The sequence below is a fragment of the Saccopteryx leptura genome, chromosome 9 (genome assembly GCF_036850995.1).
Source record: "Saccopteryx leptura isolate mSacLep1 chromosome 9, mSacLep1_pri_phased_curated, whole genome shotgun sequence".
NCBI lineage: Eukaryota > Metazoa > Chordata > Mammalia > Chiroptera > Emballonuridae > Saccopteryx > Saccopteryx leptura.
The window spans coordinates 68,593,034-68,661,588 of NC_089511.1; the positions used below are offsets into that span (position 1 = coordinate 68,593,034).

At 37.9% G+C, this 68,555-nt stretch overlaps 1 protein-coding gene across 2 annotated transcripts; it reads right to left on the reverse strand.

The window, feature by feature from the left end:
• Positions 1–7,881: 7,881 nt before the first annotated feature.
• Positions 7,882–59,830, reverse strand: DNAJC12 (DnaJ heat shock protein family (Hsp40) member C12). 2 transcript variants are annotated; one of them, XM_066349275.1, is made up of 6 exons: positions 59,625–59,830; positions 50,082–50,160; positions 38,901–39,040; positions 15,442–15,646; positions 11,876–11,939; positions 7,882–8,436 (listed from the first exon to the last, which is right to left on the reverse strand). In XM_066349275.1, exons 1-6 carry the CDS (start codon positions 59,700–59,702, stop codon positions 8,358–8,360), a joined length of 645 nt encoding a protein of 214 aa, XP_066205372.1. In that variant the 5' UTR covers positions 59,703–59,830; the 3' UTR covers positions 7,882–8,357. The 2 variants fall into 2 exon arrangements, with proteins under 2 accessions (XP_066205372.1, XP_066205373.1); XM_066349276.1 differs by lacking the exon at positions 11,876–11,939 and having other exon boundaries at positions 59,625–59,827.
• Between the last annotated feature and the right edge of the window lie 8,725 nt (positions 59,831–68,555).

The window sequence follows — 68,555 nt, forward strand, 5'->3', positions numbered from 1 at the left end:
CACATCCTCACTGACACATTTTTTATCTTTTTTTATGACAACCATTCTAACAGTTGTGAGATGATATCTTTTTGTTTTTGATTAGTGATATGAACTACCTTTTTGTATACCTGTTGGTCATTTGTATATCTTATTTGGAAAAATGTCTAATCATCTGCTCATTTTTAATTGGTTTATTGGTTTTTTGCTTTTGCATTGCAAGAGTTCTTTATATAATTTGGATATTAAATCTTATCAGGATTTTATTTGCAAACATTTTCTCCTATTCCATGGGTTGTGCTTTCATTTTGTTGGTTGTTTTTTTCATTGAGCAGAAGCTTTTTAGTTTGATGCAGTTTCACATATTAATTTTTGCTTTTGTCACTTATGCTTTTGGTATCAAAAAAATCACTGCCAAGCCCAATGTCAAAGAGCTTTTTTGCTATATTTGCTTCTAGAATTTTTACAGTTCCAGGGCTTATTTTAAGTCTTTAATCCATTTTGAGCTAATTTTTATAAAAAGTATAAGATAGAGTTCCAATTTCCTTCTTCTACATGTAGTTACCCAGTTTTCCCAACATCATTTATTCAAGAAAGTATTTATTCTTTCTCCATTCAGTATTCTTTGCTCCCTTGTCAATTAGTTGGTCAAATAAGTTTCCCCCATGCCAACCCTAATGACTTCATCTTCACTTGATTTCATCTGAAAAGACCCTATTTTCAAGTAAGATTACATTCAGAGGTAACAGGAGTTAAGACTTTAACATATCTTTTTGAAAGACACAATTGAACTAATAACATGGAGTATTCCCAACGTAATACATATGCAAACATCTACAGAAACATAGTCTTGTATAATGAACCCTTACATACCTATCACCCAGGTTCAACAATCATCAGTACATAGCCAAGCTTGTGTCACCTGTATCTCATCCACTTCCCCTCCCCTCCTATATGATTCTGAGGCAAATCCCAGACTTTATATCACTTAATTTATCAAAATCTGATGCATCTTTTAAAACAAAGACTTGTTTTAACTTTACCACAATTCCATTATCATACCTAAAATTGTTAATCATCAATATCCAGTTAATGTTCAAATTATCAATCAACTTATAATTTTTTTTAACTCTTTTGTTTGAGTCAGGATCCAAATAAGGTCCTTAGAGTAAACCACCTTCCTAGGAGATGAGTTAACAATGTCAGCATCTTTAATCTCTCATTGGGTGGCTCTGAATATGTAAAAAGGACTCTGAATTTTAAGAGGATGGAGGGAAATCTAGACAGGAGGGAGGAAAGAGTCAAAAGGCATCAAGGGGTGGAGGGAGGATTCAACAAGTTTTAGATCTAGGAGCCACACGGCTGTGGTAAGAGGAGTCTGGGAGTAGGAAGAGTGGCTCAAAACAGTGGTGGGGAGTGGGGAGCAAACAGATTTTTAAGAACAAGAAGTTCTGTTAAATAACTATATATCTTACACATCAGTCACCCAGAATTTTTTTTTCCAAACACACCAAGTATTGTCAAATCTCCAAGCTGCTCCTTCCACGAAATATACTCTCTCGTACTCCTATCCCAGCCCTTCAGCCTAGAGAACCCTACACATCTTCAAAACCCAGCTCATATATCCACATATGTGTAAAGACTTCTGACCCCTCCCCCTCAGAGCTGACCTCTGGACATACCTCTACTACAGCACAACATGAGCTGTGCTGTCATTATCTACTCAGATCTGCATCTCCCAGTGAACCGTGGGCTCTTTGAGGGGAGGAGCAAGGGTGGTTCGTTTTCCACAAACCTAACCTAGAGTCCTCCATGGCAACACTCATTCTTGACAGTTAATTAACATAAGAAATCATCCAAGCAAAAACCCTGGAAGAAATGAAACAGCCTTGATGGGAGGAGGATGAGAATGCACAGCCTGGTGCAACCCATTCTCCCACAGGGAGGGCGAGATGACACAGAAAGCCGGAAAGTAATAATACCGGGAGACACAGCCGCGCTGATGCATATCACAAAACCCGAAATTGAAGAGAATTGAAGCCTTTCATTGTGAGACATCTCATCATTTTCTCAGTAATTTCATCAGTTTTATAATTTCTTCCATCACTGACTCCCCAGTAGTCCTGGCATCCCTTCGTCTATGATGTGGAGATGGCGGGTAATGGTGTTTGCCTCCAGGAAATTAAAGACCCTTTCAATAACTGCATTACTCATTGACACTTGCTGCTGTGATTGAGCTTGTAACCACCATCAGATCTGGGCACAGAAAGGATATGAAAATTCATAAGCAGGAAAACAATCTTATCTTCCCCTTATTCAGCTCTCTCCTTACAAGAAATATCTGCAAAGTCATCTTTTTTGCACTTCTAATTTGTTCATCAAGGGGCATATTTTTGACCGGCCGGCTGGAATATATCTCGTGGGAACTGACAGCTATGTGGGATCCTAGGAAATTGTGACTGCTGCCTAGGTTTTCCAGAGTTGCTCTGTTGAGTTGTTGTTTAACTTAAAAGAGCACAATTGTTTCAGAATTGTATTTCAACATTGCAGGACACTCAAAAGGCAAGAAGCCATAAGACTGAAGAAAACATTGGACAGTTGTAAGAAACTTTAAAAAAAAATCAAGAGGACTTTGTGGAATCAGTGATAAAGAGGAAGAATCAAAATTAATATTTAAGTTTTAAAATCTGATACTACATTTTTCTTATCTAGTCAAATAATTACTGTGTACATGCTAAAAATTATTTGTTGTTTATATAAATTATTAACTGAAAAAAAAAAAAGACTGAAAAAACACCCTGTTCTCTTCCTATGGAAGGTACTGGAAGAAAAATATGCTCGGTTTTATTATTGCTTTATATCTTGGGAACTCCCTGGTATCATAGGTTTGGGAAGGTGCTGGGGAATTTGTTTCAGAAGCACATACCAAATTGAGCCACTCAACAAAGCCTAGCTTAGAGTGAAAGAAAACCTAAAGGCAAGAACCCCAATGAACAACCACTATTTGCTGGAGTTTCCAATCCAATGGCCCTAAAATCTTTGAAACTTACCAAACTGCATCTGTTATTTGTTTAAAAATATTGTAATCAAATTCTAAATGCAGTGTAAATAGTATATATAAACTGTTTGATCCATTACAGCAGGGGTCAGGAACCTATGGCTTGCGAGCCAGATGTGGCTCTTTTGATGGCTGCATCTGGTTCGCAGACAAATCTTTAATAAAAATAATAATAACGTTAAAAATATAAAACATTCTCATGTATTACAACCCATTCATTTCCTACTGCTCATGTTCATGGTTGCGGGTGGCTGGAGCCAATCACAGCTTTCCTCCGGACACACCAAATTTTTATTGGATAATGTATAACATACACAGATCGTTGTATGGCTCTCATGGAATTACATTTTAAAATATGTGGTGTTCATGGCTCTCTCAGCCAAAAATTTTCCCGACCCCTGTATTACAGTATTAAGTATTTATTCTATAGGTATAGTTCACATAAAGAAATATTATTATAGAGCAATTCATTACAGTGTTACTTGTGATCACACATACAAAAAAAACCTGTAACCTTGAAAAGTATTAATAGAAGAGAAGTTAAATTATAGTTCAGCCACAAAATCGAATGCCATGAAAGGGTAAAAAGAATAAAGTAGGCCTTGCCGGGGTGACTCAGGAGGTAGAACGTTGCCCTGGCAGGCCAAAGTCACGGGTTCAATTTCTGGTCAAGACACATATGAGAAGCAACCAACGAGTGCACAACTGAACGGAACAACTAACTGGAACAAGTGGATGCTTCTCTTTCTCTCTTTCCTTTCCTTTCTCTTCCTCTCTCTTTCTCCCTTCCTCTCTCTCTCTCCAAAATCAATGGGAAAAAAATTTTTTAAAGTAGCACTCTTGTACTAATAATGGAAAAATCTCGAGGATTAAATAAATAAATGGAAAGTATGCAGCAGTGTAAACAGTATGCTACTGTTTGTATAAAGAAAAGAACAGAAACACATCTATGTTTGTAATGCACAGGATATTCATGGAAAGATATGCAAGAAATAGGGTCTCTGAGATGGAGAAATAGAGGAAAGGAATTGAGGAGGGGAGAAAGCCATAATTCTGTTCATTGATTATCACAAGATTTGACACAAACTTATATAGTAAGAACAGTAACAAGTACACATACTGCTTACTAGGTGCCAGGCAGGTTTTAAGCACATTACATACTTACATACTTACACTAATTCAACATGCTCCTTTTAAACTATACAAAATTCAGATATCTCTCTTATTTCACTAAATTATCAACTATTTGAGAGCATCAACATGACTTAATAATTTTTATATCCTACACAAACAACAGGACAATATTTTTCACATAATGCTCTCAAGAAGTATGTACCATGTCCTGGTTGGGTGGCTCGTTTGGTTAGAGCAAGGGGTAGTCAACCTTTTTATACCTACCATCCACTTTTGTATCTCTGTTAGTAGTAAAATTTTCTAACTGCCCACTGATTCCACAGTAATGGTGATTTATAAAGTATGGAAGTAACTTTACTTATAAAATTTATAAAGCAGAATTACAGCAAGTTAAAGCATATAATAATAATTACTTACCAAGTACTTTATGTCAGATTTTCAATGTTTGGCAAAATAAATCTTTATAAAACAACTTACTATAGTTAAATCTGTCTTTTTATTTATACTTTGGTTGCTCTGCTGCTGCCCACCATGAAAGCTGGAACACCCACTAGTGGGCGATAGGGTGTTGACTACTACTGAGTTAAAGCATCATCCTGAAGCACAGAGGTTGTTGGTTCGATCCACACTCAGCGCACATACAGGAACAGATTGACGTTCCTGTCTCATCCTCCTTCTCTCTTTAAAATAAATAAATATTTTGAAATACATATGAACTTTGCCCTGGCCGGGTTGCTCACTTGGTTAGAGCATTGTCCCAATACACCAAGATTGTGGGTTTGATCCCTAGTCAAGGCATATACAAGAATCAACCAATGAATGTATAAATAAATAAAACAACAAATTAATGTGCCTCTCTTTCTCTCCTTTGCTAAAAATATAAATAATAAATAAAAAAACAAATAAAAGATCTCCTACTAAGTTATATGGAATTGAGTATATACAATGCTTAGCACAAGCCTGACCCATCATAAATCCCCATTTAAATGGAGCTCTTTCTCACTTCTTATTGGTGGCTTCTGGCCTCATGGGAGAAAAAAGTCAATGAGAGTTGGCATTCAGTCTTGTCAACAATTGGGAAATCCGTCTACAACAAAAGCAGAGTGGACTATGGGAATGGGAAAGTTTTTCCCATCAATAGGTCATTAAGCTGATGAGCAGGAGACACCAAATCTTTTTCGCCTGCAAACTACTACCCTCTTTATTAGATCTAGCTAATAACACTGTTCTGTCTTTTTTCCAAACAGCTCCAGATATATGGAAAAGATTTATATAGGCGGATGGGGATCCTCAAACCCCTCAGCGAGATCTTTTGAGAATGGCTTTTAAGATACCTAGAGGCAGAAAAAGCCCAATAGAGATCAGGGGAACTACCAGCTTTTAGGATACACCCTTAAAGGCTCCAACGCCCCAAAGGGGTCTCATAGGATGCCATCTGGGTCCTGCTTCAATAGTGGAAAGGAAGGTCATTGAGCTAAAGCCTGCCAGGCTTACACACCTCTGCTGCGAGGAAACAGGGACACTGGAAGGTGGGCTTCCCCCTTGCTCCTCTAAGGGAGGGTTCAGTCTCTTCCAGTCCTGCTCCAGCCACCTATGACCTAACCTTGCCCAGAAAGCTGGGGTTTGCCACTGAAGGCTGAAGCTGCCCAGGGCCATCGGCCCCATCTACAACACTGTGGACGAGCCTAGGGTATTTCTTCCAAGAAGCAGGTAAACTGATCTCATTCGCACAAGGGCCACTTAACTATGTTTTGCCTGAATAGTCAGGTTTTTTATTCTTCCCTCAAAGATCTCTGTTGTGGGTGTTGATAGTCCTATTTTCTGCTGCTTTGCTTAATATATAGTGTTTCCTTTATCCCTCCTACCTCAATGCCCCACTCATATTTCAGGCTGGGACCTACTCCTAATTTAGAGCTCTCTTTCCTCCTTTAGCCAACTTGTATTATGAATTTACCTTTGCCACCCAGCTTAGTGTATCCCAAGGTTCTCTTTACCAGGCCACAGTCACAGAGCTCCAGGAAAAAGCTACCTGGTCTCAACTCTCCAGGCAGAGGAGAACAGAAGCTTCATATCCACGCATGCTGCAAATGGCTTTTTCCAGTCTACCTGAATCATTACCAGCTAGAAGCAGCGGTCATTGGGACTTGGACATGAGCTGCAAAATATAGAATGGTGACAACAATTCCAGTGCCATGCGGACTTTTCCTGTGGGGAATTTTCCTGGACTCCTGCTCCCTGTGACAGCTCCTAAGAGACTGAACTGTGGTTGGGTTGCATTTTTCAGGGATTTGGCATGGTGATGGGGCCAACTTGGACTTGAGGAACATGTTAAGGACACTACTCTTTTAGGGATTCTTGCTGTATTGGCCAAGAGTTTGCTTAAAGGCTTTTAATCACTGTAAAAAAAAATAGAGGACTGGATGAAGAAGATGGGGCACATATACACCATGGTATACTATTCAGCTAGGAGAAATGGTGACATTGTATCACTTATAGAGGAATGGTGGAGTCTTGGTAGCATTGTGCGGGGGGGGGGGGGGGGGGGGGGGGTGAAATAAGCGAATCAGAAAAAAACAGGAACTGCAGGATTCTATACATTGGTGGGACATAAAAGCGAGACTAAGAGGCATGGACAGGAGTGTGGTGGCTATGGGTGTGGGGGGAGGGAAGGAGGGAGAGGGGGAGGGGGAGGGGTACAGAGAGAACTGGATGGAGGGTGGCGGAGGATGATCTCGCTTCGGGTGATGGGTATGCAACAGAACTAAATGACAAGATAACCTGGAAATGTTTTCTTTGAATGTATGTACCCTGATTTATTGATGTCACCCCATTAAAATTAAAAAAAAAAAAATAGGTCATTAAATGTCATCAGTGCTATAAGTCAGACAGTCTGGGGGGAAAGAGAGAGAAAAAAATTAAAACTCCAATTCTTAGATTTAAAAATTTACTTATTCAATCTAGTATTTTTTTAGTACCTACCTGGGCCAGGCAGGGATTATGACAAGCAATTGTAGTCTAAAATCTCATTTAATTAGTTCAACACACTATATTTTTTGCATTTATTTTTTTATTTTTTTAAGTAAATTTTGCAAATATGGTAACAATGCCAAGTCATATTTTTCTGAAGTGGTAAGAGATTGCTAGAAATAATTCTCTAAACAGATTTGACAAAACGATAAAACTTTACATGAAATTAAGGAAACCAATACAGGATTGTATTTGTTGTTGTTTTTTAAGTTTTCACCTATATTATGAACTTAATTATGTTCCTCAAAAATTCATATATTAAAGTCCTCCAAATCCCAGTACCTCAGAATGTAAGCTTATTTGAAGATAAGCTCTTTAAAGAGATGATTAAGTTAAAAGGAGGCTGGGTGGAGTCCTTATTCAATGCGACCGATGTCCTTACAAGAAGTAGAAACAGCAGGGGAGTTCATGTGCAGAGAAAGGCTATGTGAGGACACAGTGAGAAAGCACCCATCTGCAAACCAAGGAGAGAGGCCTTGGAAGAAACCAATCTGCAGACACCTTGATCTTGGCCTTCTAACCTCCAAACTGTAAGAAAATAAATATCTGATGACTTGCTATATAATCAAATAAACCTGGGAGGAATATAGTTCCTCAAATAAATAATCTTTTAAATTTATGATTAAATTTATTTATATTAAAGTATAAATATCTATTCAAATTATTTTTAAAATACAGTTGAATTATACATTCATTACGAACCTTGGAAAAATTATTTATTTCATTCTGTGAGGTTTAAACAAGTAATTTCACATTTCATTTCAAGTCCAGAGTCAGAAAACATTTCTTATACATCCAGCACAAATAGAGATCATCACATATCAATGAAATATTTAAATACAGAGATTGATTTTTAAGTGGATTTCTCTAAATAACATGAACAGGAAAACACACATAATACAATCTGCTTTGGATCTAAGAGCCTTAATTTATTCAAATATTAAAAGAACTTTGCCTTCTAAAAGTTTTTCATTTAGAAAACACATTGTGAGAATGGGTTAAAAGATGAAGGAATCAACTAGTACTCAGCAATTCACAAATGTGACAGATAAGCAAGACAGTTTAAAGATTTGAACAAAGACTTCATGCTAGCAGCACGAGATGGTCTTGCTCACTCACTCTCTCCTACAAAGCAGGGACATTTTATATTTCATAGTTTCTAAATTTCCTCAGGAGTTCTGAAGGAGCGTCCCCCGACCAGCGGAAACGAAGATGCCAACTGTTCACATCTGAAAAGCCTTTAAAGGAGAGAAGAGAAGATTTTTAAATCCAAGGTAGGAACAAGTAAGTCAAGCTTATAATAATAGTAAAACAGCTTGCTGATAAGATGTCACTGCATAAGTAAAATGTAAGGTATGAATTATTAATATCTCACAGAAGCTGATTAACTTAAGCAGACTATTGAATTCTTATGAACAGGGCTTAGTTTATATGGATGAGAGGATCTCACATGCTTAAAGTTAATAATACAAGGATATTTATAGATGCCTCCAGTGGTGGGAATTTTGACCATTCACAAAAGGAATTGGAAACAACTTTCAAACAGCCGTCAAAATAAAAGGTTAATGGTAAAGGATCTCTGGAAAGACAAGTAATTTATTCCATAATACTAAGATTTATTTTTTTAGTCTAATAAACAATTTTGTTGAAAATTAAATAAAAGGTCATTCTCCTTCTCTACTAGAAAAAGTGTAAATTGGCAAAACTCTTCTGGTAGGAAACTTGCAATATTTATCAAACTCATTAAAATGTAACCCAATAATTCTACTTTTAGAAATTTATCTTAAGGAAACAATCATGAATGTGCTCAAGGGTTATAACTGTACAATGTTTATCATTATACCTTTTATAAAATTTTTTTAAGGGAGAGAGACAGAGAGAGAAAATGAGACAGGAAGGGAGAGATGTGGAACATCAACTCATAGTTGAGTCACTTTTAGTTGTTCACTAATTGCTTCTCATAAGTGTCTTGACTGTGGGGCTCCAGCCAAGCTTGTGACCCCTTGCTCAAGTCAGCAACCTTGGGCTTCCAGCCACCGACCTTTGGGCTCAAGCCACCGACCATGGGATAATGCCTATGATCCCATGCTCAAGCCAGTGACCCCACGCTCAAGCTGGTGAGTCCATGCTCAAGCTAGCGACCTTGGGGTTTTGAACCTTGGACTTCAGTGTCCCAGGTGGACACTTTATCCACTGTACTACCACAGGTCAGGCTATAAATGCTTTTAAAAATCAAAAACCCTTCTAAGTCTTCAGCTATACAAAGCTGGTTAAAAGGCTTTGATGTCATCATTAACATTTTTTTAATATATATTTACAGTCACAGAAAAATACTCATAACATTGTTAAGTGACTGGTAGTTAGGGAACAGTTTAGACAGTACGGTTTTATTTTTAAATTTCTTATTTACATGTATATTTATGTAAATTTAAAAAAATTACCCCTAAATGTTAACAGTAGTTATCCTTGGCTAGTTGGAATAGATGTGATTTTCATTTTTAATACCCTTTTTGTTGTTTACCTGTATTTTGCTATTTTTCTGAAATGAACAAGAAAGCCTTTTGTCATTTTTTTTTGTTTGTTTATAAAATTGGTAATGAAAAACCAGGTTATAGAATAATAAACAAAATATGCTTCCACTGATATTTAAAATATTACCTAAAATGTTATCTGAATGTCTAGTCAGGAAAAATATACTCAGAATAGTTGACAGTGATTATCTCAGAAAAAAAAAACAGAATCTGTTTGCATTTTCTTTAGAATTACCACAGAAAACAAATATAAAGAATTTGCATTTGAAGAAAAAGCACAAAGAAATTTCTTTCTGACAATCTGTAATTGAAAAACACACACAAAATACGTACAATATGATCCTTTCAGTTTTAGGTATCATAACATATAATAATATAACAAAAGATCAGTAATAGATATGTTCTCTAGGGGGTAAGATTACAAGTTGCATTTTCTTTCTTTTGCTTGACCATATTCTCTCATCTCATCTACTGCTAGGCAGACCCACCTGCCAGAGGAAGCTCTCTGCTAGAAGCCTAGGCCTAGCAAAGCCTGGGCAGGTAGATGCCCAGAGGACATGGCTGCACACCAACAGCATCTGCTACATTTAATTTTTTTGTTTGTTTTTATTCCAAGATATTATACAAAATGATTTGAATCTAAAATTGTATTTATCAGAAGCCATAGTTACTGCATATTTAAATGAAAAGAGAGTAAAGGTGAGATTTTTCTCACACACTAGTTCTTGGTTGCCATGATCTATATTTTACGGGTTGCAATGCCAGTCAGAAGATGATGGGGACTGTTTGATGGCCGCTCATCACAGAAGAGGCAAACTGCTCATCACACAAAAGGCAAACACCACAGTAAATATTAATTATTGCTTGAAGAAGTTTACAAATATGCTGAAAAGTTATGTGAGAGGGCTCTCAGGATTTAGTAAAGCTGACATGAATAATATTTCTTAAATGCTGAGTTTATTCACACTACAGTCAATGAAATTATAAGTAAGCATGCAAGTATACTTTGGTATATCACACTCCAGCACTACTCAGAACAGCCAATACTATCTTTGTTTTGGGGGTTTTGTTTTTGTTTTTAGTGATACAGAGACAGATCCAGGTAGGGAAAGAGATAAGAAGCATCAACTCATAGTTGCAGCACTTTGGTTGTTCATTGATTGCTTCTCATATGTGCCTTGAACGGGGCTTCAGCTGAGCCAGTGACCCCTTGTTCAAGCCAGTGACCTTGGGCCCAAGCTAGCGACCACAGAATCATGTCTATAATTCTACGCTCAAGCTGGTGACACCTCACTCAAGCTGGTGAGCCCACACTCAAGCCCAGTGAATCCATGTTCAAGCTGGCAACCTTGAAACTTGGGACCACAGCATCCCAGGTTGATGCTCTATCCACTGAGCCACCACTGGTAAGGAAAGACTAGCCAATAGTCTCTTAAACAATAGGAAGGAAATACTGGTAAATGCAGTCTATTGCAAAATTTCAAACTTTATTCTCCAACAAACAGCTTCTCAGAACAATGATCCTCCTTCCTCTCACCCCCTCCACTTCATTCCTTGACTGCAGTAAGAGAATACACTTCACAATGTGAGGGCATCAAACTGACATCACAATTTATCCTGAGTGAATTATGATATATCAGCTGTCAAAAACAATGCATTTATTCTAAATGTAAGAGTCTAAGGAGAAGTCCTATAATAATAAATTCTGACATTTAAAAATACTATGGGCCTGACCGGGCGGTGGCGCAGTGGATAGAGCGTTGGACTGGGATGCGGAAGACCCAGGTTCAAGACCCCGAGGTCACCAGCTTGAGTGCAGGCTCATCTGGTTTGAGCAAAAAGCTCACCAGCTTGAACCCAAGGTCGCTGGCTCGAGCAAGGGGTTACTCGGTCTGCTATAGCCCCACAGTCAAGGCACATATGAGAAAGCAATCAATGGACAACTAAGGTGTCGCAACAAAAAACTAATGATTGATGCTTCTCATCTCTCTCCATTCCTGTCTGTCTATCCCTCTCTCTGACTCTCTGACTCTGTAAAACAATACTATGTGCTACATCTATTTTCCACATGTTATTTACTCCTCAAAAAATCTACTTAAGTTAATCAGTTACTGTAAGATATTAATAATTCATACCTAAGACTTACCATTTGGCCCACCATGAAAGCTGGAACGCCCACCAGTGGGCAGTAGGGACCAGGTTGACCAGCACTGCAAAAGTGGGCAGTTTTTGTAAAAAGTTTGACGACCCTTGGAACTAATATTTTATCCATTGTACAGTGTGTCCGTAAAGTCATGGTGCACTTTTGACCGGTCACAGGAAAGCAACAAAAGACAATAGAAATGTGAAATCTGCACCAAATAAAAGGAAAACCCTCCCAGTTTCTGTAGGATGATGTGGCAGCATGTGTGCATGCGCAGATGATGACGTAACACCGTGTATACTGCAGAGCAGCCCATGGCCATGCCAGTCGAGATGTGGATGGTACAGAGGATAGTTCAGTGTGTTCTGTGGCTCGCTAAATTCGAATCCGTGACCAAAGTTCAACGTGAATATCAGTGCGTTAATAACGAAATGTCACCACATAGGAATAACATTACTCGGTGGGATAAGCAGTTGAAGGAAACCGGCAGTTTGGTGGAGAAACCCCGTTCTGGTAGGCCATCAGTCAGTGACGAGTCTGTAGAGGCTATACGGGATAGCTACCTAAGGAGCCCTAAAAAATCTGTGCGTGAGCCCACATCAAACTGCACTGAATAGGTATGAAACTGGGAGAGTTTTCCTTTTATTTGGTGCAGATTTCACATTTCTATTGTCTTTTGTTGCTTTCCTGTGACCGGTCAAGAGTGCACCATGACTTTACGGACACACTGTATATGGGTAAGAAAATTCAGAGAGGTTAACTCTTGTCTACATAAGAATGTCCAAACCTGTAGAGAATTTTTATAAAAATGTATTATTTGAGTTAAACAGAGGTATGCTGGAAGCAAGATCTCAAAACACAGAAAAATCTTTCCCAGAATAAAAATTTGCAGTTTCTTTTATTCATTTGAGATTAAGGAAGGGATGTAAGAAAGATATCACAAAGGTGGGGATTGGATTACAGGTTAAGAATATGTGCTCTCTTGAGGGTGGTCAGGGATTAGGAGGGATCTGAAAAGAGGCATTTTAAAGGTGTGTTAACCTAGAGTCATAGAAGCAATGGACAGGGCTTGATTAAGGCAAAGATAAGCCTTTCACTAAAGAAGATACATACCCCACCATGGTTTGCTCAGTTAGGAGTTTATGAGCAGATCACCCTGTGAGGTTCTGTTCCATAGAACTTGCCCAAGTTCACAGACCAGCGACTGTGCTCTTAGCCACTGAGAACACAGAGGCATGTGCTCAGTGGATTGCCATTCTGTACTTCTGAAGCCTTCGTAAATGAATATATACTGTATTTGTACATGCCGGTATTAGCACACAGAACAGTGTGGAAGGGGACACACCTGGGCATCTGCATTGGTTACTTTGGGGAGTAGAAGCAGAGAAAGATGAGAGACTGGGGTAGGCACTAAGTTATTGTTTATATATGATTCTTCAAACTTTTTAAAGACTAGCTCGCTATTTGGGAGATTTTAACATATGTAAATAATTCTGAGGTCACTGTGTCAAAACCTCAGGCTTGCCCAGTCAAAGCACAAGTGGAAGTTGATGCTTCCTGCTTCTCTCCCCTTCTCTCTCTCTCTCTCTCCTCTCTCTTTAAAAATGAATAAATAAAATCTAAAAAAAACCATATGTAAATAACTTTTAAAAGAAAGAAATTTTCAGGCTTTTATGAGAGATTCAAGTGGGGCCTGAGTCTCTGAAGTGTCCAATTTCCCTAGTTCTGGTGAAGTCAGATTTAAGTCTGAATCTAAAATAGAAAGTCATGTGTTAGGGACAAAGAGATCTGAACATTTCAAGGCTAAATGGACAAACATTGCATGTTTGCATGTGTGTGCATGTGAGTGGGTGTTTGTATGTCTGTGTTTGCTTAAAACACTGTTTTTTTGACATTTGGCTTCTGCTTTGATCAGTTTGCTATAACCACTTCCAGTTATGAGGCTGATACAGTCAAAAGACGACTACAAAAGGGTCTTTTGGGTAACCAGCAGAGATACCTAAATCAAACTCTAAGAATCTTTATTCCCAGCAAGTAATGAGCATTAAAAGTTTTCCCAAAAGAGTGATTTGAAGTGACTATTTCTAAAAAGACTATAATTCACCACAAAACATCTAATTATCTTCTTTTATTAAATAAGTGTTCAAGAATGGTTAGGAACCTTCTGCTTAAAGGCTAAAATTTAATGTAATATTGTATCACAACCCTGAAAATCAATTAAGATTTTGAAGGATCGTTACAGTGTGTGTACATAACACACCTATCTATACAAGACACACAGTGGGATGGCTAGATAGACAAACAAAGAAATTATAATAATAGCTCACATGTACCTAGGGCTACTGCAGGCAAATCACTGTGCTAAGCATTTTGCATGGATCTCCTCATTTAATCTTCATAATAAGTCTTTAAGAAGGTGCCATTATGATTTCCTATTTTGTAGATGAGGAAACTGAGATCTAGAGAAATAACTTTCACCAAGTAATACCATAATTAGTAGAGTCAGGTTGTGTAGCTTGGGATCCAGGAGTGCAATCTCCTAACACCTGCTTCAGTGGATCTATAATGATTCAGAATGTCTACAGAGCTACTTACAGATAAGGTATCTTCTCAAGATAGTACAGCGCCTTAGAAACAGACTGAAACCAAATTGCCTTAGTTCAGACCCCTGCCCCGCCACATGCAAAACTGCACAGCCTTGAGAAGATTACGCAGCTGCCCTGGGCTTCAGTTTTCTCATCTGTAAAGTGATGTTGTAATGTTGATACCAACCAACCTCACAAACCTATAGTAAGAATTAAATTAATTAATATATGTAAAATTAACATCAAATGAGATAATAGATGTAAAATAATTTATGCAAGCCATTCCTGCACATAGTAAACTCTCCAATAAATGTTAGCTAGCTTTATTTCAGTGACAAGGAAGACACTCCCAGAAATATCTTAAATTTCCTTTGCCAGGAATGTATTGAAGAATATATCTTTTAGGCCTGACCTGTGGTGGCACAGTGGATAAAGCGTCAACCTGGAAACACTGAGGTTGCCAGTTCAAAACCCTGGCTTGCCTAGTCAAGGCACATATGGGAGTTGATGCTTCCTGCTCCTCCCCCTTCTCTCTCTCTCTCTCTCTCTTTCTCTCTCTCTCTCTCTCTCCCCCCTCCTCTCTAAAAATAATAAATAGCCTGACCTATGGTGGTGCAGTGGATAAAGCGTCGACCTGGAATGCTGAGGTCACCGGTTCAAAACCCTGGGCTTGCCTGGTCAAGGCACATATGGGAGTTGATGCTTCCTGCTCCTCCCTCCCCCTTCTCTCTCTCTCTTTCTCTCTCTCTCTCACTCTCTCTCCTCTCTAAAAAAAAAAAAAATTAAAAAAGAAAAAAAAATAAAGATAAAAAAAATAATAATAATAATAATAAATAAATAAATAAATTTTTAAATAAAAAAAAAGAATATATCTTTTAGTTTCTGTTTCAGTGCTAAGCCAGTATCATTTAAGGTGCCAGACCAATCCTCAAACTTGACAAGACTCATATTTCCTCCATGTACAAAGCTGATGACGTGACTTACTTGAAGAATCTGGATTCTGTGGGGAGAGTGGCATCTTTAGGGACTCAGATTCCTTTTGCTCCATTTTCTCTGTGGTTGAAGCCTGTTCTTCTTTCTTTATTTCTGTTTGTTCGTTCTGTTCCTTGTTTTCGACCTCGTTGGTATGAGTCTGGTCAGTTTCCTCCAGCATCAGATCTTTTTTACCTCTGACAGCCCAGTGCATTGACTGCATTAATTAAAAGCAGAAACATAATATAACATCAATATTATATCGTTTTCTATGTTTAAGTTTAATATGTGGTAACACCTACCTGTTATTACATTGCTAATTGTCAGAATGTTAAACTTGACAGTTAATCAGATATTAATCAATTAATCCAGACATTAGCTAATTAATCTTTCCTGATTTAGAAGACTAATGATATATGGAGAAATCAATATTATGGTATAGAGCAAAGGGACTGGCATCAGAGAGGTTCAAAGAATTAGACATTTCCTCAAAATATTAAACCTAGAATTACTATATGGACCCAGCAATTCCATTCCTAGGTATATACCCAAAAGAACTGAAAACAGATATTCAAAGAAACATTTATCCATAAATGTTCATTCACAAAAGCCAAATGGCAGAAATAACCCAAATGTTCATCAACTAGTGAATAAACAAAATGTAGTATATCCATACAATGGAATATTATTTGACCATAAAAAAGGAATGAAGTACTACAATGTGTATAATCTCTGAAAACATTATGCTATATAAAAGAAGTCAGGCCTGACTGTGTGGTGGCGCAGTGGATAGAGCGTCAGACTGGGATGTGGAGGACCTAGGCTCGAGACCCTGAGGTCACCAGCTTGAGCGTGGGCTCATCTGGTTTGAGCAAAAGCTCACCAGCTTGGACCCAAGGTCGCTGGCTCAAGCAAGGGGTTACTCTGTCTGCTGAAGGCCCACGGTCAAGGCACATATGAGAAAGCAAGCAATGAACAACTAAGGTGTCGCAACGAAAAACTTATGATGATACTTCTCATCTCTCTCCATTCCTGTCTGTCTGTCCCTATCTATCCCTCTCTCTGACTCTCTCTCTGTCTCTGTAAAAAAAAAAAAAAAAAAGTCAGACACAAAAGCCACATATATATGATTCCACTTATATGAAATATTCAGAATAGACAAATCCATTTAGATAGACAGCAGAGAAGTGGTTACCAGGAACTGGGGGAGAGGGCAATAGGAAGTGATTACTAGTGAGTATGGGGTTTCCTTTTGGGGTGATGAAATAGTTCAGGAATTAGATAGTGATGATGGGAGAACAACATTGTGAATGTACTTAATGTCACTAAATATTATACTTTAAAATGGTTAAAATAGTGAGTTTTATGTTATGTGTATTTTACCACAAAAACAATGCAGCTGGCCCTGGCCGGTTTGCTCCGCAGTAGAGTGTCAGCCCCGCATGTGGAAGTCCCATGTTCAATTCCTGGCCAGGGCACTCAGGAGAAGCGCCCATCTGCTTCTCCACCCTTCCCCCTCTCTTTCCTCTTTCTGTCTTCCCCTCCTGCAGCCAAGGTTCCATGGGAGCAAAGTTGGCCTGGGTGCTGAGGATGGCTCCATGGCTGCTGCCTCAGGCACTAGAATGGCTCCAGTTGCAGCGGAGCAACACCCCAGATGGGCAGCGCATTGCCCCCTGGTGGGCATGCCCAGTGGATCCCTGTCGGGCACACGTAGAGGTCTGTCTGCCTCCCCCTGTTTCTCACTTTGTAAAAATACAAAAGTAATAATAATCATAAATAAAAATGAACAAAACAATGCAGCTGTGTGTCTTGAGTCATGCCCAATAATTATTGTAACTACTGTTGTGACTTTCCATTCAGCCATGATCAATCAGGGTTGACATCAGAATTCTGGCAATAAAAATAATAAAATTCTGGATTATACATCTCTTTAAGAAAAATGCATGTCCCAAAGCAGGAATTCAATCAAAATTTACGATGAAATATTTGTCCTAACTTTAAGTGAGTTCACTTCCTATATACCTTCCTAAGTCCCGTTATCTTCAGGTTAACAAGAACTTATAAATTTCTATTGTTTTAAAGGACAATGTGAATGTCTATGTGTACACTATATGAAAGGTTTCTGGAAGGAAAGACAAGAAACTGCAACGGTGACTTTCTGGGAGAGGAGAATAGAACTGGTATCTGAAATAAGATGAACTCTCTTCTTATTACATATCCTACTATATTGTATTGTTCTTTTATTATAGTTTAATTTACAATTTTTAAAATATCAGAGGTTATAATCAACAGTGTTGGTTATTGCCCATTGATTTCTGGTATAACTTTTATATTTTTAGACATATTCAAGATCCAAGAAGCCTGAATACTCTCCCTGGAAACCTGATATCATAGAATTGTGTCAAATATGCTGGCGGAGGTCATTTGCCCAGTGATTTAACTGTGTGATTTTACCAGTGTAATTCTGGCTGTGTATAGATGTACCCATATTTTTTAATTGATCTTTATTTATTGATTACACAAAGGGGAAGGAGAGAGAGAGACAGAAAGAGACAGAGAGAGAGAGACAGAGAAAGGAGCAGGAAGCATCAACCTGCTGCTTCTTGCATGTGCCTTGACCAGGCAAGCCCGGGGTTTTCACCTGTCAACCTCAACATTCCAGGTCAATGCTTTATGGACTGCACCACCACAGGTCAGACTACCATGATTTAATATTACCAATCAAGTGATCAAAGTAATGTGTTCTGTAACAACTCAAGAATATATAATCGACACTGTGCTTTCACCTCTGACCACGCTCTTGTTACACTAGAATAGCCTGTTCCAGAAATAAGAAAGACTGATACATTGAGTCAACAACAAAACCTTCATATGTCCTGCTAATTGTAACAGGTTTAAAGTTTATGTGACTCTGACTAATCACAATAGCTTTATGTTACTGTTAACTAACCAAATGTTTCAAGTATAATTATAGAAACAGGAGGCCGGTATCCTGCCTAATTTAGCCAGTTCAGCTGCCAGAATGTCACTGAAGCCAAGACCCTTATCAGAACTGACAAGAATGTTCCTGCGTTCGCTGTTGCTCACTTCCCAATATAGAATGGCCCCTCCTCCTTTGATCTCTTTGTTCTGCCTTCCTGGGGGTTGTCAGGGCCTTCCCCTTTTCCTTCTTATAAAAACCCTCAGTGCTGCCTGCACTGAGATGTTAAGATGGCTTTTTGAGGACAGGAGTCCCCCATCTTCTCAAGTCACCAGCACTTAAATAAACTTCTTTGCTTCTCATTAGCACCTGTTTCAAAGTATGGTTTCCATGGCAGCAGGCAGCCGGACCTGTGAGCTGTTTCCTCATTTCCTCAGTTTCGTAGTGGAATTTAGAATAAGGAAGATATCAAAAATAGGTCTTCAAAATGGCAGTGTTCGTTCAGTCAGAAGGACTGAGGAACAAAGGTAGGAAGGAGATAGAGTTACTTTTCCATAGACCCTTTTATACCCTTTCTATCTTGTGTCCTGTGTATGTATTTCTTATTAAAATGTTTAGTATGGGATAGATGGGTGGATGAAAGGAAAAAATAAATGAATACAGAATGAGAAAGAGAGATTGAGAGTTCGCTGTATCAAGAATATTTTGCCTGGCCTGTGGTAGCGCAGTGGATAGAGCGTCAACCTGGAACACTGAGGTCACTGGTTCGAAATCCTGGGCTTGCCCAGTCAAGGCACATACAACAAGCAAGCGATGAATAACTAAAGTGAAGCAACTATGAGTTGACATTTTTCACTCCCCCTCCCCTGTAAAATCAATAAATAAAATCTTAAAAAAACAAAAAGATATTTCAATTAGAATAGTTAGCCCTGGCATCAACCAACATAGTAAATAGAACTGTTTATTTTCCTGATATCCAGAGTATTGGTTTCCTGTACTACAAAGAAAGAGAGAGAAAGCAAAGCAAAGAAAAAAACATTGATTTTCTGAAGTCCAAGGCTTATTGAATTAGCTCAGAAGTTGTGGCATTTAAAACGGTGCTAGAACCGCAGAAGGGGCCACTGCTTCTGCTACACACCTGCCCCATGACGCAAGGGGCATCTCGCTCTTAATACATAGTGTACTGCTTTCTTGGACAGTCTGACCTTATTTTAAAATACTGGGGTTGCCAACTTCTGCCTAGAGCACTACTTTATTTTTTTTTTTTAAATAAATTTTTATTAATGGTAATGGGATGACATTAATAAATCAGGGTACATATATTCAAAGAAAACATGTCTAGGTTACCTTGTCATTAAATTATGTTGCATACCCCTCGCCCAAAGTCAGATTATCCTTCGCCACCCTCTATCTAGTTCTCTGTGCCCCTCCCCCTCCCCCTAACTCTCCCCCTGTCCTCCCTCCCCCCACCCCTGGTAACCACCACACACTTGTCCATGTCTCTTAGTCTCATTTTTATATTCCACCAATGTATGGAATCATGTAGTTCTTGTTTTTTTCTGATTTACTTCTTTCACTCCTTATAATGTTATCAAAATCCCACCATTTTGCTGTAAATGATCTGATGTCATCATTTCTTATGGCTGAGTAGTATTCCATAGTGTTTATGTGCCACATCTTCTTTATCCAGTCTTCTATTGAAGGGCTTTTTGGTTGTTTCCATGTCTTGGCCACTGTGAACAGTGCTGCAATGAACATGGGGCTACATGTGTCTTCACGTATCAATGTTTCTGAGGTTTTGGGGTATATACCCAGTAGAGGGATTGCTGGGTCATAAGGTAGTTCTATTTGCAGTTTTTTGAGGAACCACCATACTTTCCTCCATAATGGTTGTACTACTTTACAGTCCCACCAACAGTGAATGAGGGTTCCTTTTTCTCCACAGCCTCTCCAACATTTGCTATTACCCGTCTTGTTGATAATAGCTAATCTAACAGGGGTGAGGTGGTATCTCATTGTAGTTTTGATTTGCATTTCCCTAATAACTAATGAAGCTGAGCATCTTTTTATATATCTGTTGGCCATTTGTATCTCTTCCTGGGAGAAGTGTCTATTCATGTCCTCTTCCCATTTTTTTATTGGATTGTTTGTTTGTTTGTTGTTGAGTTTTATGAGTTCTTTGTAAATTTTGGATATTAGGCCCTTATCTGAGCTGTTGTTTGAAAATATCATTTCCCATTTAGTTGGCTGTCTGTTTATTTTTATATCAGTTTCTCTTGCTGAGCAAAAACTTTTTATTCTGATGTAGTCCCATTCATTTATCTTTGCCTTCACTTCTCTTGCCATTGGAGTCAAGTTCATAAAATGTTCTTTAAAACCCAGGTCCATGATTTTAGTACCTATGTCTTCTTCTATGTACTTTATTGTTTCAGGTCTTATATTTAGGTCTTTGATCCATTTTGAATTAATTTTAGTACACGGGGACAGGCTGTAGTCGAGTTTCATTCTTTTGCATGTGGCTTTCCAGTTTTCCCAACACCATTTGTTGAAGAGGCTTTCTTTTCTCCATTGTGTGTTGTTGGCCCCTTTATCAAAGATTATTTGACCATATATATGTGGTTTTATTTCTGGGCTTTCTATTCTGTTCCAATGGTCTGAGTGTCTATTTTTCTGCCAATACCATGCTGTTTTGATTATTGTGGCCCTATAATATAGTTTAAAGTCAGGTATTGTAATGCCCCCAGCTTCATTCTTTTTCCTTAGGATTGTTTTGGCTATTCGGGGTTTTTTATAGTTCCATATAAATCTGATGATTTTTTGTTCCATTTCTTTAAAAAATCTCATAGGGATTTTGATGGGAATTGCATTAAATTTGTATATTGCTTTGGGTATGGCCATTTTGATTATATTTATTCTTCCTATCTAAGAACAAGGAATATTTTTCCATCTCATTGTATCTTTTTCGATTTTCCTTAACAATGCTTTGTAATTTTCATTATATAGGTCCTTTACATTCTTTATTATGTTTATTCCTAGGTATTTTATTTTTTTTGTTGCAATCGTGAAGGGGATTATTTTTTTGAGTTCGTTTTCTAATATTTCATTGTTGGCATAGAGAAAGGCTATGGACTTCTGTATGTTAATTTTGTATCCTGCGACCTTACTGTATTGGTTTATTGTTTCTAATAATCTTTTTGTGGAGTCCTTCGGGTTTTCGATGTATAGGATCATATCATCAGCAAAAAGTGATACCTTTACTTCTTCTTTTCCAATATGGATGCCTTTTATTTCTTTGTCTTGTCTGATTGCTCTGGCCAGAACTTCTAGCACCACGTTAAATAAGAGTGGAGAGAGTGGACAACCCTGTCTTGTTCCTGATTTAAGGTAGAAAGTCCTCAGTTTTATGCCGTTTAAAATGATGTTGGCTGATGGTTTATCATATATGGCCTTTATCATGTTGAGATATTTTCCTTCTATACCCATTTTGTTGAGAGTCTTAAACATAAAATTGTGTTGTATTTTATCAAAAGCCTTTTCTGCATCTATTGATAAGATCATGTGGTTTTTGTTCTTTGTTTTGTTGATATGGTGTATTACGTTAACCGTTTTGCGTATGTTGAACCATCCTTGAGATTCTGGGATGAATCCCACTTGATCATGATGTATTATTTTTTTAATATGTTGTTGTATTCGGTTTGCCAGTATTTTGTTTAGAATTTTAGCATCTGTATTCATTAGAGATATTGGTCTGTAGTTTTCTTTCTTTGTGCCATCCTTGCCAGGTTTTGGTATGAGGGTTATGTTGGCCTCATAAAATGTGTTTGGAAGTATTGCTTCTTCTTCAATTTTTTGGAAGACTTTCAGTAGAATAGGAACCAAGTCTTCTTTGAATGTTTGATAGAATTCACTAGTATAACCGTCTGGGCCTGGACTTTTATTTTTGGGGAGGTTTTTAATAGTTTTTTCTATTTCCTCCCTGCTGATTGGTCTGTTTAGGCTTTCTGCTTCTTCATGACTCAGTCTAGGAAGGTTGTATTGTTCTAGGAATTTATCCATTTCTTCTAGATTGTTGTATTTGGTGGCATATAATTTTTCATAGTATTCTACAATAATTCTTTGTATATCTATGATGTCTGTGGTGATCTCTCCTCTTTCATTTTGGATTTTATTTATTTGAGTCCTGTGCCTTTTTTCCTTGGTGAGTCTTGCCAAGGGTTTGTCAATTTTGTTGATCTTTTCAAAGAACCAGCTCCTTGTTTTATTGATTTTTTCTATAGTTTTTCTGTTCTCTATTTCATTTATTTCTGCTCTGATTTTTATTATCTCCTTTCTTCGGCTGGTTTTGGGTTGTCTTTGTTCTTCTTTTTCTAGTTCCTTAAGGTGTGAAGTTAAGTGGTTTACTTCGGCTCTCTCTTGTTTGTTCATATAGGCCTGAAGTGATATGAACTTTCCTCTTATTACTGCTTTTGCTGCATCCCAGAGATTCTGATATGTCGTATTTTCATTTTCATTTGTCTGTATGTATCTTTTGATCTCTGCGCTTATTTCTTCTTTGACCCATTCATTTTTTAGAAGTATGTTGTTTAGTTTCCACATTTTTGTGGGTTTTTCCCCCTCTTTTTTGCAGTTGAATTCTAGTTTCAAGGCTTTATGATCAGAAAATATGCTTGGTACAATTTCAATTTTTCTAAATTTGCTGATATTGTCTTTGTGGCCCAACATATGGTCAATTCTTGAGAATGTTCCATGTACACTAGAGAAAAATGTATACTCTGTCGCTTTGGGATGAAGTGTCCTGTAGATGTCTATCATATCCAGGTGTTCTAGTATTTCGTTTAAGGCCACTATATCTTTATTGATTCTCTGTTTGGATGACCGATCTAGAGCCGTCAGCGGAGTATTGAGGTCTCCAAGTATGATTGTATTTTTGTTAGTTTTTGTTTTAAGGTCAATAAGTAGCTGTCTTATATATTTTGGTGCTCCTTGGTTTGGTGCATATATATTAAGGATTGTTATGTCTTCTTGATTCAGTGTCCCCTTAATCATAATGAAGTGACCATTTTTGTCTCTGAGTACTTTTTCTGTCTTTTAGTCAGCATTATCAGATATGAGTATTGCTACACCTGCTTTTTTTTGGGTGTTGTTTGCTTGGAGTATTGTTTTCCAGCCTTTCACTTTGAATTTGTTTTTATCCTTGTTGCTTAGATGTGTTTCTTGTAGGCAGCATATAGTTGGATTTTCTTTTTTAATCCATTCTGCTACTCTGTGTCTTTTTATTGGTAAGTTTAATCCATTTACATTTAGTGTAATTATTGACACTTGTGGGTTCCCTACTGCCATTTTATAAATTGCTTTCTGTTAGTTTTGTATCTAGTTTGATTCTTCTCTTTTGTTTTTCTATCATTTGTTTCTGTTTGTTTGTGTTCCATACTTCTTTCCTCTGTTGCTACCTTTTTTAAGTCATGTGTTTTTGTGGTGGTTTTTTCTAGGGTGGTTACCATTAAGTAATGAAAAGGGTACCTACCATATTCATTGTAGTACCCTATCTTATAAGTATTTCTGCACTTCATCGTCCTTTGCTACTGTTAATCTCCATTCTCTCCCCCCTTTTTTTTTCCTTTGTTGTCACAGTTTAAGTTTGGTTTTATTGTGTTCTTGGTGGAGCTGTTACTTGTGGTGTTGTTTTCTTTTGTTCTTTGAATCTGGTTGGAAAACCCCCTTTAGTATTTCCTGGAGTGGGGGCTTTCTCGTGATAAATTCTCTCATCTTTTCTGTATTTGTGAATGTTTTTATATCTCCTTCATACTTGAAGGATAGCTTTGATGGGTATAGTATTCTTGGCTGAAAGTTCCTCTCTTTCAGGGCTTTAAATATTGGGGTCCACTCTCTTCTAGCTTGTAGAGTTTCTGCTGAGAAATCTGATGATAATCTAATAGGCCTTCCTTTATATGTTGTACTCTTCTTTTCCCTGGCTGCCTTGTGAATTTTTTCTTTGTCATTGGTTTGTGTCATCTTTATTATGATGTGCCTTGGAGTGGGTTTGTTGGGGTTAAGAAAACTCGGTGTTCTGTTTGCTTCTTGAATTTGAGGCTTTAGTTCTTTCCACAGGCTTGGGAAGTTCTCGTCTATTATTTGTTTGAGTATATTCTCCATTCCATTTTCTTTCTCTTCTCCCTCTGATATACCTATTATTCTTATGTTATTCTTTCTGATGGAGTCAGATAATTCCTGTAGGGCTTTCTCATTTTTTATTATTTTTGAGTCTCTTTCTTCTTCTCTCTGTTGTGCCTCAAGTTGTTTGTCTTCTATTTCACTAATCCTATCTTCAATCTGGGCTGTTCTGCTAGCTAAGCTTGTTACCTCGTTTTTCAGCTCGTGAATTGAGTTTTTCATTTCTGTTTGATTTGTTTTTATAGTTTCAATTTCCTTGGTAATATATTCTTTGTGTTCATTGAGTTGTTTTCTGATCTCCCTATATTGCCTTTCTGTGTTTTCTTGTATATCTCTGAGTATTTTTAAGATTTCTATTTTAAATTCTCTGTCATTTAGCTCCAAGGCTTCCAATATGTTAAGTCTTTTCTCCATAGATTTTTCCACATCTATTTGTGTTACCTCTCTTTCTTTTGTATCCATAATATTCGATTTCCTCTTTCTTATTGGCATCTGAGGGTGGTCTTGTTGATAGCACTAATTAGAATTAATAAAGAGTAAAAAGTAAAAAAAAAAAAAAAAAAAAAAAAAACAAAAACAAAAACAAAAAAAAAAAAAAAAAACAAAGGGTAAAACACCCCACAAAAAAAAGCAGTAATAATTTATTATTTCCCTCTTTTTTTTCTTTCTTCTCCTTCCCTCCTCTCCCCTCCTCAGGGAAATATCGTGCCTATAATGGAGGGCCTGGTTTGCGGTGAAGAGTTCAAGGGGCAAAAAAAAAAAGGGGAGTAGGGACCTACTAAATGCAAAAAAAAAAAAGTAAGAAAATCTTAGACAAGCATAAGTTGATCTGCCTGCGGGTGATGGTCAACTAAGAGATATAATGAGAGGGATAAGAGGGAACCAGAAAAAAGGACAAAAAAAGGAATAATAAAGAAGAAAAAAATAAAAATAATAAGTAAAAATATGTTGTATTAAGTGGAGCAAAGACCAAATACAATGGAGACCTTGGGTTGGGAGGACCCAAAATGCCACAAAAATAAACTAACAAGAAAAAAACAAAAACAAAAGCGAAAAAGAAAAATAAAGCCAAAAAAAACCTTGAGTCCCAAATTAACTAATTTGTTCGTGATTGAGGATTAAATGGGAGGAAAGTAAAACGAGAAAAGAAAAAATGAATAGAAAGGAAAAAATAAGAAAAAGAGAAAAACGAAGGAAGAAATGAAAAACGAAGAGAAAAAAAAACAAAATAAAGCAAAAAAAAAAAAACAAAACAAAAAAAAAAAAAAAAACAAAAGAAGAGAGAGTGAGAGTTAAGTGTCCTGGAGTATAACCCCAAAGGAGGGTGAGGATGAAGAAGAGAAATAAAATGTAACACTTATGGGTAGTGTAGTTCAAGAAAAGGGAAGCATAAGATGGGCAGAGAATAGAAGGACCGAGGTGGAGGAAATAAAGGCAATAAGATAGAAGAAACAAACAACAACAACAACAACAAATTAGTGGAACAAGTTGTAAAGTCTGTGGATTTTTCTTGATTTTGAGATGTTAACTTCTTCCTTTTTCTTTTCTCTCCCTCTTCCTGGTCGGTGACTCTGTACCCCAGGCTCTGCCCCTGTGTCACATTTAGGTAGGGATTTGCAGTTGATGGGATTCTATGGCAATGTCATATAATTGGCTTTAGTCTTGCTGGTAGTCAAGGTTTGTTGGCGTTTGCAGGGTCCAACGATGAGAGAGTTTGCTTTCGTGGATTCTCTCTCCTAGTCCCCCCTTCCTGAATTAGCAGCCTGGTGATCCAGCTATAAGGCTGCCACTGCTTCTGCCTGGGGAGTAAGAGGCTCAAAGAGCTGGGAAATCCCCACTCTATCCCCACTCAGTGCAAGGCTTTGGGAAGGGCTCTGACAGTCAGGGCCTCCAGTGTAATCAGGCGGGGGTGGGAGTCAATTGTTGTCAAGGTGACTGTTCAGCACCTAGCATTCAGTTGGACCTCTCAACCCAGGCTTTCCACACTTTGTAGCCTGTTTTGGCTGGTAAGAAGAGGCACTAGTCTCTGCTTGCGACTAGTGTGGTATAGATCTTATTATCTGCCAAGTCCTTCTTGTTAGCGTTTATCCCTGAATATGGAGGCTCTATCAATCAGAAGTTGCCCCCGCCCCTTTAGCGAGAGGCACTAAAAAATATCACGCCTCTTGTCTTGGGTCGGTGAACTGAGAGAGATCTTATCAATTAGAACCGAGGGTGCGCAGATTTCACGGGTTAAGTTAATTTTAGTAATTGGGTCGCAGCTGTGCTCCCGAAGGTATTTCAGGCTGCCTGCGCGCGCCCCTCCCCCAACGCTTGATTGTTAGCTTGAATGGCTGGGTGAGGTGCCCCGCCCGCGGAGAGAATCTCCCAAGTAGGGAATACCGCCCTGGGGCCTCTCCCGGCCGCTGGGAACGTTAGCGGTGCTCCGTCTGCAATGCTCGGTCTGCAACCAGACCGGGCGCGCGCCAGCGGCTGCTCGCCGCTCCAGAGTGTGGGCGGTGCTCGCTCTGCAACCGACCCGGGCGCTGCTCGCGGCGGCTCGCGGCGGCGGCTGGCGGCGGCGGCTGGCGGCGGCGGCTGGCGGTGGCTGCTCGCGGCTCCCGAGTGCGGGATGACTTACCACAGGCGCACTTCCTCGCGGCTTGAATGAACGTCCCTGCGGTAGCTTCCTCCACACCCTCGTCTCTCAGATTCAAGTGATAACAGTCCTTTTGCTTTCAGTTTGTGTGGAACTCCGTAATGCTCCGAAGATAAATTTTCCTGTTTCTAGTTGATAAATTTGTTGTGATTTTGGGGAGATCTGTCGGACGCGCTGCTCACGGCGCCATTTCCGTGACGTCACTCCGGCACTACTTTATTTACCAGTTTAAACAAAACAATATAGGGAGGCAGAGGCTGAATATTACATAGATGGCCAAATTGTCTCACCCACCTTTTTTTTTTCTTTTTTAAGAAACCAAATCCTGCTTCATAAGGCTGAGTGGCCATTATTGGTTTCTCTGCTAAATTATGAGGTACCAGGAGTGATGTGGGGCGGGGGTGTTTATCAGCACATCGACATCTTAAAGAGTTTAGAGACACCACAATTTCTTACCATCTGTCTCAGTACACTAATACTGGCCTCACAGCAGGAGCCAGGAAAAGAACCTTGCCAAGAAGAAAGGGAATATGCAAAGGGGTAAAATGCTTTCTTGGAATCTTTTCAATAAATCTGTTCATCACAATTTTTTAAGAAAATTAGGAAGTGGTAATAACATGAAGTTAATGAATAATAACCAAAATGGTCATAAATAATAGCATGAAAAGGTAGATATACAGGGGGCCCTTGGGTTATGACAGTCTTGACATATGACATTTCGAGTTTATGACATTCACTCCCATAAAAACTTAGTACAGGCAGAATCATCTCCAGCATCTCCTGCATGTTCCTGAGACAATCCAGGTTCACCTGACCCGGTATCTCCAGCACCTTCTGCAGGTTCTCCTGCCTCTCCAGCTCCCTCCTCCCAACAGGTCACTCTCTCCCACCTTGCAGTGACCCTTCCAGTGTGCAGGCCAGCCACAGGAATAAAGGTATGACATTTTTGGATATGCACTTTTTGTCATTTTTTTTCTGTTACTACAGTACAGTGTACAGTACTGTATATTTATGTCCTTTTCCTTTTTCTGTGGCTTAGTTGTGTTTTTATGTTCTAGATTATGATTTTACAACTGTGTTAGGATAGGTAAGTGACTTAGGCTAGGGTGTATTTCGACTTACACCAAAATTCTGGTTACGTCACTGTCATAGGAACAGAGCTGTGTCATAACCCAAGGACTCCCTGTAGTCAAATACAGATATATAAATGTATAGGTAGATACATATGCATAAAATAAAGACATATGGACAGACTGGAGGGTCATGTGGCCTTGATACACCCTAAAACCATAAGTATGTTGAAGCCCTCTGCCTTAATCCACCAGAGAAGCCTTTTCTTTCCAACTGCAAAGGAGCATTATGCTGAATCCTCTTCTCCAAAAGTAACCCACTCACCCCAAGATCCAGAATTACCCCCATAAAGCTATTACAACTACCATTCAATGTAATTGGCTTTCACACTAACAGATAAAGAGGATGGAACAGTGAAAGGAAATGCACCAAAATATCAATGTGGTTAAATCTGCATGACAGGATTATAAAGCTTTTTTTCTTTTATTTATTTATAGGCTTTGGGGGTGTTTTTCTAAATTTTCTATAACAAGATTACATATATGTATTTCAGTTAGGCAAAATGGTTTCTAGCACTTGATTGACTTACCTGCCCATCTTAAGAAGCCATTGCTCTCATACCTGACCAGGTGGTGGCATAGTGGATACAGCATCAACCTGAGACACTGAGGACCCAGGATCGAATGCTGGCTGGAGGGTGGGCTTATACAGCAGTGTAGGGTTATTAGCTTGAGTATGGGATTATCGACATGATCCCAAAGGCGCTGGCTTGAAGCCTGTGACTTGAGCCCAAAGGTCACTGGCTTGAGCGAAACAATCACTAGCTCGCCCCCCCCCCCCATCAAAGCATGTATGAGAGAAGTAATCAGTGAACTAATGAGCTGCAATTACAAGTTGATGCTTCTCATCTCTCTCCCTTCCTGTCTGTCTGTCCCTCGCTCTAAAAAACAAAAAAGAAAGAAGAAGAAGAAGAAGAAGAAGAAGAAGAAGAAGAAGCATCTCTCAGTGACCTCCAGCTCACTCCAGGCGGGGTGTACAATATCACCTGAAGGAAAGTTCTTACATACATAAGTAGGCCCATTAAGTTTTGTACTGCCTTGTACTACATAGCTCTTAACAAGCATGTGCCCCTTAGCCAAAAGCCACCTCTGCTCCTGGAGGACATTCATACATCAAGTCCCCATCCCCTTTCAGGTATAGAGAGCCAACCTTTTTTACAGAGACAGAGAGAGAGAGTCAGAGTGAGGGATAGACAGGGACAGACAGACAGGAACGGAGAGATGAGAAGCATCAATCATTAGTTTTCGTTGCGCATTGCGACACCTTAGTTGTTCATTGATTGCTTTCTCATATGTGCCTTGACCGTGGGCCTTCTGTAGACCGAGTAACCCCTTGCTTGAGCCAGCAACCTTGGGTCCAAGCTGGTGAATTTTTACTCAAACCAGATGAGCCCGCGCTCAAGCTGGTGACCTTGGGGTCTTGAACCTGGGTCTTCCACATCCCAGTCTGACGCTCTATCCACTGTGCCACCGCCTGGTCAGGCGAGAGAGCCAACCTTTTGATGTTGCCCAAAGTTCCCTTAATAAACTGTTTAATTCTGAAGTTGTCAGCCTCTTTTTTTAGTCTCTCAGCTTCATCCTCCTTTGAAGGTCAGTTTCAGACCATATGAGAAAAATTTCCCAATATTTATAATTAGATAAAAATTAGAATTAAAATATTAAACCTAGCTAGGGCTTCCAAAATATACATATGAAAGGGGAGTCTCTGGGTGATAGTAATGTATGTGTTGAGAAGGATGATTACAGAGTACTATATACACTTCATAACCACTTCCTAAATTGTAAATATAGGTGTTATACATTTTTCGGTAGGTTTATTTCAAAATTAAAATGTTAATTTTTGCCTGAACTGTGGTGGTGCAGTGGATAAAGTATTGTCCTGGGATACTGAGATCCGAGGTTCAAAACCCCAAGGTCACCAGCTTGAGTGCAGGCTTATTTGGCTTGAGCACAGGCTTGCCAGCTTCAGTATGGGGTTGCTGGCTTGGGCACAGGGTTATCAACATGATCCCAAGGTCACTGGCTTGAGCCCAAAGTTTGCTGGCTTGAAAACCAAGGTTGCTGGCTTGAGCTCAAGGTCACTAGCTTGAGAAAGGGGTCACGGAGTCAGCTTGAGCCCCCCAATCAAGTCATATAGGAGAAGCAATCAATGAACAACTAAAGTGATATAACTACAAATTGATGCTTCTCATCTCTTTTTTCCTGTCTCTCTTTCTCATTCTCTCTCTCTCTCTCAAAAATAAATAAATAGCAACAAATAAAAAATTAATAAAATAAAATCAATAAATAAAAACTTTTTAAAAGGCCCTGGCCCAATGGCTCAGTGGATAAATCCTCGGGCCCATGTGTGGAGGTCATAGGTTCAATTCCCAGCCGGGGCACAACCCTATCTCTATCTCTCTCTCTCTCTCTCTCTCTCTCTTTCTCTATCTTTCTCTCTCTCTCTCTCCGTCCCTCCCTCCCTCTCTCTCCCTCTCTCCCTTCTTCTTTCTCTCTCACTCTTTTTCAAATCATTGAAAGATAAATATTTTCTTAAAAGGATTCAGGGCCTAGAAAGCTGAAAGTGTGAGTTGTAAGTGGCACAGATGGCCTGTACACAATATATTGACTTTATGTCTCAGTGCTCCTCTCTTAGAACAAAGTGCCTATAGTATGCCTTAGATGGGTTGTGAGGACTAATGACTCACCTACAATAAATGCTTTCAAAGCCCTCAGTGAAAAGATATTCTGAGATAGCAGTCTTACTCATCCATCATCTTTATGAATAAATCAGAATAAAGCATTTTATTATCAGCCCCTAGATGTGCCGATCCCAATTAATAAAATATCCAAGGAAAAAATCAAACTGTACCTAACCTATACAGACACCCTTCATGCTTTGTAGTACAAAGGACTAACATAAGAGCAATGCTAAGCAGCTTGGTTTGCTGGGACACATATAGATCATTTATTTTTGTGTTTACAGAGTCTATTTCTTAGTTCCACTAGGGTATTAGTTGGGCACAACAATATTAAACATCAAGTAAATTATTGTGGAGTTACTCAGTTTGATAGAATGAGTATCAATAGAAATATCAAATGATAGTAATTGAGAGAGTCAATGTGGAATCCTAGGGAGGGGAGAGACTAGACAGTAAAATAATGGACTACAGCAGGCAGAAAATCGCTGTGTGCATGGAGTGAACTAACACTAAATAGACACCAAGCGTGGGTGCAGAGGCCACTGTCCCACTCTGTTAAACTGGTATGCTCTTGTCTGCCTTCTTAAGCAACTTGTTTACCAGCTCTCCTCAATGGGTTGTTTGTTTCTTTTCTTTCTCTTTTTTTTAATCTAGGAAGCCATTTTCTTTCCTTCTTTTTATTAATTGATTTATTTTAGAGAGACAGAGAGAGGAAGAGAGAAGCATTCATTTGTTGTTCTACTTAGTTGTACATTAGCCTGACCTGTGGTGGCACAGTGGATAGAGTGTCGATTTGGAAATGCTGAGGTCGCCGGTTCAAAACCCTGGGCTTGCCTGGTCAAGGCACATATGGGAGTTGATGCTTCCAGCTCCTCCCCACCTTCTCTGTTTCTCTCTCTCCATTTCTCTCCTCTCTAAAATGAATAAATAATTATTTGTACATTCACTGGTCACTTCCCATATGCGCCCTGACCAGGGTTCGAACTTGCAACCTTGGTGTTTCAGGACAATGCTCTAACCAACTGAGATAACCAGACAGGGACTAGGAAGCCATTTTCTTAAATTCTGTACCCAAGTCAATACTGGAATAAAATAAAGAGTGTGTCTATATGTCAGGAAACATTGAGACAAATAGAAAGAATATCAATGGACTCAGGTGAGCTATGGGTCAGCTAACAACTATTTTAAATTGAAAGATTCTTTTTTTTAGTAGTTTTTTCTTTTAGCAAGAGAGAGAGAGAAAGAGAGGAAGGGAGAGAGATGAGAAAATCAACTCATAGTTGCGTCACTTTAGTCATTCATTGACTGTGTCTTGACTAGGGGGCTCAGGCCAAGCCAGTGACCCCTCGCTCAAACCAGTGACCTAGGACTTCAAGCCAGCAACTATGGGATCATGTCTGTGATTCCACGCACAAGCCAGCGACCTCGTGCTCAACCTGATGAGCCTGTACTCAAGCCAGATGAGCCCACACTCAAGTTGGTGACCTCAGGGTTCTGAACCTGGGACCTCAGCATCCCAGGTCAACACTCTATCCACTACACCACCAGTCAGGCAAATTTGAAGGGTTATTTTTATCCTGGATCTCGAAGAGTCCTTTTTTTTTTTTTTTTTTTTTTTTTTTTTTTTTACCTGCCTGGGTGATTGTTGACTTGGTTTTGGATAACATCCAGTTAGGACAAACTGCCTCTGAATAAGTCCAGAAGGTGCTGAACTACACACTTTTTCCCATCTGGCCAGAAAAACTGTGACTATACAGGCATAATAGGAAGCTTCCCTGGTAGTCTGTAGCCAATGCACTCATCCAAAAACCCTTTGTCCAGCCAGAAAGAGTGGACAAAAAGGGCCACATGAGGGTGACCGGCAGCCCCAATAAGCCATCCCAGAAACAATCAATTGGTCAAACAATCAGTTCATCAAAAGTGTGTTTCTATTAACTCATTTTTTTTTTATTGATTCACTGATATGAGAGAGAGGAAGGTGGGGGAGGGAAAGAGAAACATCAACTCGTCCTGTTACTGGAAGAAGCCAGGTTCATGTTGCCCATCGTCCCTTTAGCCAATTTATGAGAAACAGGTATAAGCGTCTTTAATCAAGATTGTCAGCAATTCAAGTGGGCAGAGCACTCAGGTCCAAAAAACTTTCTTAACAGTCTCAGCTGACTGACCAGTTTATGTTCTTTTGGGGAAGGTTAGTAATTATTGACTATGCAGTTAATCAGGTAGTAGACTGTAGGTGGTTGGAATCTGGCGTGCAGGAATGTACCTCAGGATGCTTGTTTGACATGAGCGATGGCCTTATAGATATTCTTTAACTTTGTCTCTAGGGCACTAGCATCTTGATTTTGGGAACCCATCTATAAGACTTCTTACTTTTCTTGGAAGAACATAGTGCAAAGATTATATTGTTCATAAGACAGGCTATTTATTCTTGCTAAGAATTATTATTATTGAACCCTTTAACTCATTATATTTGGCAGGACATGAAGGAGGACATAAAGATTAAATTCCATATTTATGCTTTATTTTCTAAACTATGAGTATATAAGAGTTAACTCCTAATATACTATTAAACCCTTACAGTTCCACATAGTTGTTCCATTTAGTTGTGTATTCATTGATTGCTTCTTATAGGTGCCCTGATTGGGGGGGTTGAACCCCTGACCTCAGTACACCAGGATGACACTTTATCCACTGAGCCACCCAGCCAGGGTCATTTCTATTAACTCTTTATAAGATTTATAGCAATTTATATGGCATAGGACAATTTTAACACTTGTGAGAATTTTTCTCAGTGTTTTCTTTTGACTGTGCCCAACCACTTTCCCACAGCTTTCTAAAAGGAATTCTGCCATATATGTTGAAGCTAGAGGGAGAACAATTTATACTCTGAATCCCTTGGGGTAAAACCATTTAGCTTGGCAATGCTAAATTTTCATAAGATTCTTTGAGCTAGAAAGGCATCTGTTTTCAAGTTATCCCAAGATCCCAAAGGCCCTGATTACAGAAGCCCTCACCCCATATCCTTTTTTTTTTAAAAAACCAACATCACATACCTAAATTTAAATTCCTATCATATTTATTGGTCTCAATGACTTCTTAAAATATTTTTACAAATTAAACTATCAGGAGAAACTTCTAAAAAGGAAAAGAAAAATAAATAGTCAAGTTGTTAACATAAGCAGGTAGCTAGATATTGATGGAAAAAGAGAGCAAAGGGAATTGGACATTACGTTTAATAAAAATTGGAAAAGCTGCCTGACCAGGCGGTGGTACAGTGGATAGAGCATCAGACTGGGATGCCGAGGACCCAGGTTTGAGACCCCGAGGTCGCCAGCTTGAGCGCAGGCTCATCTGGTTTGAGCAAAGCTCACCAGCTTGGACCCAAGGTCGCTGGCTCGAGCAAGGGGTTACTCTGTCTGCTAAAGGCCCATGGTCAAGGCACATATGAGAAAACAATCAATGAACAACTAAGGTAAAAAACAAAATTGGAAAAGTCTGCTTCAGTAAGAAGCTTCAACATCTCATTTACAATTTGGACACCCCACAGGTATGCCCAGCTAAAGAGATTAACACTCCCTTTCTCCCCTATGTAGGGAGGACTAACCAGGTTTTCCAATTCCCCAGATTAAAACCAATTCATACCCAGAATATGGAGAAGGTGCTTCTATGCTCCACTTTAAGGCATGTGCAGTGGAAGCCAGAATGGTGGCCATAGAGGCCTCTCAGTCTAGTCTAGAAGAAGAATCTGATTGGCTATTGGGAGGAACCAACACAAGACCACAACATTTTAAAGAAATTGATTGGTTGGCTTAAAGGAAAGCTAGTTCTTCTCAGCCCAAAAATATAAACAGAGACCTTTTTTACTCTTTCTGCCCTTTTTTTGTCCTTCTCTCTGCCTTCCTGCTTGAGAATGCACTTGTCCCGTTTGCTGAGCAATTTCCCAAGTACAGGCTTTGAGAAGCACCTGAACTGGACTGAGCTTTAATATGGGCTAGCCCATGGTAAAGGAAATCTGGATTTTGGTCTTTATACTGGGCTTAATGAAGACAAGAGTGGACTTTTTCCTTGGCAGGACAAACGGAGAGAAGACTGGGAACCTTGGAATAACTTTCTATTTTAACCCCAAATAAATCACATTGCAACAGCCTAAGAGTCTCCAAATGCAGGTACTTATAAAATTTTATTTTTGTGATACTGTACAAGAACCACATTTCTACCAGCATCAGAACCAGCATCAAAGTAACAGTACTTAGCATGGGAAAAGAAAATACCAGTTACGCTTTCACCATTCTTGGCTTATAGAAGTGTGTTTCTTAAGCCTGACTGGTGGTGGTACAGTGGATAGAGCACTGACCTGGGGCACTGAGGTCCCAGGTTCAAAACCTTGATGTCATCAGCTTAAGCATGGGCTTATCCAGCTTAAGCACAGGCTCACCAGCTTGACCACGGGGTTGCCTGCTTGACTGTGGGATCATCAACATGATCCTATGGTCGCTGGCTTGAGCCCAAAGCTCGTTGGCTTAAGCCAAGGTTGCTGGTTTGAGCAAGGGGTCACTGGCTCAGCTGGAGCCCCCTAGTCAAGGCATATATGAGAAAGGAATCAATGAACAACTAATGTGACACAGCTATGAGTTGCTTGCTTCTCATCTCTCTCCCTTCCTGTCTGTCTGTCTCTCTCTCATGCTAAAAAATAAAGAGAGGAAGGAGGAAGGGAGGGAGGGAGGGAGGGAAGGAGGGAGGGAGGGAAGGAGGGAGAGAGAGAGAGAGAAACAAAGAAAAAAAAACAAAGAAAGAAAGAGAGAAAGAAAGAAAGAAAGAAAGAAAGAAAGAAAGAAAGAAAGGAAGGAAGGAAGGAAGGAAGGAAGGAAGGAAGGAAGGAAGGAAGGAAGGAAGGAAGGAAGGAAGGAAGGAAGGAAGGAAGGAGGAGGGAGGAGGAAGAGGAGGAGGAGGGAGGGAGGGAGGGAGGGAGGAAGGAAGGAAGGAAGGAAGGAAGGAAGGAAGGAAGGAAGGAAGGAAGGAAGGAAGGAAGGAAGAAAATGTGTCATTTGAGGAATCCTCCCAGAGGAGATGCCTGAAATACAAACCTATATGTGATGCTGCAAAAATGCACTGTGATTTGTCCTGCCTTGAAGCTATTGGGACTAATGTTGCTCCCTCCCAATGCTTTTCCTTCGAGAAGTATTATACTACTTAAATAAAAAAGCATAAACACAAAGTTGACGATGTAAAAGATAGAATTTATGAGATTGAACACTCTATGTATAGAGCAATCAAACACGCAGATGTGTTTTAGATAAATGTCACCCACCTTAAGTTATAACCATTTTATTATCAGAATGGCATGTGTAATATATATACCTAATCCAAACACCCCAATGGCAATGTTTAGCTACATAAGGATAGACAATCTATTAGGTGATGAACAATACTAGGTATAACAATCATTAATTTTTATGCAGCAATGAATATGGAAGGCTGAACAAATGAAATGTACCAATACAGAAAGCAACAATTAAAATGTTACAGAGAGTTAAAGATTTTACATGCAGAAGTCACTATGAGGATAAGAACAGAAAGGAATGAAAGGAAATACACAGAAAGTCTAACGAATGAGGTACAAAACACCTGCAACTGGGCATACAGGATTCAAAATCCACGGAGGAAGAGAAAGAAAAACAAGTTGGAAGCAAAAAGGTATGGCCAAACAAAGAAGACAATGCAAGAAAAAAAACATTACAAAGCAGAAAGATGTGCATCTCATCATTTTTGTACCATAAAATAAGAATAACTCCAAAACCAAATGCTAGCCCAGCATACTATATACTTCAATTTTGCTGACAAGATAAATGATGTAGCCAGTAAGATCTAAAATGTAATTATTGTAAGAGCTCAACCGGTTCATAGTTAAGCTAAATTCAAAGCAGAAATGATGTGTTTGGAGACAGGAAATTAGTATTTAATGGAAAGACATCAGAAATATAAATTAAAGCAAGGATTTAGAGGACAGTTTTTTTTTTAATCCACAGCTAACTTGATATTAACGATTAAAATTAAGTAACAGAGTTCAGTGGATCATCAAAAATGTGAACTGTAAATCAAAAGGCATTAGAAGAGCAAGGGTCACTAATTCAGTTGCAGGTATAGTGTCACACACAGCAGAAATAGAAATATGATCGTGTAGAGATGGTAGAACAATATTTATTTAATCAATGCCAATAAGTCCTTTTGGGTATACACAATGTAAAAGGAAAAAATCTTATGCTTAAGTATGTGACATTAAGTCACTATTTTAAAAATATTCTCTCTAGTTATTCTGGACATAGAGTGTGGGGCTAAAGTAGGTTTACAGTTATGAGTATGTGAAACAGAATTTATTCTTGTATTATTATTTATTAATTATTTTCTTATTTTCCATACAAACAACTGTAAACCTACTTTTGCCCCACTCTGTATATTCAATAATCACGTAGTTAGTCCTTTATAAATAATTAACTCACCTAAAGAAATCATATGAATAAAGCCGCGTTCCAAAATAAGCTGAAGAAAAGTTTATATTTTATGCAGAGTGACTTTAACTATATATTTTGAGAGTTTTGCATTGTTCTTCCTGATTTCTTCAAAGAGCCTCCCTTACTATTACAGATCTTTTATCAATGAAAAACAATTCATTCAAGTTTTCTTAAGATAGAACTATTAAGAAGGAAATTTAAAGGTAATTCTGATGGGTTATAATTTAAAAGATGTGAATCCAGACAACAGCATGGTGCCTGCCAGGGGCAAGGGGGCTGGGGAAGGTGGAAGAGGGGAAAAGGGGATAAATGGTGGTGGAAGGAGACTTAAGTGGGTGTTGAGCACACAGTATAATATACAGATGATGTGTTATAGAGTTGTACACTTGAAACCTATATAACTTTTTTCTGGAAATGCTGAGATCGCCGGTTCAAAACCCTGGGCTTGCCTGGTCAAGGTACATATGGGAGTTGATGCTTCCAGCTCCTCCCCCCTTCTCTCTCTCTGTCTCTCCTCTCTTTGTCTCTCCCTCTCCTCTCTAAAATGAATAAATAAAATAAATAAATAAATAAATAAATAAACCTATATAGCGTTTTTAACTACTGTCACCCCAATAAATTCAATTTAAAAAAAAAAGATGTGAATCATTTTGTACACTAATTCTAAAAAGTGTCCCAGAAGACTTGCTATATGGTAACTTCCATATTGTTAGTCTCATGTCATAGAAAAGTGTTCCTGTGAAAAAAAAAGCTGGATAGTAAGTCATGCCTCAGAATGTAAAAACCTTTAAAATTGCATTTAAAAGGTTTATAATATATAAAGGCCAATGTAAAAATAAAATAAACATATAACACAGTAAATATAGTGATTATTTTGATACTAGGTTTTTCTGATGGCATAAAGAAAGATAACACAATAGTTTAAGGCCCCTCTGAATTGATTCAATAATTCTTTAATCAGAATTTAAAACAGAAATAATTTACAAATAATTTATAGCTTTCTTTGATGAATCAGACCCTGTTTATTTATGGAGTTTCTAAGCCTCGACAAAGAACAGGCTGATATGAACTAAAAAGAGAGAGGAGCTCAACTTGCAATTGTTCAAAATTCAGCAGTATTATACAAGCAACTTCAAAAGCACGGTTATCAGAATGCATAATACAGTAAATGATGATGGGGAGCATATATAATAAATCAAGCAGCCAAATAGACTCACAAGGATATCATGGGCTCTTCTGGCACTAACCTACCAAATTTCCCTTCACAGGATTTCGTAGACATTGACTGAGTTCCACCCACATTCTATCACCTTCTTGGCCTTCTCCTTCTAATTCCCTAATGTCTCTAAGCTACTATGTTTTGGTCTAACCACTGGGAAGCCTGAGCTTCATATATTCACTTCATCCCAGAGAGAAACCTACTGTTTTCACTGAGTCACTCAAAGCTTCCCACTGCTGAAATGGCATCGACATCTGGCTCCTTCGCCAGTGGTCATAGCGGGCTCGACTTTCTTCGTTAGTCAGAATCTCCTTTGCCTTCTGCAGCTTCTGAAAAGTCTCCACTGGAAAACAAATAAAAAAATGAGTATGTCTCTCTTGGAAGAGTTATTTTAAACTCTTAAACATTTAGACTGATCTCACTGGATTACGTCTCTGCTACTTAGTAGCTGTGTGACCTTGGGTTAGTTCACCGCCTCAAACTTAGTTTCCTTGTTTGTAAAGTATATCATAAGGACAAGTGAGATTGTGTAGGTAAAGTGCCTAGCTCACAATTTATCCACTCCCCTTACTGAGATCCAGTAATGTACCAGATGCTGTTCCAAGTGCTGATGACACAGGTGTGAACAACGGACATGACCTCTTTAGTACAATAGACATTTATAAACATCGAAAAAATTATAATTTTGTCTACTAGGAAGAAAACTACCTTTTCTAACAGTAGTCGTCAGGGATGGTAGTGACCAGACCAGAGGAACATTATAAATAAAAATATCTATGGCATGGCAATTTAGAGGAAGTAGAGAATTCCAGGGTGGCTGGAAGACACAGGGCCAGGAAGAGAACAACGGGGGCTGGGGCTGTTGAGTAGGCCAGGACCCAGTATTCGGGACCTCAGAGGTCAGGCTGAGGACCTTGCTCTGTTTTTGCTGTAAGAGCAACAGGAAGCTATTGGGAGGTTTTAAGCACAGGAAATAACATGGTAGATGGTTGATAATTGGTAGCTTGGTCACTGATCTATTGACCAGTGGTATGCAATAGAAACCTTTCATGGCCCTGTTAAAAACACTTCCAACTTCATTTCTGCTCCTGAGTCAAGTTAACTTCACTTCTGCTCCTCAGTGAAGTTAAACCTTTCTGTAGAGCAGGATAGAGGATCAATATAGGAAAATCAATTGTTTCTATATATTAGCAATGAGCAATCTGAGAATGAAATTAAGAAAATAATTCCATGTACAGTAGCATCAAAATGAATAAAATATTAAAAAGGAAAGGAATAAACTACTTAGGAAAAATGTTAACAAAAAAAGTATAAAACTTAGACAATGAAAATTATAAACCACTGTTGAAAGAAATTAAATCACCAAACGTTTAGAAAGATATCCATGTTCATGGATCAGAACACCTAATATTGCAAAGATATTAATACTCCCCAAACTGATCTACAGATTTAACATAAGGTTGTTTTAAATTTTATTGGAATGACACTGGTTAACATAATTAAGCAGATTTTAGTGCCCAATTCTACAGCACATCTCTGTACACTGTATTGTCTGTTCACACCCACAAATCAAGTCTTTGCCCATTACCATTTATTACCCTAAACCAGGGGTTGGGAACCTTTTCGGCTGAGAGAGCCATGAACACCACATATTTTAAAATGTAATTCCATGAGAGCCATACAATATGTTTAACACTAAATACAAGTAAATGTGTGCATTTTATGTAAGACCAACACTTTTAAAGTACAATAAGTCTCTGAATTCTTTTTAATAATGTTGTTATGCTGTTGCTAACCAATGATGAATAAAGTACTTCTTACCATTAATGCAACTTCTGGTGCTGCATGGTTTTGCTGATGGCTTTGTAGTCTGGTTGATACGTGGTGAGGTTAAGCTTCATACAGGCATTGAGACTTCCATCTGTTAAACGTGATCGTAGGTTGGTCTTAACGTTCTTTAGATGTGAGAAAGATTGCTCATATGCATACGTAGAGCCAAACATTGTCAGTACAGCAATACTCACACGCTGCAGTGTGTGGTATGTGACGGGAAGCGCATTCTAAGTTTTGACAATCAGCTGGTCCGTGGGTTGAAGTTTTTTCATTTCTCCCCACTTGTGTTTGCTTGCCAACTCTGCTTGCTGTTGTGCAAGTCTTTCCAAATCTTCATTCAGTGACTTGAACTTATTCACCCACATGTCTGAGGCCTTCAGGTCAGCAGCTTGTGGCTCAAAATCTCTGATGGAGACACCGGGGATGTAACTCAGGTCGGCGCTGTCCACTGCACACTCATGTGGATGGGTGATGAACTTAAAAAATGAGCGCGCTCACGAAATTCTCCAAAGCACACTTTGAATGACTGCAGGAGATTAGATGTGAAGCCCGCTAGCTGCTGGAGATCAAGATGTTGATCAGGGTAACTTGCTGTGCATGCATCTTTAAACTCTCCCAGTTTTTCAAAGTGTAGTAAACGACCTGTTTCAATGTTGGCAATGAAGAGTTCCAGCTTGTTTTCAAATGCAAACATTGCTTGTTGAAGGGATAAGACTGTATTTCCAATGCCTTGCATTTTCACATTAAGCTGGTTCAGATGTTCAGTCTGATAGCACTACACCCTTGTGGCCTTGGCACTTGCTGTCTTCTGTCCTTTCCACCAACATTTACCATATTTTTTGCTCCATAAGATGCACTTTTTTCCCCAAAAGTGGAGGGGGAAATGCCCGTGCATCTTATGGAGCAAATGTTCTTTTTTCTTTCATCTTTTTTTCTTCCTTCCTTCCTTCCTTCCTTCCTTCCTTCCTTCCTTCCTTCCTTCCTTCCTTCTTTCTTTCTTTCTTTCTTTCTTTCTTTCTTTCTTTCTTTCTTTCTTTCTTTCTTTCTTTCTTTCTTTCTTTCTTTCTTTCTTTCTTTCTGTTAAGCTGCTGTGGGGTCTTGGACAACTGGAAGAGTATTTGAACATTAAAGTCTCTTCTCATTTGTTAATAACACTGCTAATGGTTGTTAAAACTGCTGTTGAACTTATATTGTTGAAATATTATTGTGGTATATTTTATTAAATATTTTAACACACCATTTGGTTCAGTATATTTTTTTTCTTATTTTCCTCCTTAAAACCCTAGGTGAGTCTTATGGTCAGGTGTGTCTTATGGAGCGAAAAATATGTTATACCCCGGCACTTCACATGTTACTTCCTTCAGATGGCAGCTCAGATGTCGTCTTGTCAATGGAGTCTTTTCTGACCATGCTATATAAGATAGCTGCTCACCCCATCAGCCCAATTCTTTTATCTCCCTTGACCTGTTTACTTTCCTTTATAGTACTTATCCCCTGACGTTGTATAGTTATTTGTTTGTGATCTGTCTCCTCTACCAGAACACATACTCTATGGGAACAGAGACTTTCTTTTGTTCTCTGCTGCACCCCTTACATTGGTGCAGTATAGCAAGTGCTCAGAAAGTATTTGTGTACTGAATGAATGAGTGAGAGCCTCCTATTTTGAGTGTGAACATAAAAATAATCAAATAGTGCTATTCCCTGAGCTTTAAACACCAAAAACCCCTCACATATCCTTATAATATTTTGTGAATTAAGAACATTTTAATAGTATCATTGTGGAAAATAATTTAAAGTATCCTGATAGGCCTTAAAAATATCTCATGAAGAGTAGTCAAAATCCTCTATAACAGGTGTTAAGGCAAATGTGCAGTCAATACTAACTTTACCTCTATACCTATTGTGAAAATACTGAAATACTTCTGTGTACCCCACTGCTAACGAGCTGATCTTCCTGACGCCAGTCCCCCAAACACAACACTTGAAGTGTTCCCCTAGCAACCAGAGATACAGCCTGTCACAGAGAGCACCTCCAGGACCTTGCTCCAATGTTGGACAGCACAGATGCCTAACAGGCCATTACCTATTTAATACTACCACAGGAGGTAGTAGCAATTAACAGGTTAAAGGGAAGAACCTAAAGATGAGGTCATTAAAAGCTACAGGAAAATAAAGAAGCAAATGAAAAGCATCTTGTCATATCAGCTGGTTCCAGTGAGCAATCCTTCCTGTTGCTGATGCCAACATAAATGTCTGTCTATATAAAGGAGATATCAGTTTTTCCAACAGGAAAAAAAAAAGGTCATTAAATTATCACCACAGATGCACATGCCAGTTATTACTAGAGTAGGAGCTGTAAAAATTTACATATTTATCTATGAGTCACCTTCTCTTTGCACATTACCGCTGGCCTGTTTTCCAGTTTCCAGAACAAAAGAAGCCTGCCTGGAATTATTCTGAGGTCAATCCCTTAATGACAATTGATAAGCAGAAAGCAAAAGAGTCCTTATCTTTCCTGTTAGGTGGCCTTTTCTTTATTCCATCCTCCTCCTCACATTTAATAAAAATGAGTTTGGGTTTATATTTCTCCTTTAATATATCAGCTAATCAAATGAATCACACAAGATAAATATTTACCTGTTCTGGGAAGAGAAATCTCATTTTGTAAGCTTATACCAGCAAATGATGCTGGAACCTTTGAGAGACAGACACTCTCTTACTTCACTCCTACGTCGACTTTGAAAACACATAGGTTCTTTTAAATTCATATTTCACAATAGAATTTGTATTATTATAGCCATATTTTAAATGCACAACACTTACAATTACTTGAGAAATAATAATAATGTAATATCAGCTTTGAAAAAACTCTGAAGAAAAATATACCAGCTGTTAGTGGTTCTCTGGCAGAGAGAGATAAGAACAGACTCCCACTTTCAACATTATTTATTACTCTATGTTATTTTTATTCTGAAGGAAAGAAGCAATAATGAATTTTTGAATTAGAAAAACATTGAAACATTCAAAGGTATCAGCATGGGACAAACAGCTGCCCTTCAAATATCCGTATCTCTTTGAAGCCCACAAATCAATAACAAAAGTCTCATTTCACAAGACCTTTGACCCCTTGCTTCAGGGTCAAAGAGAAGTTTTAAAGCATTGACCCAAAACAGTTAGTCCTGCACATGCACAGGATTGGCATGAACAGCAGCCAAGTTCTTTTGCGTTCAGTGACACAATTTCTACAGTACAACCAGTCCTGCCTCCATCACCCATACCCAGAGAGGAGAAGGGATTTCCAAGAGCCTTAGGTTTCGAATGTTTTAAAATGAAAACAAGAAAGCTCTAATGGTTACTTACAAAAGAAAACTATCCCATTTTGTTAAATTTTTATCTTGAAGTGTCGCAATTAAAACAAGAGAAAGTCCACTGCATCATAATTGCCAAAATTCATTGAACTATTCGCATATAGGGCACCTCATTTAATCTTCACAACAGACGCATGAAGTAATATACTATTAATCTACCTATTTACCTGTGAAAATGCTGAGGCTCAGAGAAGTTGTCCACAGTCAGATAGCTTGGAAGTGGGAGCTAGAATCAATCCAGACCCACAAACTCATGTTCATATATTCTACTCCAGGGTTAGTCAACCTTTTTATACCTACTGCTCACTTTTGTATCTCCGTTAGTAGTAAAATTTTCTAACCACCCACCGGTTCCACAGTAATGGTGATTTATAAAGTAGGGAAGTAACTTTACTTTATAAAATTTATAAAGCAGAGTTACAGCAAGTTTAAGTATATAATAATAATTACTTACCAAGTACTTTATGTCAGATTTTCACTAAGTTTGGCAGAATAAATCTTTATAAAACAACTTACTATAGTTAAATCTATCTTTTTATTTATACTTTGGTTGCTCCACTATCGCCCACCATAAAAGCTGGAACGCCCACTAGTGGGCAGTAGGGACCAGGTTGACTACCACTTTTCTACTCCATCATGCTAACAAATTAGTAATTTCTTTTTTTTTTTTTCAGAGACAGAGAGAGAGTCAGAGAGAGGCATAGACAGGGACAGACAGACAGGAACGGAGAGATGAGAAGCATCAATCATTAGTTTCTCGTTGCACATTGCGACACCTTAATTGTTCATTGATTGCTTTTTCATATGTGCCTTGACCGCGGGCCTTCAGCAGACCAAGTAACCCCTTGCTGGAGCCAGTGACCTTGGGTCCAAGCTGGTGAGCTTTTGCTCAAACCAGATGAGCCCACACTCAAGCTGGTGACCTCGGGGTCTCGAACCTGGGTCCTCCGCATCCCAGTCCGACGCTCTATCCACTGCACCACCACCTATAATTTCAATGACAATGCCTGAGACTACATTTAGTGAACCAAAAAGTATATGTTAATGGGTTTAATTTCTCCTACCTGCAGTTGCTCTATGGGCTAGTTTTTCACTTTAATGAAATTCATTTCAAAATCTTTCTAATGTATTCTGGATTTCCGTCAACCTAAAATCCAGTATCTGAGTGAATTTTTAACATTTTAAAATATTTTTCATCAGTAACCCTCTTTTTATGTAAAGAAACCTTCAATATGTAAAGAAAAAGTTAAATTTTCACAAAAGTCTTATTCATTCAAATTGAGTAAATAGATGTTTAAACAGTTTTGAAAACAATTTTTACCCAAAGGTTGAATCATCTATCAACAGCAAGACCGACAGGGAAGATGTTGACATCTGTGTATCTTTTCATTTTAAACAATATCTACACAGTCCAGTGTTTGTCTGAACAAGAAGCCTTGAGGTAGCCAGTATGTGAAAACTCTCATCACTATGGCAACTAGAAATGGCAATGATTGCACAGTGATTCATCATATATCCCAAGTAGAAATTGTTTGCCAAGGACAGAGAAACAAATCAAAGCCACATTGCAATGGGTGACAATACCCAGTTAAAGAATAACCTGGGGCCTGACTGGCAGTGGCACAGTGGATAGAGCATCAACTTGGGACGCTGAGGACCCAGGTCAAAACCCAGGTCACTGGCTTGAGCATGGGCTTGCCAGCTTGAACATGGGATCATTGATATAATCCCAAGGTTGCTGGCTTGAGTCCAAAGGTCACTGGTTTTAGTTAGGGGTCACTGGCTCAGCTGGAGTCCCCAACCCTGTCAAGTATGAAAAGCAATCAATGAACAACTGAAGTGACACAACTATGAGTTGATGCTTCTTGTCTCTCTCCATTCCTGTCTCTCTTTCTCTCAAGAAAAATAAATAAATAAATAACCTGGGACTGGTAGTTGTTTTTAAGTGTTTATCAAATGTTTATATTTTTAAGTTAAGACATCTATCTTAATATTAACTCCAGTTTAGAGAAGTAATTAATATCTCTTAAAGAAATGTTCATGAACTCATTTATTTACTCATTCAAGAAATTATTTGCACAAAGCAGATGTTCTCTGTGGTAGGTGCTGGGACATACCACTCTGAAGAAGATAAGCAGGAAGCCTGCCTCACTGAGCTGCCAGTCTGACTAACAAGTGAACAGGCAAGAAGGAAATGGTCTGATATACAGTTTGCTGCCTGATATATAGAGTGCCCTGGAAGTCACACCTGACTTCCCAGAGGAAGTGATGACTAAGCTGAGACCTGACACGGGAACATCGACCTAGTTCTAGCCAATCAAAGTAGGGTAGGGATGGGCACAGGCTTCTGGGTGTTCCAGGCAGAGGAAGCAGCAGGCATTAAGATCTGAAGAGGAGAAAACAGAGCATTTTATGGAACCAAGGAAGTTCTGAGTGACTAAAACATGGACCTGTAGGTATGGTGGTGGCAAGAAAATGAAAATGGAGATATGAGGGAGTGGTATACTACATGAGAGGGTTGATACCTGAAAAACCTAATGACAAAGAGCAAACTACTGCTCTACATGTGCAATATGAGTAAATAACACAAACACAATGTAAAGCAAAAGAAGCCACACACAAAAGAGTACATGTTATATGATTCTATTTACACTGAAATTCAAAACCAGGCAAAACAAATCAATGACAACAGAGATCCACAAATCAGAAAGGGTGCTGACTTTGAACAGGATATTAAAAGGAACTTCTGGGGTGCTGGAAAGTTTGTCTGGGCAGCGGTTAAACTGGTTACACATAGACACAAATCCATCATGTTTGCACTTATGATTTGTTCGCACTGCCTTAAACAAGTTATGCCTTAAGGAAAATCAAATGAGCAAAAGTAACAGTTAAGTATTTAACAAAAAAATGACTTCCTATACTGAAAAATGATTCGTTTATAGAAATCAAACAAATTAATGAGTTCTAGAAAAAAATAATAATAAAGAGCTTTAAGATAAAGGAAACTCTTTTTATACCAATCTTTATGTATTTATTCACACATTTGATAAAAACATCAGAGTTAGGAATAAAATCATTATGATGACATGAGTAACTAACTTTACAGACCAAACTTGAGTGCAGTTAAATTCCCCAAAAATCAGAACATGAAGAACACACAGCTCCTTAACACCTGTGCACTCACACACTTGCCCATAACAATGACAGGGGCTAAGTGCAGACCTAACCCAAAGCCTCTTCCCTGGCTTGTTGGGGCCCAGGGAGGGAAATATTCTTTAAGGAAGAGGAGTTCTAGTTTTATCATTTGTGCAATGTGGAGTTATAGACAAGCCTTAATCATAATATTTTTCTTATAGAAAAATTATACAGATACACATACTATATATATAACTATAGCATATATATATATAGCAAACATAATAATTAAATTTAAGATAGTATTACCTACCCTGAGGATAGGTAATACACAGGATATGAATACATAGGAGACTGCAACTACATTGGTAAAGTTTTAAGTTGGGTGGCACATTACATGGGCATTTGTTTTGGTATTATATATATATATATATATATATATATATATATATATATATATATTAAATCATTTATTTTTTTCATAATTAAAACAAAAATTGACCACTATCTCTAGTGTGAAGCAATTAAAGAAGTGCTGTAAGGATCTAAGCCTGAAATGATGGTGACCTGCTGTAGAGGCTGTGAGGACGGAGGGAAGAGGAGAGAGATATGGAAGGTAAATCACTAGAATTAACCAGATGCAAAGAAGAGGGAGACAAGGTTTTTGCTTGGCCAACTAAAGGGATGATGGTTTTATTTATTGAGATGGGGAAACAAACAAAAAAAAAAACAAAAACAAAGGAGGGTTTCCTTTTCTCCACATCCTCACCAGCACTTGTTGTTTGTTGACTTATTGATGAGCGCCATTCTGACTGGTGGGAGGTGGTATCTCATTGTGGTTTTAATTTGCATTTCTCTAATGATTAGTGATGTTGAGCATTTTTTCATTTATCTATCGGCCACCTGTATGTCCCCTTTGGAGAAGTGTCTATTCAGGTCCTTATCCATATTTTAACTGGGTTGTTTTTTTTTTGGTGTTGAGTAGTGTAAGTTCTTTATATATTTTGGAAAGTAGCCCCCTACAGATGTATCATTGGCAAATATGTTCTTTCATTCAGTGGGTTCCCTTTCCGTTTTATTGGCGATTTCTTTTGCTGTGCAAAAGCTTTTTAGCCCATCAGTAAATGAGTGGATAAAAAGCTGTGGTAGCCCTGATTGGATAGCTCAGTTGGTTGGAGCATTGTTCCAAAATGCCAAGTTTGCATACTCAATCCCCACTTAGGGCACATACAAGAATTGATCAATGAATGCATAAATAAGTGGAACAACAAATCAATGTTTATCTCTCTCCCTTCCTCTCTAAAATCAATCAAAAAATTAAAAAAAAAATTTTTTACTGTGGTACATTTAAACAATGGAATACTAGTTGGCCATAATAAAAAGGAAGTCTTACTTTTTGAAAGAGCATGGATGGACCTGGAGATTATTATGCTAAGTGAAGTAAGCCAGTCAGAAAGATAAACACCATATGATCTTACTTATATGTGGGATCTAATGAACAAAATAAATTGGTGAACAAAATAGAAACAGAGGCATAGACACATGGAACAGACTAACAGGTTTAAGAGGGAAGGGGGGTTGGGGGCCGGATGAAAGAAAGTGAAGGGATTGAGCAAATGAAAACTCATATATGTAACACAGAGACACAGAAAACAGTGTGGTGATAACCAGAGGGAAAGGGAGGTGGGAGAGTTGATGGAGGTGGGCAAAGTGGGGGAAATGAGGAGGGAAAGAGACTACTTGGGGCGATAAACGCAGGATGCAGTGTACAGATGATGTTTTGTTGAGTTGTACACTTAAAAGCTATCTGATTTTGTAAATCAATGTCACCCCAATAAATTATTTTAAAAATAAACAACATTTTTTACAATATAAATAAATAAATAAATATGAACAAGATTTTAGAGAGGGTGAGAGGATAATAATGAGTCATTCCAGTTTTTGACAGAGTGACTTTGAAATATCTCCAAATAGGGATTTCTAAGAAGTAATCAAAATTACAGTCTGAAAATGACAAAAGAGGACTCAGTTAAGGATCAATTTGGGGACCATCAATAAAGAGCTAATGATTGAAGCCACAGGCTTAGACAAGACTCCAGAGACAACGTGGGGAGTAAGCCCAGAAGAGACTTTAGGAGAGAACCTTAGAGCAGTGGAGAAAGAGACGCAAAGCAGACAGAAAGAGCAGTTTAAGAGATTGGAGGAAAAGCGTGAGTGTTTAACTCTGGTCGCTAAGAGAAAAGAATGCTTCAAGAAAGAGGGCATGATCAACAGTGCCAAATTCTGAAGCAAGTTCAGGGAAGATAAAGACAAAAAAAGCAACCATTGGATTTGATAACCAAAAAGTCCTTGGTAATTAATACAAGGCAGTTTCCAAGAAAGGTGAGGAAGAAATCAAACTGGGCTAAATCGAAAACTGAGCGAAACGTAGGTAGAGATATCAACTGTGGACATATTTTTCAGGAAGTTTGTATCTAAAGGAAAGAGAATGATAAGTGAGGAACAAGAGGGAGACAGATTAAGAAAGGATTATTGGTTCATTGGTATTTTTTCAAGCTAAGATATACATAAGCATTTATGTCTAAATTTATGATAATGGAATTTAAGTTATCATAAAGGACAAAACAAAAGTTTGAATATATTATCATACATATGGACATATCATATATGGACATATTCAGGTCCCTGAAATGAAGAAAACACAAGGCTCTCACCAAGACAACCATCTGGTTACAAATATATTTAAGTTATGCTAACACTCCAGCACTGGTGAAATAAGAAATAAATGAAACAAATTTTAAACCATGTATGTTATAGCAGAAAGAAAAATGGATGTTAAATGACTGTTAAAATGACTAGAAAAATGACCTTATGTTATACTTTTCTTTCCCCTCCTACCATCCAATAGAGGGGAAAAAATCCTTTGTAACTGAATGAAAGAATAAGTTTGAGAATAATAGAAAAAAAAAAAAAACTAAGTTACTATTCAGTGGCTTCTTAGTTCTATATGCTATTCATTTTCATGAGAAACAGCTGTTAAATACCTACGCGCTTTGGAGTTTTCAGGATGCTTGTCAGGGTGACATTCCAGAGCTCTGACTTTAAATTCTGCCAGGATTTGTTCAACCTAAAACAAAAAGAAATGTTTAAAATAAAGAATCCAACTTAAATATCATAAAGGACAAAGCTGGACATCAGTCCTTCCCAAAATAGCCATGATCAACCCAACTTTTCATTTTGATTCTTACATTTGTATTTTGACTTTTTACTCTAAGAAAAAACTTCCTCAATAACAAAATTCAGAAAGCATCCATTAAAAGCCTCTATTCAAATTGTGGTCTAGAATGACAATTGAACTTGTTACTGTATTTAGATGACGACCCTAGATACCTATGAGCTCAATATGTTTAAATGTCGAAAATGGTCAGATAGGTTTATCCTAAGAATGTTTATAAAGATGTGTTCATACATCTGAGTCCTTCAAGAGATGTTTAGCCTGATCTGTTGTGGTGCAGTGGGTAGAGCAGTGGTTCTCAAACATTTTGAAATCAGGGCGCATTTAAAATCCTACAAATAATTGTAGGCGCACTATATATAAATTTCTGAGAAATACGTTATAATAATTAAGTCAAATATTAAATAAAAAATATAAAGTCCAAGCATGCTTTTATGATAATTAAATAAAATAAATATAACAAATTAAATTTATTCTGACATTAAAAAATATTTTATGTTACATTTTTTGAGTTATGCTTTTTAGAATTCATAAAAAAGAGGGGTTAAAAAATTAAAAAATGACAAAAAAGTTATTTTTTTATATATATAGATACATTCTTAGTAAGATTTATTATATTCGGCAGGTCCCGGCACAAATGTGTTAAGTTTTTTCATTCTTGTGTTTATGAGAAACATGAGCCTGATGTGTCCTAGCGATTTCTTCAATGTTTGGGCATATATTTGAAAGGCAAACTCTCATTTCCTCAATACATTGAAGAATTCCTCTCTTTTTACTCTTGTGTTGAGTGCAGAAAACCCCCACCATACATATCATCTTAACTTGACACCAAACAAAGGATAGAAGAAACTTGCCTCCAGTCTTTCCAGGGAACATGTTGGGTAGTGTAAACAAACCAGCACCACAGCTTAACAGCCTTTTGCAACCTAATCAGGCAAGTGAGGTGGGGGGTTTGGGCATACTGTCAGTTTACAGCCAATTCCCCACACCTCTGTCCCCCAAAAATCTGAACACCAAAAACGCTGTTGGTTTTTTGGTCTCCAGCTGGCACATATTTCTCTGGAATACCATAGGGCGCACCTGGAAAACTTCTAGGGCACACCAGTGCACCCTGGCGCACTTTGAGAACCACTGGGGTAGAGCTTTGTTCTGGAATGCTGGGGTCACTGGTTTGAAACCCCAGGCTTGCCTAGTCAAGGCAACTATGAATTGATGCTTCCCACTCCTCCACCACCACCTTTCTCTTTCTTTCCTCTCTCTATAATCAATTAACACAATTAATTTAGAAGAAAAAAAAATTCTAGCCATCATTCATTATTTGATTGTCCAGTTTATAAATTATCCATTATAAATTTCCTTCTTCCTGTCTTTTGGCCCTTTTCAATTTTTTTTTTAAGAATTTCACAATTTTTAAAAAAAGGATATAATTCAAACCTGATCATTTTGCTACCAACTAACATTTTGGTTAGAGATTTGACTAGGAGAACAAACTTTAGCCCAAACTGGAATTATGTTTGAAGGCTATCTGTGATTTGATTTGATTTAATTTGATTTCACTCATCCATTTAATCTTTATTATCAGGAATATTCAGGACTTAGCTTTATTAATCATATTTGCGATGTCAGCAGCAGGAGAGACAACAGTGTTTATGTGGCTTGGAAATCTGCTCCATTTTAAACCCCAGTTCTGCCCTGAGACTTTAGGCAAGTTATATAACTTCTAAGTGTCTAGGTTTCCTCATCTTTGCATTACACAAATAATATAAGTAGAGCACTATACATAAAGCCTGCTTATAGTAAGACCTCAATAATAGTAGCTATTATTAAATGTCAGTGGTTGGTCCTGACCATTTGGCTCAGTGGATAGAGCATTAGCATATGGGTGTCCTAGGTTTGATTCCTAGTCAGGGCACACATGAGAAGCAACTATCTGCTTCTCCTCCCCTCTCTCTCTTCCTTTCTCAAAGCCAGTGGCTTCAAGCATCAGCCAGGGTGCTGAGGATAGCTTGGTTGATTCAAGCACCAGCCCCAGAGAGGGGCTGCCAGGTGGATCCTGGTTGGGAAGCATGCAGGTGTCTATCTCCCCTCTTCTTACTTAAAAAAAAAAAAGTCAGTGATTAAGTCACTTGTCTGAAGTCATTTATCTAGTTACTAAAAAAGTTATTAAGTTTGTTTGTTAACTAAGCAGTTGGATTTCATATTCGATCATCTTTCCCACTGTTTTATATGGCTGAATTCTTCAGGCTCTGGGACCTATTTTTAAGTTTTTATTTATTATTAACTAATTAATGAAAGCAAATTACCTCCTATTTGAGAAATAAACTCTCAAGCAGCTCAGCTCAATATTGTCATAAGATTCATGGGAGGAGAAACATGTTTATCAGTTCCATGTCATTCTTAATCAATTCTCATAAAATATTTCTTCACTTTTATAATCAGACTGTATTAGACATGTACATGTATAAAGCCCTAATAACTTTATTCTTTTCCTTGTTAAGCATCTACTGAGAATCCCTTGGAAAAATAGGAAGAGATAGGCTTTAATTTAAGTGCCTAGGTTTCCTCACCTTTGCATTACACAAATATGTAATTTTTTTGTAAAATTTTTTACAAAATTTTTCCTCTTCCTGGGTGCTTTCTGTAACCATCAATCACCATAACCTGCTTGTATAACAAAGAAAATAGAGAAGAACTTCTTTTCCTTTCTTTTTTAATTAAGTGAAAGGTAGGGAGGGAGACAGAGAGACAAAGAGACTCTCCAATGCACCTGGCAAGCCCACTAGGGGGCAATGCTCTGTCCATCTGGGGCCGCTGCTCTGCTACTCAGAACAGAGCTATTTCATCACCTGAGGTGAAGCCATGGAGCCATCCTCAGTGACGGGGGCCAAATTGCTCAAACCATTTGAGCTATGACTGTGGGAGGAGAGTAGGGGGAGACAGAGTGAGAGAGAAGGGGGGAGGGGTGGAGAAGCAGATGGACACTTCTCCTGTGTGCCCGGATTGGGAATTGAACCTGAGACTTCCACACGCCAGGCTGGTGCTCTACCACTGAGCCAACCAACCAGGGCCACTTCTTTTCCAATTTTAAAATATTAAATATTCTTGCTTGGCCTGTGGTGGTGCGGTGGATAGAGCATCGACCTGGAACGCTAAGGTCGCCAGTTCGAAACCTTGGGCTTGCCTGGTCAAGGCACATACGGTAGGCAACAAACAACTAAAGTGAAGCAATGATGAGTTGTTACTTCTAACCCCCCTCCCTTCATCTCTTTGTAAAATTAATAAGTAAAATCTTTTTTTTAAATAAAATATTAAATATTCTAAAGATCCTAATAGTAAGCATTTTATCATTAGTAACTAACTTATGAATACTCACAACCCTGACCGGTTAGCTCAGTTGGTTAAGAGCGTTGTCCAAAAACAACAAGTTTGAGGGTTTGATCCCGGGTCAGGGCACACACAGGAAGCAATTAATAAATGCAAGACTGAGTGGAACAGCAAATGAATGCTCCCTTTCCTCTTCCCCTTTCTCCCTTCCTTTCTCTGCCTCTCTAAAACTCAATAAAAATTAAGCCCTGGCTGGACAGTTCAGTTGTCTGGAGTGTCGTTCCAGGGCACAGAGGTTGCCAGTTCCATTTCTCAGTCAAGGCACATAGAGGAGCAGCTCACTGTTCCTGCCTTTCTCTCCCCCCCACCCACCATCCCGCCTCTCTCAAAACAAAATTAAATTAAATGTATGAATACTCACACTCTCACTTTAAAAACATTTCTATCAATACATAATAAAAAGTAAAAGCTCCTTTACCCATCTTCCTCCAAGATAACAAGTTACAGCTTTCAAGACACATTTTTGACATATATATATATTGCGGGAATTTAATACATAAATAGATTAAAGCATACCTAGTTATCAAAGGTAGAAATTTGGGGTTTTACTGTTATTTTATTTTTTTATTCTTATCTCATTAGGAAACATTCTGGTATTAGCCCATGGAAGAAAATGTGTCAAAATGGTTAATTCTCAATAGTGCTAATATGTGTGGTTGTTCATTTCTTCCTTATATTTTCTGTATTTGCCAATTTCATATTTTAAAAAAATTAAGAATAGTTCATATATATCTTTCATTATTTTTCATAGTTTTACTGTCACAAAGTTTATCATAAATTTTTTATGAAGGGCTGGTTCTGGCTGAACCGATAAAGTGGGTTAATTTGCCTTGGACATACTCTATTAATCTCTTGGCATCCCCATCCCATGTGTCTAGTACCAAGTGCAACCCATGGGCAAGTGACACCCTCCATGTCAAAGTCCACCAAAGCCTGACTTACTGATTCAGTGTTCAGTGGTCTGGAAAACTGCCTATCCTATTGGCCAGTAATCATACAAAAATGTTTAACTTTATTTATAATCAAATAAATCAAAACATCCAAGGAATTATAATGACCAGTGTTATGGAAGGTGTAAAGAATTGAACATTTTCATGTTCTCCTGGTACAAATTCCATGGAAAACAATTGCGATATATATATTTTTTCATACTCTTTCATCCAACAATTCTAATTCAAGGATATTGTCGAAGGAGGCAATCAAAGGTGGGAAAAGAATTTATTATAAGAAGGTTCATACTTAACTGACCAGTGGTGGTGCAGTGGATAGAGCATTAACCTGGGATGCTGAGGTCCCAAATTTGAAAACCTGAGGGCTCCAGCTTGAGTCTAAGATCATCAACATGATCCCACAGTCTCTGGCTTGAAGCCCAAGGTCATTGGCTTGAAGCCCAAGGTTGCTGGCTTAAGCAAGGGGTCATTGGCTTGGCTGGAACCCCCCATTCAGGGCACTTATGAGAAGCAATCAATGAACAACCAAAGTGCTTCTCATATCTTTCTCTTTCTTGCTAAAAAAATCATCTTGTAGTAGATAACTTTTTACAAGCTGAGAAAATTTATATATTTTTATGAGAAAAAGTAAGCTACAACACATTTTGTGCAGTATAAATCTATAAATCCATGTTTCACCTCAAAACAAATGATATAATATATATATGTATGTGTTCACATATACATATATAATAATAATAATAATAATAGCTAAGATTTATTGAGACTTACTATGCGCCAAGCATTGCTCTAAGCTTTTACATACAGTGTCTCATTTAATTTCCACAACTTTATGGGGCAGGTACTATTATTATTCTCACTTTGCAGATTGAGAAATCAGACATAGAGAAGTTAAATAATTTTCCCAATTCACACAGCTAGTAAGAAGCCAGAATTTGAGTTTAGGCAGTCTGATTTCAAATACATATAAAAAGACACATATAAATGTATGCACGTATATGCATGTACTTATCTATATAATACATAGATATAGCACATGTCATCTACCCAAATATTAAGCATCTAGGTTAACATTTTTCTTTGTGCTCCCTTTATATTCCATATCTCCTTATTAAATATATATTAATTTTTTAATTAAATTTAAAAATATTTAAACTTATCTTTTCCATATTCTATTAGCACAATATTTTGATCTGTTCCAGGAAATACAATAGTATGCAATAAGAACTAATCTGATTCCCACTCAGAGATATCTTGTCTAGCTTTCCCTGGCCACACAAATGCCCTCTGTCTCTCCTTCCATGCATCTAAATTTTGATGGCATAAGATAATTTCAAGCCCCATCTCTTCCCTGAAGTCTTTTCAGATATTCTTTCTTTAATTCTTGTTGCACTTATAGACAGTACCACGTAGCACAGTATTTATCTTTTTTCATCTGTTCTCAAATTATTTCTTGTGTATTAGCTCCACAACTGGATGCCAAGTTCCTTACACACTCAAACAACATCTCACCTTTTTGTTTTGTTTTGTTCCCCACCTGCTTTGCTTCTAGCACTGGTCTGATGCCACTGATGCCAAGTGTTGAATAAATACTTGATTACAGACTGACAGGTGTTCTTCAAATAACATGACTGTAGCATAATAGGAGACTTCTGAACGTTTTGATTTATTGCAGGGGTCCCCAAACTACGGCCCACGGGCCACATGCGGCCCCCTGAGGCCATTTATCTGGCCCCCGCCGCACTTTCGGAAAGGGCATCTCTTTCATTGGTGGTCAGTGAGAGGAGCATAGTTCCCATTGAAATACTGGTCAGTTTATTGATTTAAATTTACTTGTTCTTTATTTTAAATATTGTATTTGTTCCTGTTTTGGTTTTTTACTTTAAAATAAGATATATGTAGTGTACATAGGGATTTGTTCATAGTTTTTTTTTAATGTCCGGCCCTCCAAAAGTCTGAGGGACAGTGAACTGACCCCCTGTGTAAAAAGTTTGGGGACCCTTGATTTATTCATTAAAAGAATGAACTCATTGCCCTGGCTGGGTTGCTTAGTTAGTTAGAGCATTGTCCTGATATGCCAACACTACAAATTTGATCCCCAGTCAAGCCACACACAAGAAGGAACCAATGAATGCATAAATAAGCAGAACAACAAATCGATTTTCTGTCTTGTCTGTCAGTCTGTCTGTCTCTCTGTGTCCCTTCCCCTCTCTCTCTCTAAAATCAATTTAAAAAAAAAAGAATGAACTGATTCTAGTGACAAAATTTATATATTGCAGAAAAGAGAAAACTCATTTTAATAAATGGGTGGATTAGTACCCATCATTTCAATTCAATTAGATTGAAACTGAATTTTCCACACAAAACGCCAGATATTAGCCATATCTCTGAAATAAATTCCATGAGAGATCATCCTACATTATTGTAATCAAATGATAATTATTTAAAGCATAAGCTTTAAAAAGCCACAAAATATATATCATGGTAGTACTGGGTTATAATATATAAAATTTGATATTGATTAATCCACAGTGACAAAAATTGTTGAATGAATAACTAAATGTGGAAGAACACTACACTTTTTCTTCTGTAAAGAAAACGTACAGCTTTTCTTTACAGAAGAATTTCAAGTAATAATGGTTATAGGCAAGATTTGCCAAAGGATGCTAAAATCAGTGGATGAAAGTTTGAGGAGAAAGAATCTTCACCAAGATACATGTCAATTACAAAAGGGAAAATAGTAGCCCTCCAGTTATAAAGACTGACAGACACCACCTTAACCAAGTGATCAAGGTCAATAAGAAATACCAATATCATGCACCCTTGGTATGACACGGTGAGGAAGGCACTATATGCCACTCTGCAGTGTTCTTTCTAAAAACAAAGAACCTCAATCTAATCGTGACATCAGACAAAACAAAATTAAGGGATACAATATTCTACTGACTTTACTCTTCAAAGTGTCCAAGTCATGAAAGACAAGGAAGGTATAAGAAATTGTCATCTTAGAGGAAGCTAAGGAAATGGGGTAACCAAATGTAAGAAAAAGATCTTTGTTTTAGATGTTGGAAGAGAAAAAGGGCATTAGTAGAAAAATTGATGAAATTGATGAATTAGTAAAGGTTGGGGATATAACAACCTTTACTTTGTAACCTAGCATGGCAATATTTTTTTAATTCAGATTGGGAAACTTATTAAGTTCAATTATGTTCCTTTGATTTTTTGGGGGGTTGTTTTTTTTTTGTTTTTTTTTTTTTTTTTTGTATTTTTCTGAAGCTGGAAACGGGAGAGACAGTCAGACAGAGTCCCGCATGCGCCCGACCGGGATCCACCCAGCACGCCCACCAGGGGGCAACGCTCTGCCCACCAGGGGGCGATGCTCTGCCCCTCCAGGGCGTTGCTCTGTTGCGACCAGAGCCACTCTAGCGCCTGGGGCGGAGGCCAAGGAGCCATCCCCAGCTCCCGGGCCATCTTTGCTCCAATGGAGCCTTGGCTGCGGGAGGGGAAGAGAGAGACAGAGAGGAAGGAGAGGGGGAGGGGTGAAGAAGCAGATGGGCACTTCTCCTGTGTGCCCTGGCCGGGAATCAAACCCAGGACTTCTGCATGCCAGGCCGACGCTCTACCACTGAGCCAACCGGCCAGGGCTGTTCCTTTGATTTTAAATAGTTCCTTCAAAATTATTTGGCAATGGTAGAATCCATGGTGTAAAAACACATATGCCAAAAATGGTAATAACACTTCTCAGTTGCTATCAACAAAATAACCAACAAAATAAACAAGAGAAAGATATTATCCTAAAGAAAAATTATGCACCTAAAAGAGCATTATAACCTGGTGTATGTGTGCATGTGTAACTACAAGGTATCTAAGATAAACTCCTCAGGGTGATGACAAAAGAGATTTTACTCCTTTGTGTCCAATATCACATTCTTTTCTCAAAAGTACATCTCATTATTAAACTCCAGCCAGATGAAACAAAGATAAATAGAAAAATATTTTGCTTTAAAATATTTTAATAGCTTTATTTTAGTAATAAAAATATTTTAAATATACTTATAAAATAGAAAATAATTTGAATATATTAAATAATATTTAACTATATTTTCATATTTATAGCATCAGTATTGAAAATATTGAAAATGGGAAATAAATAAAATAGTTAATAATAAGAGAATAATAAATTATAGTGCAATAATAAAATGAAATATACAACCATTAAAATATGTATGAAGAATGTTTCATGGCATGGAGAAATCTTTGTTAAAATGTTAGTGGGTAAAAAGCAGGAATCAACAAGTACATATAATATCCCCCTAAACATGTCTTCAAAACTATGCATGGGGAAACCCCTGAAGATTAATACAGCATATGTTAATAGTGTTACCCTTAGCAGGCATAATTATCAATGTGTTTCCATAATTTAAGAAACTTCTACAACCTTTAAAATTGTCTATGGGGACCTTGAAAACATTTTTTTTTAAATAAGTGAACAACTACAGAATTTTTACATTTAGTGTTAGAAGCTATCCTTTTAAGAAATAATTTCTCTCACACAATTTGAAGTATTAACAAAAAAAGATGCTTCTTGGTTTGTATAATTTAGCTGCTCACATAATATTACATACTTTAATGAAACATTTTAAAATCACTAATTATAGAAAAATGACATTTCAATTATAATGTAAATTACCATAAAAAGCTCTAGCTTATTTATGCTATGAAACATGGCCAACGGCAATTATAATAAAATTTCAAATGTCTTTTTAAATATATTTAAAATAGAGCCTATGGCCATGTGCCAGAATATACATATTCAATCAGAAGTGTTCATAAAATTGCAAGAGGCTACTATTCAAGTAAAGACCCAACATACATTTAAATCCTTAACTTTCTAAGCCAAAAGTACTTTAAAATAACACAAGATTAGGTTTTTTGGCAATGTAAGTAAAATTTCAAAGTTAAAATCTTAAATAAAACTTGAAATAGTGATGTGAAAAACCATAGCATTATCCACTGTCTTACCGAAGACAGTTCATCACATCCCAGTATCATGTAGTAGTCTTCAGTATCTTCCAACCTGTAATTCAGTATTGCGTCCATTTAGATCACTAAATCAGCTCTTCTTGTCCCTGAATCAAGAGGCACAAAGAGCTGCAGAGTAGCAGGAAAAGCCTTTTTAAATATGGTTGACAGCAGCACATTCCAAACTGTACTAACTAGATTTAAGGCTAAACACAGTCCATACAGCAGATGTCATCCAAGATCTGCGTAAACTACATTTCATTGGCTGTTTACAGAGAAAAAAAAATAGAACACGTACCTAACTGTTGCAGTGCTGCCTGGGATTTGTAGTTTAAATTTATGTAAATGATGCTGATGAACCATTCCTCTTCTGGAAAAACAAAGCCTGTCAATTTTTACAAATCCTAGGATTCATTAGATATGAGTAGTGGGTGGTTTTCTGAATGTTTAGAATATTTCAGAATTTTTTAAATTGTTTGAGTAGAAGGATATACACTAGGAAAGCAAATTTTCATTCACCAGATAACGTATTCATTCAAGAAATATTAAGGACCTAGGCTGTGCCCAGCATGGATGTAGGAAACGTATGGTAAACAAGCCTGGGTTCCTAGGGAGCTTACATACTGATGGAGGGAGGCCAACAAAACATGCAAACAAATAAAATCATTTAAAAGAAATACAAGTAAAATTTGTATTTATTTAAAATATAAAAAATTAAATTAAAATTAAATTGGAGTGAGAAGAACTGTATGACAATAGCAGTGTATTTGCTGTGCCCCTGCTCCTGGGCTGGCTCCCTGCAGACTCAGTCAGGAGTGAGTCTGGCTGGAAGTGGGTACAACAGGGGTCCCCAAACTTTTTACACAGGGGGCCAGTTCACTATCCCTCAGACTATTGGAGGGCCGGACTATAAAAAAAACTATGAACAAATCCCTATGCACACTGCACATATCTTATTTTAAAGTAAAAAAAAAAAAAAAAAAAAAAAAACAGGAACAAATATAATATTTAAAATAAAGAACAAGTAAATTTAAATCAACAAACTGACCAGTATTTCAATGGGAACTATGCTCCTCTCACTGACCACCAATGAAAGAGGTGCCCCTTCCGGAAGTGCGGCGGGGGCCAGATAAATGGCCTCAGGGGGCCACAGGCAGCCGGCCCGAAGGCCATAGTTTGGGGACCCCTGGGGTACAGGGAACCATGTTTCAGCTCACTGTGACTTAGGACTTAGAGAAGGAGGTGAATGGTGAGATATACAAAATTGTAACTGCCTTAACCCTTTAAATGCCACCATAAATTATCACCTTGGAAAAAAATACTTTTTCATTGAGCCCACCTATATAGATTTTGCTAAGACTTGTTTCTGAAGAGAAATAAAGCACTGAGGTACCATTTTTACTAATCCTTCATTATATATCCTATCTTGCTAAAAGTGCTGTATGGATTTTTTTTTAATAAAGCGATTAATTTTATTTTAGAAATTTCACATCTCTTAAAGGTATTTAAAGGAGGCCTGCTTGGGTATCACAAAATCCTGACTAAAATCCTGACTGGAAATAACTTAAAAAATGATATAAAGTTGCTGCTATGGAAAACAGGAGCATTCCTCAAAAAATTAAATATGAAATTACTATATGCTCCAGCAATTCCTCTTCTGGGTATATACCCAAAGGATTTGAATGCAGAAACTTGAACAGATATTTGTATGACGATGCTAATAACGTCATTATCCACAACAGCCAGAAGGTAGAAGCAACCCAGTGTCCACTGACAGAAGAATAAACAAAATGTGCTTACAATGAAATATTATTCAGCCTTAGGAAGGGAGGAAATTCTGACACAGGCTACAACATGGATAAACCTGGAAGACATTAGACTAGTAAAATAAACCAAACACAAAAGTACAAATTCTGTATGGTTCTACTTCTATGAGATACCTAGAGGAGTCAACTTCATAGAGAAAGAAAGCAAAATGGAAATCTCCAGGGAGTTCAGGGAAGGGTCAAATGAGGACTTAGTGTTTAACGGGTATAAAGTTTCAGTATGGGAAAATGAGAAAAATTCCAAAGATGGATGGTGGTGATTGTTGCACAACCATGTGAATGTACTTGATGAACTGCACCCTTAAGATAGTTTAAATAGTAAATTTTATGTTATATATATTATAACACAATTAAAAAGTAACAGTGAGGCCCTGGCCGGTTGGCTCAGCGGTAGAGCGTCGGCCTGGCGTGCGGGGGACCCGGGGTTCGATTCCCAGCCAGGGCACATAGGAGAAGCGCCCATTTGCTTCTCCACCCCCACCCCCTCCTTCCTCTCTGTCTCTCTCTTCCCCTCCCGCAGTGAGGCTCCATTGGAGCAAAGATGGCCCGGACGCTGGGGATGGCTCCTTGGCCTCTGCCCCAGGCACTAGAGTGGCTCTGGTCGCGGCAGAGCGACAGCCCGGAGGGGCAGAGCATTTCCCCCCGGTGGGCAAAGCGTCACCCCTGGTGGGCGTGCCGGGTGGATCCCGGACGGGCGCATGCGGGAGTCTGTCTGACTGTCTCTCCCCGTTTCCAGCTTCAGAAAAATACAAAAAAATAAAAAAATAAAAAATATAAAAAAAGTAACAGTGAGTTCCCTCAAACACTAGACGACCTTGAGCAGAAAAAAATATATATTATTCCTTTACTCTCCATCCTGAGAACAGTCAGGACATTGCTTTAATGTTGTTCTGAAGAACAAAATCTAAAGATAATTACAAAAAGAATTTTGGTAAACACTCACTCGTGTTTTATTAAATGCAACTTGAATCTCTTCCCGGAACCACTATCTTCTCACTTTCTGCAGTATACCAAGTAGTCATTGAAGATAATGTAGACATATTTATCACCTGAGAAATATTCACACTCCATTGTTATGTGAAAAAAAAAATGTTAGAAAACAGTACATACTATGTAAAAATTCACGGAGTACTGAGACCTATGCACCTTACTGGGTGTAAGTTTATCTCAATTTAAAAAGTAAAAAATATGCCTGACCAGGTGGTGGCACAGTGGATAGAGCATAGACCTGGGACACTGAGAGTCCAGGTTCGAAACCTGAAGTCACCGGCTTGAGTGCAGGGTCGCCAGCTTGAGCATGAGATCATGGACATGATCCCATGGTTGCTGGCTTGAGCCCAAAGTTTGCTGGCTTGAAGCCCAAGATTGCTGGTCAAGGTTGCTGGCTTGAACAAGGGGTCACTGCCTCCACTGGAGCCCCCTAGTCAAGGCACGTATGACAAGCAATCAATGAACAATTAAAGTGCCACAAGGAAGAATTGATGCTTCTCACCTCTCTCCCTTCCTGTCTATTTCTGTCTCTCTCTGTCTGTCTGTCTCTCATGCACTAAAAAAAAATAAAAAACATAAAATTTTAATTTTAAAAGTAGGTATTGTTCACAGTGGCCAGGACATGGAAACAACCAAAAAGCCCATCAGTAGATGACTGGATAAAGAAGATGTGGCACATATACACTATGGAATACTATTCAGCCATAAGAAATGATGACATCGGATCATTTACAGCAAAATGGTGGGATCTTGATAACATTATACGAAGTGAAATAAGTAAATCAGAAAAAATCAGGAACTGCATTATTCCATACATAGGTGGGACATAAAAGTGAGACTAAGAGACATTGATAAGAGTGTGGTGGTTACGGGGAGAGGGGGGAGAGGGAGGAGAGGGAAAGGGGGAGGGGGAGGGGCACAAAGAAAACTAAATAGAAGGTGACAGAGGACAATCTGACTTTGGCTGATGGGTATGCAATATAATTGAATGACAAGATAACCTGGACATGTTATCTTTGAATATATGTATCCTGATTTATTGATGTTGCTCCATTAAAAAAATAAAATTATTTTAAAAAATAATAATAAAAAAATAAAAGTAGGTATGATATGATTTTAATTTTATAACTATATACATTGTATGCATACATACATTGTATATATATTTATAAAATATGAGAAAGTATATACGAACACCCAAGTAGATCAGTTGTCACTGGTGAATGGAGTTACAAGTGATTGATACTTTATTCTTTTTACTCATCTACATTTGCTTAGATGCACACATATTATTCTTGTAATAAGAAAAAAGAAGCAATAAAATAAAACAAGTAAAAATTGCAAAATGTCAAACTTTACTGAATCCTGCCATCACAAGCTTTCCTTCTCACAGGTGTCTTGGCCACTGTCCATTCTGATTGGTAGGTTCAATTGTTGTATCTTCTGAATGACTGCTTGCTTACAGGAATCACTGTGCAATGGAAACAATGATGAACTCTGTCCCTTATTCCTTGTATGCTTTAATAACCACACCTCCCATATCAGTGAATTAATATGGTTGAGAATATAAGATTGATTTAAATGAAACATTAACACATTACATAATCAGATATTGAAGTATGTGATTTTGAAGAAAAAAAAAATTTTTTTTTTTAAATAAATTTTTATTAATGGTAATGGGATGACATTAATAAATCAGGGTACATATATTCAAAGAAAACATGTCTAGGTTATTTTGTCATTTAATTATGTTGCATACCCCTCGCCCAAAGTCAGATTGTCCTTCGCCACCCTCTATCTAGTTCTCTGTGCCCCTCCCCCTCCCCCTAACTCTCCCCCTGTCCTCCCTCCCCCCACCCCTGGTAACCACCACACTCTTGTCCATGTCTCTTAGTCTCATTTTTATGTTCCACCAATGTATGGAATCATGTAGTTCTTGTTTTTTTCTGATTTACTTATTTCACTCCTTATAATGTTATCAAGATCCCACCATTTTGCTGTAAACGATCTGATGTCATCGTTTCTTATGGCTGAGTAGTATTCCATAGTGTATATGTGCCACATCTTCTTTATCCAGTCTTCTATTGAAGGGCTTTTTGGTTGTTTCCATGTCTTGGCCACTGTGAACAGTGCTGCAATGAACATGGGGCTACATGTGTCTTCACGTATCAATGTTTCTGAGGTTTTGGGGTATATACCCAGTAGAGGGATTGCTGGGTCATAAGGTAGTTCTATTTGCAGTTTTTTGAGGAACCACCATACTTTCCTCCATAATGGTTGTACTACTTTACAGTCCCACCAACAGTGAATGAGGGTTCCTTTTTCTCCACAGCCTCTCCAACATTTGCTATTACCCGTCTTGTTGATCATAGCTAATCTAACAGGGGTGAGGTGGTATCTCATTGTAGTTTTGATTTGCATTTCCCTAATAACTAATGAAGCTGAGCATTTTTTCATATATCTGTTGACCATTTTTATCTCTTCCTGGGAGAAGTGTCTATTCATGTCTTCTTCCCATTTTTTTATTGGATTGTTTGTTTGTTTGTTGTTGAGTTTTATGAGTTCTTTGTAAATTTTGGAAATTAGGCCCTTATCTGAGCTGTTGTTTGAAAATATCATTTCCCATTTAGTTGGCTGTCTGTTTATTTTTATATCAGTTTCTCTTGCTGAGCAAAAACTTTTTATTCTGATGTAGTCCCATTCATTTATCTTTGCCTTCACTTCTCTTGCCATTGGAGTCAAGTTCATAAAATGTTCTTTAAAACCCAGGTCCATGAGTTTAGTACCTATGTCTTCTTCTATGTACTTTATTGTTTCAGGTCTTATATTTAGGTCTTTGATCCATTTTGAATTAATTTTAGTACACGGGGACAGGCTGTAGTCGAGTTTCATTCTTTTGCATGTGGCTTTCCAGTTTTCCCAACACCATTTGTTGAAGAGGCTTTCTTTTCTCCATTGTGTGTTGTTGGCCCCTTTATCAAAGATTATTTGACCATATATATGTGGTTTTATTTCTGGGCTTTCTATTCTGTTCCATTGGTCTGAGTGTCTATTTTTCTGCCAATACCATGCTGTTTTGATTATTGTGGCCCTATAATATAGTTTAAAGTCAGGTATTGTAATGCCCCCAGCTTCATTCTTTTTCTTTAGGATTGTTTTGGCTATTCGGGGTTTTTTATAGTTCCATATAAATCTGATGATTTTTTGTTCCATTTCTTTAAAAAATCTCATAGGAATTTTGATGGGAATTGCATTAAATTTGTATATTGCTTTGGGTAATATGGCCATTTTGATTATATTTATTCTTCCTATCCAAGAACAAGGAATATTTTTCCATCTCATTGTATCTTTTTCGATTTCCCTTAACAATGCTTTGTAATTTTCATTATATAGGTCCTTTACATTCTTTGTTATGTTTATTCCTAGGTATTTTATTTTTTTTGTTGCAATCGTGAAGGGGATTATTTTTTTGAGTTCGTTTTCTAATATTTCATTGTTGGCATAGAGAAAGGCTATGGACTTCTGTATGTTAATTTTGTATCCTGCGACCTTACTGTATTGGTTTATTGTTTCTAATAATCTTTTTGTGGAGTCCTTCGGGTTTTCGATGTATAGGATCATATCATCAGCAAAAAGTGATACCTTTACTTCTTCTTTTCCAATATGGATGCCTTTTATTTCTTTGTCTTGTCTGATTGCTCTGGCCAGAACTTCTAGCACCATGTTAAATAAGAGTGGAGAGAGTGGACAACCCTGTCTTGTTCCTGATTTAAGGGGGAAAGCCTTCAGTTTAGTGCCATTTAATATGATGTTAGCTGATGGTTTATCATATATGGCCTTTATCATGTTGAGATATTTTCCTTCTATACCCATTTTGTTGAGAGTCTTAAACATAAAATTGTGTTGTATTTTATCAAAAGCCTTTTCTGCATCTATTGATAAGATCATGTGGTTTTTGTTCTTTGTTTTGTTGATATGGTGTATTACGTTAACCGTTTTGCGTATGTTGAACCATCCTTGAGATTCTGGGATGAATCCCACTTGATCATGATGTATTATTTTTTTAATATGTTGTTGTATTCGGTTTGCCAGTATTTTGTTTAGAATTTTAGCATCTGTATTCATTAGAGATATTGGTCTGTAGTTTTCTTTCTTTGTGCCATCCTTGCCAGGTTTTGGTATGAGGGTTATGTTGGCCTCATAAAATGTGTTCGGAAGTATTGCTTCTTCTTCAATTTTTTGGAAGACTTTGAGTAGAATAGGAACCAAGTCTTCTTTGAATGTTTGATAGAATTCACTAGTATAACCGTCTGGGCCTGGACTTTTATTTTTGGGGAGGTTTTTAATAGTTTTTTCTATTTCCTCCCTGCTGATTGGTCTGTTTAGGCTTTCTGCTTCTTCATGACTCAGTCTAGGAAGGTTGTATTGTTCTAGGAATTTATCCATTTCTTCTAGATTGTTGTATTTGGTGGCATATAATTTTTCATAGTATTCTACAATAATTCTTTGTATATCTATGATGTCTGTGGTGATCTCTCCTCTTTCATTTTGGATTTTATTTATTTGAGTCCTGTGCCTTTTTTCCTTGGTGAGTCTTGCCAAGGGTTTGTCAATTTTGTTGACCTTTTCAAAGAACCAGCTCCTTGTTTTATTGATTTTTTCTATAGTTTTTCTGTTCTCTATTTCATTTATTTCTGCTCTGATTTTTATTATCTCCTTTCTTCGGCTGGTTTTGGGTTGTCTTTGTTCTTCTTTTTCTAGTTCCTTAAGGTGTGAAGTTAAGTGGTTTACTTCGGCTCTCTCTTGTTTGTTCATATAGGCCTGAAGTGATATGAACTTTCCTCTTATTACTGCTTTTGCTGCATCCCAGAGATTCTGATATGTCGTATTTTCATTTTCATTTGTCTGTATGTATCTTTTGATCTCTGCGCTTATTTCTTCTTTGACCCATTCATTTTTTAGAAGTATGTTGTTTAGTTTCCACATTTTTGTGGGTTTTTCCCCCTCTTTTTTGCAGTTGAATTCTAGTTTCAAGGCTTTATGATCAGAAAATATGCTTGGTACAATTTCAATTTTTCTAAATTTGCTGATATTGTCTTTGTGGCCCAACATATGGTCAATTCTTGAGAATGATCCATGTACACTAGAGAAAAATGTATACTCTGTCGCTTTGGGATGAAGTGTCCTGTAGATGTCTATCATATCCAGGTGTTCTAGTATTTCGTTCAAGGCCACTATATCTTTATTGATTCTCTGTTTGGATGACCGATCTAGAGCCGTCAGCGGAGTATTGAGGTCTCCAAGTATGATTGTATTTTTGTTAGTTTTTGTTTTAAGGTCAATAAGTAGCTGTCTTATATATTTTGGTGCTCCTTGGTTTGGTGCATATATATTAAGGATTGTTATGTCTTCTTGATTCAGTGTCCCCTTAATCATTATGAAGTGACCATTTTTGTCTCTGAGTACTTTTTCTGTCTTGTAGTCAGCATTATCAGATATGAGTATTGCTACACCTGCTTTTTTTTGGGTGTTGTTTGCTTGGAGTATTGTTTTCCAGCCTTTCACTTTGAATTTGTTTTTATCCTTGTTGCTTAGATGTGTTTCTTGTAGGCAGCATATAGTTGGATTTTCTTTTTTAATCCATTCTGCTACTCTGTGTCTTTTTATTGGTAAGTTTAATCCATTTACATTTAGTGTAATTATTGACACTTGTGGGTTCCCTACTGCCATTTTATAAATTGCTTTCTGTTAATTTTGTATCTAGTTTGATTCTTCTCTTTTGTTTTTCTATCATTTGTTTCTGTTTGTTTGTGTTCCATACTTCTTTCCTCTGTTGCTACCTTTTTTAAGTCATGTGTTTTTGTGGTGGTTTTTTCTAGGGTGGTTACCATTAAGTAATGAAAAGGGTACCTACCATATTCATTGTAGTACCCTATCTTATAAGTATTTCTGCACTTCATCGTCCTTTGCTACTGTTAATCTCCATTCTCTCCCCCCCTTTTTTTTTTCCTTTGTTGTCACAGTTTAAGTTTGGTTTTATTGTGTTCTTGGTGGAGCTGTTACTTGTGGTGTTGTTTTCTTTTGTTCTTTGAATCTGGTTGGAAAACCCCCTTTA

Coding starts and splice junctions, on each gene's coding strand:
- DNAJC12 (XM_066349275.1), bottom strand. CDS start 59,702: ATGGACGCAATACTGAATTACAGGTTGGAAGATACTGAAGACTACTAC. Junction 39,041..50,081: donor TCCTGAAAACTCCAAAGCGC/GTAGGTATTTAA, acceptor TTTGTTTTCCAG/TGGAGACTTTTCAGAAGCTG. Junction 11,940..15,441: donor ACAGAATCCAGATTCTTCAA/GTAAGTCACGTC, acceptor CCACTTTTGCAG/TGCTGGTCAACCTGGTCCCT.